This window comes from Sorex fumeus, unplaced genomic scaffold, assembly GCF_029834395.1.
Source record: "Sorex fumeus unplaced genomic scaffold, SorFum_2.1 ptg000019l, whole genome shotgun sequence".
In the NCBI taxonomy this organism is placed as follows: Eukaryota; Metazoa; Chordata; class Mammalia; order Eulipotyphla; family Soricidae; genus Sorex; species Sorex fumeus.
Genome location: NW_026606076.1, coordinates 16,457,508 through 16,529,596, shown reverse-complemented (window position 1 = coordinate 16,529,596; position 72,089 = coordinate 16,457,508). Strand labels below are relative to the sequence as shown.

Sequence of the window (72,089 nt, the reverse complement as noted above, 5' to 3'; positions counted from 1 at the left end):
ATGCTAAGCGAAATGAGTCAGAAAGAGAGGGATAGACATAGAAAGATAGCATTCATCTGGGGGATATAAAATAATAAAATATGAGATTAATACCCAAGAATAGCTGAGAGCAACACCAGGAGAATTACTCCATAACTTAGAGGCCAGCTGGGTATTCTAGGGGAAAGGACAATTCAGATAGAAAGGGGAACACCAAGTGGAGGGTGTTTGGAGGATCCTCCCAGGAGGGGAGATGCAAGTTGAAAGTAGACTGGACTGAACATGTTCGCCACTCAATGCCTCTTTGGCTGATCACAGCGCCCAGGAGGAGAGAGAGAACAGGGGGGAATGCCCTGCCACAGTGGCAGGGGGGGATGGGGGGATGGGAGGATGGGGGGGGATGTATATTATCCTGGTGGTGGAAAATGGGCACTGGTGGAGGGATGGGTATTTGATCGTGGTATGACCGAGATCCAAGCACAAAAATTTGTAAATCTACAACTGTACCTCATGGTGTTTCACTAATAAAAAAGGAAAAAAAAACCCTCTAGTCCCAGCATTAGGCTCTGATATTTTTCCTGTGATGCTGAGACCATAGATGTGGTTGCGGGGATGGAGCTGGACCCCAACTTTCAAGTTGCATGCTCGGTCCAATGAGCACTCCAATGGCATAATAGTTAGTTTCAACAAGAGAATCTTACAGAACATTTGTATGCAATACCCCCGTTCCCTAAAGAAATTGCTGTAATGCCAAATACTGAAACTGTGATTTGAGTTCTGAAATCAAAAAAAATGCACAATGAAAATTAGTCCAATGTTGAATGGAATGCAGTTGAATGACCAAGCAGGTGGAGGACATCTCCATAGTTCTCATAGTCCAAGCAAGCCTACAGAAAGGGAAAATCTGCGGGAAATGTTGTTAGGCGGAGCTCAACAATCCCCAAAAAAGCCTTTTGGGTTTTGTTTTTAATCAGACCCTCTGGGACAAGCCAGAAGCATAGCAAACAATAACAGAGTAGTGAGCCGTGACAGGTATGAGCAGGGGGGTATTTATGTACCTGATTATTCAGTAAACTTCCTCCTTATTTTCATCACCAGGACCCATTATTTACAAATTAACACACAAGCAATTCCAAGCGCTAGAATATTGGCATAGGTGCAGCCAGGGTGAAAATCAGCAGGTACCTTTCAATGACATGAGGGGAAGCCTGTCCCAAGCAGGCAGGCTTACTTCCCTCTTAACTGCACTTTTTTTTAACACCCTTGACCATCATGTCCAAAGGAAACTTGCTTGACTTACTTGTACTGTTCTGTCCTTAGAGACTGTTATTAAGTGATCAAGTCATCCAGTATGAACTTTTATATGTTTATTAAGGTGTGAGGGGTACATGAAGCCCTTCCCACATTCCTGACATATATGCCGTTTGTCTCCAGTATGAACTCTCACATACTGAGTAAGAGAACAGCACCAAATGAAGGCCTTCCCAAAAGACTGACAATGATAAAGTTTCCTTCCACTGTGAATATTCCTGTACTTAGCAAGGATTCAGAATGGCAGAAGGCCTTCCCACATTCCTCACATATAAAAGGTTTTTCTCTGGCGTAAATGCTCCTATGCACACTAAATCTGAGACTTCTCAAAATGCCTTTCCACATTTCTTACAAGTATACAGTTTCTCTCCAGTGTGTATTCTCCTATGTACATTAAGTATTGAGGACATACAGCGGCCTTCCCACATTCCTTACATATACAGTTTCTCTCCAGTGAATTCTCCTATGTACACTAAGGCTTGAGGCTTCAGCAAAGGACTTCCCGCATTCCTTACATAGATACGGTTTCTCTCCACTGCGAATTCTCCTATGTACAGTCAATTGTGAGGATGAAGTAAAGGCCTTTCCACACTCCAGACATATCTAAGACTCCTCTCCATTATGAATTCTCATGTGTAGAGTAAGGGAAGAGAACCGTGTGAATGCCTTCCCACATGTCTGACACTGATGAGAGTTCCCTCTGAGATGAATTTTCATATGTGCAGTAAGTCTTGAGGCTCCAGCAAAGGCCTTTCCACATTCATTACATATATACGGTTTCTCTCCAGTGTGAATTCTCCTATGTACACTAAAATTTGAGGCTACAGCAAAGGCTTTGCCACATTCCTTACATATATACGGTTTCTTTCCAGTGTGAATTTTCCTATGTTCACTAAGTCTTGAGGCTACAGCAAAGGCCTTTCCACATTCCTTACACATATATGGTTGCTCTCCAGTGTGAATTCTCTGGTGTACAGTAAGTTTTGAGGCTGTAGCAAAGGCCTTCCCACATTCCTTACATATAAACGGTTTCTCTCCAGTGTGAATTCTCCTATGTACACTAAGACTTGAGGATACAGCAAAGGTCTTCCCACATTCCTTACATATATACGGTTTCTCTCCAGTGTGAATTCTCCTATGTATACTGAGGCCTGAGGATTGAGTAAAGGCCTTTCCACATTCCATGCATATATATGGTTTCTCTCTAGTGTGAATACTTCTATGTATACTGAGGCCTGAGGATTGAGTAAAGGCCTTTCCACACTCCTTACATTTATACGGTTTCTCTCCAGTGTGAATTCTCCTATGTATACTGAGGCCTGAGGATTGAGTAAAAGCATTACCACACTCCTTACATATATAAGGCTTCTATCCATTATGAGTTTTCATATGTGTATTAAGACTAGAAGTGTGAACAAAGGCCTTCCCACATGTCTGACATTCATGAGGTTTCTCTCCTATATGAATTCTCCTATGCATAATAAGATGTGATGATTGATCGAAGGCCTTCCCATATGCTTCACATGCAAAAGGTTTTGCTCCTGAATTTATAATCATATGGTCATGATGGAGTAACCCTTGACTCACACTTTGTTCTTCGGGCTGACGTTTCTGGAGATTCTGTCGACTGTGGTTTTCTAAGGGAACACCACAGTGCTGAGAACATATGGAGGCTCCCGCACATTCCTTACACGTAGATGGGTTCTGCTCACGGTGACTGTCGTTGAGGGTATGTTGCTGTGAGGGACTCACTATAAACAGTGCTCCTCTCCCTAGCAGCTGCCGCACTGGGGGATTTTGTGCCTGTGAACTGAGAATAACACACGCCAAGGAACATTTTCCAGGAGAGGGCTTCTTCTGAATAAGGTAGCTCTCACCATTCTGATCACCCTCAGAAGACATCCCGCCTGTCTCGGGGTTCTCATGGGGCTGAGGGCAGGATTGCTCACTCGAGACATTGTCATACAGTGCAGGATCAGATACATTCCAATTGGGGTGGCAGCTTTCCTGTAGAACAACAGAGGATTCTAATTATTGACTTATTCACTGAGACTTCCTGTCAAAAAACTGAGCCCTTCAGATGTGGTTTCACACATATGCACGACACAAATGCAATTACCGACATATGAATTGTCTTACTATAGAATAACTTCATGTTACTGTAAGTTGGATGCACAAAATTGATGGATGCAGAGTCAGTAAATGCTGTGACTTCCCCCCCTTTAAATTAACGAAGGAATACAACTGGAAACAATTCCTTCTATAGAAATAGGACGCATCCATTTCAAGAGAAAATGAAATACAACCTCATGTGGGTTTTGTTAAAGCTTAGTGTGGAACCTGTGATGCAGGGGTGAAGACAATGCTGCATCGTCACGCAGCTGAGACAGACCACGTGGCCATTGCAAAGCTCTCACCACAAGTGATGCCTTTCAGGATCAATGACGTTCTTTGTTCTGTTTTGTAGTTTTTATTGATTGGGGGTTGGGTGGGTGGAGGGGCACACCATGGATTGTCTAGGATCAGTTCTGTGGGTCTATGGTGTCTATAAGGCGTGCTGGGTAAGGACCATCCATCCCTGTGCAAAGCAAGTATATTTCTCACTGAACCATCTCTAGGGCGCACAAATTAGCTTTCTAAACAACTACCACTGTCAAGCAAATCAAAACTCACAGTATTTTTATACATGGTTGATTTCAGCACCTAACAAAGCTAAGGGTCCTCTACTCCAAGCATCAGGCTTTGGAATTCCTCCCTGGCATTCTCAGGCTTCCACCTCAACAATGACATACTTGGTCCATTTCTGCTGGCATAATAATATTTATTCTCAAATAGCAAATCTTACCAACTCACTCGTACTTGCTGACCCCATTCCGAAATCAAAGTTCTGTAATGCCAAATCCTGAAGTTGTGGTTTCAGTTCTGAAACTGAACAAAACATGCAATTCAAGCACTTGTCAAAAAATGTAGCAAAATGATGCCATTTAGTTAAGAGTACATCTCTGTGGTTCTCAAAGTCCAAAGAGTCCCACACTAAAGAAAAGATTTGGATAGTGGAAAACTGTGAGGATTTTGGCAATTCTACACTAGGTTTTGCTTTTGTTCAGACCTGGTAATGTTCGGGAAACCAGGTTACTGAACACATAATTGAACAGGTCACTTTCGGGCACTGCAAGACACTCCCTGCTGTACTATCGTTCAGATACAAACTAGTTCTGTTATGGTCTTTCTTATTCGAAAGCCGTGGAAGCAAACTACAGGATCATTCTGTGACTGACAGCCCAGGGGAATGAAGAGCAGCGTGATTGCAGCACAGACCCAAGGATCCAGGAGATCAAGTACCTGGTCTCAGCAGAGTGTTTCATACATGCTCAGGGCACCCATACACTGCACCGGGCCTGAGCTAGGAAGGGTCCTCATACACTCACCCGCACACACGCCTCTCCTCCCCGACCTCAGGGCTCCTTCTTCCAGCCAGGAGATCACAGCAGGCTTCCTCCCAGAGTGCCCTGCCTCGACAGAGACAGAGGCATGGATAAATGACATGGAAAAGGTGACAGGTAAATCCCCATGTTTTCCTGATATAACTGGGCAAATATCTGAAAGGCATGAACAGAATGTCCATTTCCAAAATCCCACATATTTCTAGTTATTCAAGAGGTAAGACCCACGAAAATTCCACAAATACTCTAGACCGGGCCTTCTGGATGGCCGACAGGGGTTTGATGAGCACAGTATGTTGTTGGTTTTTGTCTTGTTTGGGGTCTCCCCTGGCAATGCTCCGGGGTGACTCCTGACTCTCTATTTAGAAATCACCGCTGGTGGAGCTCGGGGATGACATTGGATGCCGGGGATTTAACCCACGTGCACCGCTTTCAAGAAAATCACTTTCCTCCCTGTACTGTCTCTCTAGGCCCAGCAGCATATGGAGTTTCCTGAGCCCCTCATGAAATCGTCACGGATTTCAGTAAAACTAAGTGCATAATAAATCTGGAAATGGCCAAGGGTGGCAAGAGACCCTTATTTTTGTAAGCTGAAAAATGTATCCAGAAAGAGAGCACAGCAGGAGTTTCTCATGGCCAATCCAGGTGCGATACCCGATATCACCTAGGGTACCTCATGCCAGCCAGGAGTGATCCCTGAGTGCAGAGTCCAGGAGCAAACCCTAATTCATGCTTAAATCTCAAAATAACCATTAGAAGTAAATCCAAGCACTGAAATACGGCAGCGTCTAATGAGTTGAGAGACGAGATATCAAATCCCCAGTGGTGGGAGAGAGAGAGTACAGCACATAGGACAGAAGCGCTGCACACACATGTGGGTTTGATCCCAGGCAGCCCATATGGTCTTGGAGCAAGGCCAGGTGTGGATCCTGAATACACAGGCAGGAATAATCCCTAAGGAAAGAAGAAAAAGCAAAAAATGTCTGACTTGAGTGACTGGTGCAAAAGTACTGGGGGTGAGGCACCAACATTTTAAGTTGCCAAGAGGTTTCAGTCCATGGTAACCCAAGGCCCAAGAGCACTCTTAGGAGTCATCCTTTAGCACAGAGCCAGGAGAACTGTGGACTGTGCCCCCAAACAAAGGCAACAGATTAACCAATTAAACACACATGTAGTACACAAAGTAAATTGATGCACCAATGGATGGAACTATTTATATGGACCTGAGTGATAACTGGGCAGATAGGGATCTTCCCATGGACACAGTCGGAATGGGTTGATATGAATCACCCCATAGGATCTGGCGACCCCACAAAAGTAATTCCTGAGGACAAGGCTGAGAGTAAGGCCTGAGTATCCACAGGTGAACCCTAAAAAAATACGAGGGAGGGAACAATTACCTCATGTCTTTCCAGCATCCCAGCCCGTCACAGAGATACTGTTGGAAACACAGCTGCCTCCCAAGCCCAGGGAGCCCACGCGGGTCTGTTCAGACACCGTTGGCTCCACACTGCTCTCACCGACAGCCTGCAGATTCTGGTAGGTCTCCAGCATCACGTCCCTGTAGAGCTTCCGCTGAGAGGCCTCCAGGCATGACCATTCCTCCGGGGTGAAGTTCACATCCACATCCTGGAAGGTCACTACGCCCTGAGTCAGCACACGGAGAGGGTGGGAGTCAGAGTCTATCTTAGCCTCATTCCCACTACTGTGATGCCAAGACCCAGGGTCCTATATTGTCGCTGGCCTCTCTGCTCCGAATTAACCAGCCTCCATGAACACGCATTGTTGACGGGCCCCAGAAATCACATAAAGCACCTGGATCTGCTAAAGTTGGAGGACGTTATACAGAAGGTTCTTGGATATGTCTGACTTTCCTGGTAACCCCAGGGCCAATTCGAGCACCACTGGTGCAGTGAGCACTGTAGAGAGGATCACTTGAACACAGACTTGTACGATCCAAAAGACTATCGCTGAGTGTAGCAAAAATCTCTGCACACTCACCGCTGCACCCCCAGAGCTCATGACCAGTAGGGTTGAGAACTTGGCAGTCCATATAGACAACTACTCAGAGCAGTGCATCGCATATGTGCCCATAGGAACTCACTGCCCAGGACCACCCCAAATCCCGCTCAAAGAAGGTAGAGAAGTTTCTGGACTCCAACATCTCTACTGGCCTCAGAGATCCTTGGCTCTTTCTCCTTGGGACTGGCGCATGCTCAGAAATCCACACACAAGATTATGTGAACGTAAGACTATATGACTGAGGAGGTAGTCTCTCCAACGTAGTAAGGACAAAACAAGAGAAAAGCAAGTCTCGTGGCCCAAGTCACAGTAGTTGCCAGGGTGAAAAAGGGGCCAGCACAACCTAGGGTGCTCTGAGGCCAGTAAGTTTTGAATTCAGAGCCCAGAGTCAAGAGGTCAGTTCATGACAAAAACAATGCAAAAGAAACCGAAGCAGCAGGTTGGCGTAACAGGACAGCTGTTCCCGGGACAGCATGTAGGACTGGCGATCCCCAACAACCCATATGTTCCCACAAGCACTGCCAGGGGCAATGCCAGAGTGCAGCGCAAGGAGTGATAGCGAGAATCCTTGCTCTGTCACCCCAAATAAAACAGAAAACCCAAGATGAAACCTTTGGACCTCCAGCAACCCACTGGTCAACTAGACCTGTCAGGAATCAGTATTGAGCACTGAGCTTTGAGTATTCCTCATGCACCACTGGGTCAGCCCCAAAGCCAAATAAAACTAAACAAACATACACAAAAGCAGCTTCAAACAGCAGAACGGGACGGTCCAACCGGAAGTCTCATCTTGGAATCCGTCCAAAAGAAACTCAAAACAGGTGGCCCAGGAAGCCTGGGCACTCCTGGTACTACCTCATGTTATTCTATCTGTCTACTCCTACCTGAGGACGGTTTATCAGAAGCCACGTGACCATCTTCTCCTGTAACTGTTGTTCTAAGGATCAGCAGGAGGCTCCGTGCAAAGACCTGGAAAGTCAGAACAGTGAACACTAGAGAGGAGCATCTCCTCCCACTCCTGAGCTCAGATCAGCCACACCCTCCCGCACAGCCTCACAATTCCACCTCTGGGAGACAATGGCCTAAGCTCCTGTCTGCACTGGGGATGCAAATTTTGTTGGCATCTGTCTTGCACTTCAGGAGAGGAGCCTGGGCCCGGGCTACAGGGGAAGAAAAGACAGCCTTCTCTGATCCCCGGATTCCTCTATGGCTCCCACAGGAAAGTCCCTATAGGCCCTGCCAGGGACCGACTCTAATCCCAGGAGCTCCCAAATAGGCCGGCAGCAGGGTTCCCCCGTGGGAACCGTAGCCTGGAATGTGGCTCCACCATGTGACTTAGAGTGGACAAATCTTCGACACTCTCTTCCAGGGTGGACAAGGATATGCACCTGGGCACTCTGTCCGGGGGACCTCAGTGTTATCCACAAATGCAGGTGTCATCTGCTCAGGGAGATATTGAGGAGTCAGGGGTGCTTTGCAGCTTGATGTTAGGGAGCTGTAATTCATGAACCAAAAAGATAAACCAGTATTGTGGTTAGAAGGCAATAATGTAAGTTCGGTGCTTGACTAGATGAACCGATCAATCCTTGACATCCCATGTGGCCCCCAGTCGCGCCAGGGATAATACCTGAGCTTAGAGACCCGAGTAAGTCATGAGCATCTCTGTGTATGTGTCCTCCCCCCCCCCCAAATCTAAAGAACCAAAAATAGCCCCCGAAATACATTTTTATTGGCCAATCGCAGCCACCAGCAAGTACCCTTCCCGAACCCAAGCCTGACCCGGGCTCTCACGACAAACAATGAAAATGACCAGCAACAGGTCTCCTGCCATTAGGTGGAGGGGCTGAAGCTCTGACCCTCGAATCTGGAGATTCTACAGAAGCGAGTGTAGGGCTGATGGTTCAAACATGGGAGTGCTGGGAGGGTTGGGACGGTCAAACCCCTGGCTGAGTCCCACATTCACCCACTGTTGCCCCATCCTGAGCTGCAGAGGATCGTGGCCAAAGAGGCACCCCAGAATCACGAACTCACAACTGTCACTCCTGAACCCTGAGACAGCCCCCACTGCACCCCCAAAGCTCTGCCTCCCCCTAAAACCTCCATCACACCTCACGATCCACCTGGACGTTGGCGAACAAGGGAAAAACCAGCGCAAAATTGCCCCCAAGTTGGCTCGGACCCTCGGCTCAGAGTGTGGAAACGGGAAGGCGCGGGGTGTTCACAGGAGGTTGCTTGAGTTCTGCAACTAAATCCTTCTTCAGAGACCCCCTTCCAGGATGGGGCACACATTTACTTGTTCTTTGCCAAGTGAGCAACAGCCCCAGTGTCTGAGTCAGGGATGGAAAATGAACCATGACATTTATGACGTCACTTATGACATCACTTCCGTTTCCATTAGGTACCTTAAAGAGCCAGAGTCTAGGCACTGAGAACCTTTTTGCTACCCAGGTGAATCTGTGCTGCAAGGGGGATGGACTCGAATAAAGGGGTGGAGAGGCAAATGCTGGACTGGTCGGTCACACACTGGGGGCCTGGGGGTAAGGAGAAGTCCCGTGATCCTGCATTGTCAACGAACATCGAACCAATGATCTAAACACAAAATGTTACCCTGACTCTTGTCAAATGATCCCTGAGCTCAGAGACAAGAGTAAACCCTGAGCACTGTAGGCTGTGGTGAAAAATATAACAAGAAAAAAGTCAAATTCTACCGAAGGGGGGGGGGGAATGATGTACAAAGACAAACTGGAGAGTGAAACACTAAAAGAGTCAAATTTCTGGTCCTTAAAAATCCCCTATTATTGAGGCTGGAGAGACAGCACAGCGGGTAGTGTGTTTGCCTTGCACGCGACCAACCCAGGTTCGATTCCCAGCATCCCATATGGTCCCCTGAGCATTGCCAGTAGTAACTCCTGAGTGCAAAGCCAGGAGTAATCCCTGTGCATTTCCAGCTATGATCCAAAAAAGAAAAAAAAATCCCCTATTTTTGATCTATCGCTGCTACAAAAACTCACAGTTTCTCCTGAATCCCTATTGTTTTTTCACCATTGTTCATGCATGTATATGTGTATATATAAGTGTGACTTTGTGTGATTTTTGTTTCGGGGCCACAACCGGCAGATTTAGGGCTTACTCCTAGCTCTACATGCAAGAATCACTCTGGTACACACCATATGGGATGCAGGGGATAGAACCTGGGTCAACTGCTTGGATGGTAAGTCCTAACCCACTGTACTATGGCTCCGGCCCTAAGTAAATGTGCTGCTAGCACACCCAGTGGGATTCCTGAGCAAATGTCCTGACTTCTAGAAAACCAAAACTTTCTTGCTTAAAAAAAAAAAACCCTTTACCTTGGTTGGATTCTAGTTCTAAACAATTTAGGTTTAAAATTGGTTGATCATTTCTCCTCTGCTACAAAGAGCTGAGGCTTACTGAGTAACACCCATCCCAATCACTCCCATTTCCTTAGTACTCATCTTTAACTTTCCTGTGCTCTGCTTCCCCTATGCGTTAATCACCCGTTTCCCAGAACCACAACCTGTGAATTGTAAAGTCAGATTCTTCAGAGATCTCTGGATTTTGTATTTGTAAGTGAAATGTTGACTTTCTCTTTCCTTTATATCCTCTGCAGTTTACTGTAGACAAATATCCCTTTTTGCTCCTGGACAAGGATCAGTGCAGTCCCAGGTTGGGAGGATTGTGCTGGGAGGATTGGGATGGCCATGCCCACAGCCCTCAGCTTTGTATAGACAAAGGAAGGCAATATTATGCTTTTGTAACTTCAGAGTTAATTGACCGCAGATAGTATATAGTCTTTGGGATTGTCATGTTCATGAGACTTAAGCCTCAACTGCCCTTTGTTCTTAGCACCCCAAAAGCAAGAGACTGGATGGACCCAGGAGAGCTGTGAGCTACCCTGGCATTGAAAAGGGACAGGGAAGAACCATAACAGAGGAGTTACTGATCATTTACGCAGATATTTGGCAGAGGATATTCTCATTCACCCAAGGAGACACTCTGTCTCCCAGGGACATCTACGTTGCTTTTATCTTTTCCTCTAGTTGTATAAGTTATCAACACTTGTAGTTTGGATAAACACAGTAAGAGAGAAAGATTCCAACACTTAGTTCTCTGGGCTTTGACAGTAAATAAGGCTTTTTTTTTTTGGCTTTTTTGGGTCACACCCGGTGATTCAAGGGGTTACTCCTGGCTCTGTACTCAGGAGTTACTCCTGTTGTTGCTCAGGGGACCATATGGGATGTTGGGAATCGAACCCAGGTTGGCCGCGTGCAAGGCAAACACCTTAACCACTGTGCTATCTCTCCAACCCCCAGAGCAAATAAGGCTTATGACACTTACTTCTGTGGACTCTGAGAGCAAACAAGGCTTTTACTGTAAATCCCAGACTAAGTCTTCAGACCAGTTCAGTTTGTCCTTCCCCATGGGGGTACTGTCTCTAATATTGTAACAGTTTGCATCAAGACCATGCATGCGTGCTTTCTAGAATGTTCCATTTTGAAGCCAGGGTAGTTTTCCCACTTGCCCCGGGTCCATCCAAGTCCCACGGCAGAACCTCCCTTTTGGACTGTTAGGGAGTACAGCAACTGAAGCCCGAGTCAAGTAATGATTACCAAGCAATTATGCCCTGGAGAAGATGACTTGAGAGACAATCAACTCCCAAATATTAGGAGTATAAGCATTGATGATCTTTCTATGTTTAACCAAAGAACAGTGCTGTAGAGTAAAAACGTAAAAAAGCTATAGGGGAAACAGGAAAGCAGGTACAAATACACAGCACTTCAACTACAAAGCAATACAAATATAAAGTTGAGAATTACCAGAAAGTTATGGTTTATAAGTAATCAAGACTCACCTGGGGAACTGAAACAACAGGAGGGAAAATACAAAGGAAATGTTAAAAATAAACTTGAACTAAATTAGGGATGTTAGCAAGAACATGATAAGCTTCTCTGGGAGGAGGAAAAGGTCAATTCAGAGATGAAGCTTAAAACACTTTGGGTTAATATCCAGCAGATCACCAAAAGCCTGGCCCGTTTCCTTCTTCGATTCTCTGTCACCCTTCACTCGCCAGGGTGGGGAGACCAATCATAGTCACCAAAGGCACGCAGTGCATGTCCAGACATTATTTGAATACAACTCTCAGTACTCAGTGCAATACCGAGGTTTGCCTGATCAGGGAGAGAGGAAGAGTCGGGTGCAATTTTCAAGTTGATTTTAGGATACAGACATTCTGCGTTACAAAAAAAAAAATGTGGAGTCAGAGATAGTAAGCTGGGAGTTACGCTTCCCATGCTCACCCCGATCAATATTCGGCATCTCACATGACCCAAAAAAAAGAAACTTAAAAAATATTCCAGAGTGCTGCTCCTGAAGTAAGCCCTGAGATTCCACATATGTGCCCAAAATACAAGCAAAAATAGCCACAAAGTAAATTTTCATTTGCAAACCGTAACCACCCCTAGAACCACGCCCAAGGGACGGTCTGGAAATCAAGGCTACTAGTGAATAGGACCGAGGGCTACAGTGTCATTAGCCATTAGGAAGCTGCCCCCCTGCCCCTGAAAAATGAACAGTTCTTTTATAGTTTTGGAGGCACCACCGGCGATATGGACGAGAAACTTGACTCTGCGATCAGGCACCCATCCTGGTGGACCTCCGGGATTAAACTTGGGTGGGCCACATGCAAAGCAAATTCCCTAACCACTGTGCTATCTCTAAGAGAATCTGCAGGTTTTGCAGCAGGGAGGTCCCGGCCAAAGCATCCAAGACATGGCCCAGCGCAGTCCCGTGCTCGGAGGGTCAGGCCGGCCCAGCCACTTAACTCTGCAGCCCCCGCGCCCAACGGCCACCGTCCCATGGAGGAGCTGCAGGGGATCCCCAAAACCAAGCACTCACACCCGCGACCCCTGAGCCCCGGCACACCCCCCACTGCACTCACCAAAGCTCCATGTCCCCCACCAAACCCTGCCGTGCCGCAGGAACCACCGGGATATTGGTTGAAAATGGAGCTTAAAAGTGTCCTTAGAGCTGGCTTGGCCCCGCCCCTCAGTGCAGAGACCTGGACGCGCGGGGCGGGGCGCTCACAGGAGGCCACTAGTGTCCTGCCACGAAACCGGCCTTCACAGACCCCTTCCACGTGGAATAGCCTCTTCTCCCTTCACCTGTGTAACAAATGGACACCGGATCCAGCGGCTTGCATGCAAACACCCAAATGCCCTGTTGTTACATTACTTCTGCTTGTGCAAGCAGCCTTAAAGGGCCAGACACGAGCTTCACAGAGAACAACTAGGAAAATGCAAGTAAATCTGTAAGGCTCGTTGGCTGGAGCTAAAGCACAGTGGACAGGGTGTTTGCCTTCTACGCAGCTGACCCAGGTTCAATCATCTGTATTCTATGTGGTCCCATTTTGGTGTATAATAGATTGTTAGGATTTTACTGCTTCCAAAGTGTGAGTCTCAACACATTTACCCTCAATATTTGTGTAAATCCAATGGAAAACTGAATACAATGAGTGCAGATATGCTACAGGGAGTGAAGTGCTTCCTTGAATGTGCCTGACCTGGACACAAATTATGGGCTGCACAGCGGGATGTGACTCCCAGAACATAACACAGAAGATCCTGAAGAATGGAGGTTTGGCTGTCTATCCAACATCAAAAGGGTTCACCACAGCATCCTGGTTGATCTCTGCCATGATCCTCTGCAAACCAGGGCCTCTAAGCCAGGTCTGAGTCATAGCAAAGAATGAAAGAATGGTGAGTCTTGACAGTACCCAACAAAAGGCAATGTTAGTACCTATTTACTTCTTATTTAATTCCTTCCACCTTGCTTTATCACTAAGAACCATTATTTACCAGTTAACATACTGGGAAGTCCACATGCCAGGACATTGTCATAACCAGGGTGCAGGGGATAATCAGCAAGTACCTTTCAGTTGTGGTACTAGTATCACAGGAAGCTTTCACACATAACAGGATTATTTCCTTCCTTACTGTGCTTTTCTATCAATCCCCCACCCACTTGTTGAAACTAAAATTGTTTTACCTCAGGGCCCTGTTCTGATGCCACCCATTGTTATTATGGAAGTGATTGATCCAGCATTTGCTCGAGGCCCTCCCGTTGATCATCGATTTGCTCGAGCGGGCCCAGTAACGTCTCCATTGGAGACTTTGGTGTTACTGTGTCTGGCATATCGAATACTCTCAGTAGCTTCCGGGCTCTCCGAGAGGGGCAGAGGAATCGAACTCGGGTCGGCCATGTTGGCTGCGTGCAAGGCAAACTGCCCTACCTGCTGTGCTATCTCTCCAGCATAACTTTTATATTTCCTACAGCTTGAGGGAACATGAAGGCCTTCCTATATTCCCTACCTACAGGATTTTCTCCAGGATTCTCTTTAAAGACGCAGGTGTGAATAATGCTCTTTCCACATTCTTACACACACACACACACACACACACACACACACACACACACACATACACACATATATATATATACACATATATATTCTTACATATATATACATATGTATATTCATCTATAGCTTCTCTCCTGTGTGAATTCTCCTATGCATAAGGCCCGAGGATCCAGGACAGTCCTTCCCACACTCCTGACAGATGAAAGGTTTCACTACAAAATGACTTTTCCCATGTGCAGTAAGGGCTGAAGACAAACTGAACACCTTTCCACATTCCTTACACTTATGAGGTTTCTCTCCACTGTGAATTTTCAAGGTTCATAAAGCTATGCCAATTGCATCAAAATCTTCCTGCAGTCCTTTCATATATAAGGACTCAATCCAGGATAAATTTTTCTCACACGGCAAAGCTTGAGGATTGAGTAAAAATCTTCCTACACCCCTACATATGTTTTCTTCGAGTATGAATTTTCCTATGTTTAAAGTTAGGGGGAAGTGAAGGCTTTGCCAAAGTCTTTACAAAGATAAGGTTTGTTCCAGTACGAAAATTTCAGTGTCACAAAAGGATTGTGAAATAAGCAAAGCCCTTGCCACACTCCTTACATATATATATATATATATATATATATATATATATGTGTGTGTGTGTGTGTGTGTGTTTGTGTGTGTGTATATATATATATTCACTGCAATGTGCATTTTCTTATGGACACAAAAATTTGAATAGTAGGTAAAGATCCTCCCACAGTAGTGACACGAATAGTGTTTCATTCCTATATGAAATTTCCTATGCTCAGAAAGACCTGAGAAGAACTGAAAGGCCTTTCCACCTACCTGACATATAAGGGTTTTCTACAAAACAGAAATCATGAAATCTAAGACTTCAGGAAGAAGCAAAGGCCTTCCTACACTGCTCACATGTATTAGTTATCTCTCAAGTGTGAGTTTTTCTGTGTACTAAGGCTTGTGGAATAAGCAAAGACTTTCCACTCCATATATGCATATGGTTTCTTTCCAGTGTGACTTTTTCTGTGCATACTAACACATATGAGTCAGAGAATGGCCACAGTACATTCCTTACATGCATACGGACTCTGCAGTATGAAATTTCCTGTTTATAAGGTATTCGGATCCATTGAAGGGCTTCCCTCAGTCCTTATACTTAAACGGTTTCTCTCCTGTGTGGATGTTCACATAGTCCCACCGGGGTGATGCTGAACTCAAAAGTTTGTCCTCAGTGCTTAAATTTCTGGAGATTCTGTCCATTATGGGCTTCTATGGGAAAGTGACGGTGCTGAGGACAAGGGAAGAGTGATCTTCTGATCACCCTCAGAAGACATCCCACCTATCTTTGCATCCCTGTGGGGACGAGGGCCAAATTGCTCATTTGAGCCTTTATCACAGTGTGCAGGAAGAGACAGTCCACCAGGGCTAGCTGATCCCATGTAGAAGAACAGACAAGGATTCCAATCATAGATCTATGCCATGAGAATTTTCATGTCAAAAGAAATCAAGCTCTGCAGGTACGTAGCTGGTAAGGTATGGGATAATGAGTTTCTTGGGGAAGTAATAAATCGAGAAGGGGATGAAAGCAGTGACTCCGAAGCGAACCCTGGGGATTCAGAGAGGAACTGGCCTAGTAGAAACCCAGAGAGTTGGAGACATGGAACAGGAGCAAAGGCTGGTAAGAACATCAGAGAGCAAGGTCGGGCCAACGCTCTACCGCTTGACAACACACGAGCAGTGGACTCTCAGCTACAAAGAAAACTCCAGGAGGAAGTTTCAGAAACATGACTTCAAACTGAGAGTATCAGGCTAGTACAGTGCGTTGCATGCAGTCAATCTGGTACAATATCCAGAATTCCAAAGGGTCCACTGAGGACCATCTGACTAATAGATGGATGGAATTTTGCTCTATCCAATCATAAATGTTTCCTATTTTACCTCTAATGTTAGTAAAGTGAAATGGGTGGGACCCAGGAATGTGAGCAACCGTGTGAGTAATCACAGGTAAACGAAATGGTCTGCTGGGATGTGGAGAGCTTGGGACCTGACCTATAATCCCACTTATAAAACATTTCATCAAGGCTCCCCTTCCATCCTTTCAAACGACATTCTGTGCAAAGTTACCTGCATGTAAACTCTCCAATTGAGATCAGAGCAAGTGTAGATCTGGGTAGGGTGTTGCTTTCACATGGCCAACCTAGGTTCAATCCCCAGGATCCTGTAGAGTCTCCCAGAGCACCATCAGAAATAATACCTGAGTGCAGAGCCAGGAGAAACCACTGAGGATCACCAGGTATTGTAGGATAATAGTGGTCTGCCCTTGCTCCCTGGCAGGTGAGAACTTATGTTTGTTGATTGCCCATAACCTTTCAATTACCTTTGTCTCCTGATCAGACTTTCACTTGGAAAGATTGTCTATCTCTTCTCCTTAATGTCTTTTGCATGGTTAGCTATTTCAGAGCAACTGCTTTTTATATGGATACAGGAAGACAGTTACAAAGAAAAGCCTGAGCTTGAAATTTGATGGTCTCCAGATAATATTACCTCCTGGACATCTGCTCTTTTGACTGAAGCCTCAGTTGCCCTTACTTCCTTGATCTCTAAAAGAAGGGTCCGATAAGAGACTAGATGGACCCAGGGAATGTGGTGAGCTAGCTACCCTGGCATCGAAATGGTCCTGGCCAAAGTACCATAATGCTTATCTATAAGAGCCTGGTCATGGACAAATTCTGTCATGAATCCAAAAGTAATAACTAGACTTGGACGCTGCTGGGATTAGGAGTGATTGATCTGGCCTCAGCACTGTAGTGTAATCTGTGGTGAGACATCCCCAGGAGAGTCACCAACAAGCCTAAAAGTGTCTATTACTGTGTCTATACAGAATGGTAATCATTAGGAAGTAATACGAAATATGTCAATTCAGTTACTGGTCTAAGGAGAGCAGTAACACACCTTAAGGGCTGCTTTTCCTTCGTGGGCTGCAGGTGATGGGGAAGTCTGGAAAACCATTTTTCATTGTGCTTCCCGTGGGGAGGCATGGATTGGGGTCGTGGTGAGAGAAGAAAAAGAGCAGCTTAAGGGAGACAGGGGGAATGAAGGAGACCGAGAAAAGAATTGATCCTCTACCACCCTGATCCCCTATCTTCCCGTATGTACGTGTTACACCCAACAACTGTCCCTGTTGCCATGTAATCCCATCAATGGCCAAGAACCAGAGACTATAAAACCCTGCTCCTGGAAGAGAACAGCCCAGTCTCCTGACTCTGCGTCTGGTTGTCTTACTAGGTGTGTTCAGTTTCCCTTCCCATCCCGAGCAGAGACCCGGCAGCTGAAGACCTCTGGTTCGAGCCACAGCTATGCTTAATACCACTCTCCAAAAGTTCGGACGAGCCTCACTCATGAAGGAACCGGCAGAGGAACCCAGGTGTGCAGGACCTGGTGCTTATATCTCCAAGCTGCTCGTATTGGGACTGGGCCTCCTCCACGCATATCTCCCATCTTCCAGTATGTTGGCGTTACACCCACCAACTGTCCCCGGTGCCGTGTAATCCCATAAATGGCCAAGACCCAAAGACTATAAAACCGTGCTCTGGGAAGTTCGCGGACACACGAAATCTTACTATCTACTCTTACTCTGGAAAAACTGGCAGGCTATCCGAAATATCCTGCCCACACCACAGAGTCTGGCAAACTCCCCATGGTGTATTCAATATGCCAAAAACCAGTAACAATCATGGTTCTCTTTCTCCTGACCCTGACAGAGCCTCAAATGTGGCACTTCTTAAAATCTCAGGGATAGGAAGAAGGAGACATTACTGGGGCCTGCTTGAGTCAATTGATGAACAACAGGATGATAATGATACAGTGAGAAAAGAAGAGACATAGAGTTAGAGGACACGGTTCCGACTTAGAGAGAAGGCTGAGAGCTGAGGGTAAGAGTGGCTGGGGAGATTGGAGAGGAGTCACAGAGAGCACTGGAAAGCGAGTTAGAGAGAGGGTTGGATAGAGTTGGGAGAGAAAAGACTGAATAAACTGCAACCAATTAGCAACCAGCCTGGTCCTCATTCTATTTTCATCAGCCCAAAGCAACAGCTGTCCAGGGTGGAGAAGAGGCTCGAGAGCACCAAATGTGGACAGTGAGAGAGAGCCGCCAGGAGAGACCGGGAACATCTGTTAACATATAATTCCTGTTAAAAGCCCCACTTCTCATAGGGTGCCCCAAGCCCCCCTCAAGTGACTCCTGAATATAGAGTCAGGAGTAAGCCCAGAGCACTTCTGGCTGTGATCCGAAAACAAAAACACAAAAAAGTGAACTGTGGGGGGGGGCTGGAGCGATAGCACAGCGGGTAGGGTGTTTACCTTGGACACAACCAACACAGGTTTTATTCCCAGCATCCCAAATGGTCCCCCAAGCACTGCCAGGAGTAATTCCTGAATGAATGAGCCAAGAATAAATGTTGTGCATCACCGGGGTGACCCAAAAAGCAAAAAAAAAAAAAAAAGTGAATTGTGTAGTTAAATAGAAAAAAGAACACAACTTTCTCGACTTAGCATAAAAGCATTTTTATGATGGCTACAGAGATAGCACAGACCGCGAATTCCTTGTCTGGCACATAGCTGACCAGGGTTCAATCCCTATCACCTCACAGGGTCCCCAAACCTAGCATTATCAATGAGAACAGAGCCGGGGTAAACTCTAATCTCCATTGGGTGTAGCCAACCAAAAATAAATCAATAAATTTAGGTGCCAGAACTATAGTTTGGTAGGGTACTGGCCTTGTACACGGCTGACCTGTATACCCCGGCAACACACTGAGTACCGTTTGGTACCTTTTGGCAGCAACCACAGGGTATGACCATATATATATATATATATATATATACAGACACACACAAATATATGCGTGTATGTGTGTGTATATCTATATCTATATCGATATATGTAATTTGTTCACAAGTCAACCTCCACCAACCAGTTTTATAGAATGCAGGTTTGGATTGTGCTACAGGTGGCAGAACTTTGAGCTTACCTGAGTGGTGCTTGGGGAATACTGCGTTGTACAGGAGACTGTACCATGGCAGATTGCTTGCAAGGACCCGTCCTGCATTCCTGGCCTATCTCTGACTGCAGGAATTCAAATTCTATATAAATAATGTGAACCTTGTGAGAAAGATACAGGCAGGGGGCAGGGATGAGGCCCAGCTGGTAGATAGAGGTCAGGGCAGGGTTGCTGGCACCTGGGGCCTCCTGGTGCAAACCTGAGCCAGAAGTACAGGCTGCAATTTCAAAGGTTTGCAGCGGCCTGGAAGAGCTGACAGTGAGTGGGAGGGCACTTGTCATGAACGCAAAAGACTTAACTTCACAACCTGAATTGCCAAGGAGTGATCACGGAGCACTGCTGGGTTTGGCAAAATCCTGCATAGCCAATCCGCCTTCTACCCAAAAAAGGCAATGAGGAGTTAATTGCCAACAGAAGAGGTGTGAAATCTAGTAATATATTCTGAATAGTCAGTCCTCTGGGTTTTTTGTTTTGTTTTGGGACCACATGCAGAAATGCTCAGAGCTTACAGGCCAGGTTTTCAGACTATGATTTTACTACTATGGGTACATGATTTAATAAAAGAAAAAGAGGATGAAAAATTATACTTGGAGCCAGAGTGATGTACAGTTGGCAGGGCATATGTTCGGTCCCCGGCATCACATACAGTCCCCCAATCACTCCCAGGTGTGATTCCTGAGTGCCAAGCCAGAAATAGCACCTGTGCATTACCGCTGTGTCCCAAAAAGAAAAAAGAAAAAAAAAGAAAAGAAAAATTAAATTTAGCCCAAACGAGATTTTAAAGTCCATAATTTTGCCCAGAGCCTCCAACTCCTTCATTTTCCCTTCACAGCCATCTGTTGAAAGGTCTCAAGAATTTTCACATGCAAGAGCCCTCAATGAAGGTATAAACAGGAGAGAGCACACCAGACTGAAGGAGATGACAGCTACCTGGAAGCCCAGAGGGCCTTCCCTGGTATCCAATTTCCACTAGTCCCCTGAGCACAGAGCAGGGCACAGACCACAAGTACTACCAGGTATGGCCCCAAATCTCACCTCCTCTGCTCCCCAAGTAGTGAGATATACCCAAGGAGAGAAGCTTAGAGGGCTGAGCACCTGATTTACCTTTGGGGGATATGGCATGGCTCCGCCTGCTTCTCAGACACACAGACACAAGAGGGGGGGAGAGTCTCAAAGTACCTCCAAGTTTGTAGCAAATGGAGTTGGGGGAGGGAGGAATAGACAGATGCTCCAACCCCAAAAAGATGCTCAAAGAATGCTCATGTGTCAAGACAAATTCTGGAGTGGGAGGGCTGTTGTCCTACCTAGTGATGCTCAGGGGACAATATCACCTAGTGATGTTGTGGCAGGGATAACTCTGGTCACCGCAAGAAAGACAAACGCCCTCCTGGCTGTACTACTGCACGGGCCCCTAAGAGTGAGACATTTAGAACCTATTGCAGCTGGTCCCTGGAAAACCCCTTTCTGCAAGTACTCACTTCAACAGCAGGGCACACCCCTGGTCTTGCAGAGATGGACAGTGGAGATGCTTGGAATCTGGACAGGTGAGGCAGAAATTCTTTTTTTCTGATGAAATATAATCACATAGGGTTAGCAAAGATAGTAAGTTTATAGGGTGCATTTCTTTCAAGCAGCTAAGCCGGGGTCAATATGCAACAGGACATAGGCTCACCCACTCCAGCACTGCTAAAAATGATACATGAACTCAGAACCAAGAGTAACCCCTGAGCACTGAGTGCTGCTGTGGCCAAAAACAGTAGAATAAATTAAGTAATAAAGACATTTCTGGGACCGGAACAATGGTACAGCAGTAGGGAGTTTGCCTTCCATGCGGCCAACCCGGGTTCGATTCCCGAAATCCATATTGTCCCCCAGCACTGCCAGGAGTGACTCCTGAATCCAAAGCCTGAGTAAACCCTAAGCATCGCTGGCTGTGACCCTAAAAATCAAAAAAAAAGAAATTTCTGTGTAAAGAGATTGGAGACACAGTATAGCAGGTGAAGTGCTTGTCTTGCACTCGGCCAAGCCAAGTTTGAATCCTGGCATCCCCTACGGTGCCCTGAGCCCAGCCAGGAGTGATCCATGAATGCAAAGGCAGGAGAAGTAACTGAGTCTTGCAGTTGTACTTCCTACAGACTGAATCATTATTTCATTTAAACGCATAAATGTGTGGTGGCCAATGGTGATCCTAAATTGCATTATTAGAGGGTTTAGGGCACACTCTGGAAGTGCCCAAGCTACTTTCTGCTAAGATGGCACATTTGGTTGCAAGACCCACTGCAGCTCCACCCTGTTGTACCTCTCCAGACCACGACCTGAGTTGGCTTAAAGCTCCACACCTTGGGGCCTGAGTGACAGCATAGACAAATGAGCATTTCTTTTGATGTTGGACAACCTTGGTTTAATTCTGGGCATCCCTTATGGTTCCTAGCACCACTAGGAGTGCTTGCTGGATTTAGAGCCAGGAGTAAACATAATGCCTTGCTGGGTGTGACCCCAAATGCAAAATACATAAATAAAAAGGAAAGAGAAGCTCCCCACCTCCCTGAACTCCCAGAACCCATTGAATGCACAAGAACCAGTGAAAATCAAAGGCTCTGCCAAATGCTTTTGAGCCTCAAGCATATGAAGAATATGCCGTGCCCCTCCCCCCATTCAGCCCCGCCATCCCCCAAGAACGACAGGACAGAGGGGAGGGTGTTTTTTTCCTTCATGCTGCTGACCCAGATATGCGGTACCCTGTGCAACCCCATGAGTGACCCCTGAACACTGCCAGGTGGGACTCAACAACCCCCAAGAGGAAAAAAAATGCGCACCCAGGTCCCTTTGACGAGGGAATCCCATGCTTTAGCCCTATTCCACAATCCGCCTAAGGAATGACAGGGGACAAGGAACGGGATGTCCTGGGGACACTGCTTGGAATGATCCACCCACACTGTGACTGACCAGGTGCTGGTTGTCGCCCCGAAACTAAGATAACGCTGAGCTGCCCTCACATGCCCCATCAGATCTGGGGGAGACTGAGGCTCCCTCTAGCTCTGGCACTTGCTGCTTTGTGAGGGGCCCGAGCGATGGGTCAGCAGGGAGGGCACTGGCCTCGCATCCCAACACCCAGAAGGGTCCTCGAATCCCCAGGGAGGGAGTCCTGGGCGCCACCGGGAAAAGGTCTAAAACACATGAAAAAAATTAAAAATTTTATTTTCACTTTTGCTTGTTCAGTTATTGTCCTTGTTTCTGGAACTTTCAGAACGACCTTCGCGCTTCCAATTCGTTTTTCTCCTCGACCACGTGCTTCCTCTACCCACCCACCTTTTTGGGGTGTCTGGGGGGCTTTGCCAAGGGGTTACTCCAGGCTCTGGGTTCACTCCAGGCCGTGATCGGACGCTCTGGGGTGCCAGGATCGAACCCGGGCGGCCGCGTTCCCCCCTTATACATCTTTCTAAATAAATTCTCCTTAGTATCAACGAACCTGTTTCCCCCAAAATCAATTTATAAACCTCTTGGCGGGAGCGCTCGGTGCGTCCTGGGTGAGGGGCCGCCACCCCGGGCCACCGCTACGGAGCGACCCCTCCGCCCCCAAGGCGGAGCACGCGGAGGTTAAGGCGCTCAGAGCGACCACCCGGACGGGCAACGGTGAAACCGACCTCCCGGGACCCCCCTGCCTCCCCTGGGTGGCCCCTCACCCGCTCCTTACCATCCTCAACCACGAGACCCGCCGGGTGGGGGAATCTGCCATCACAAGACTGAGGCTGTTTTGGTTTGATTTGGTTTGTTCATGGTTTGGGGATTAACACCAGCAATGCTCACCTGCACTTTGCTGATGACATCGTTCTAATAACACCAAATATCAGCCAAGAAACACAAATGCTGACCTACTTCAACCGTGAGAGTAGAAAGGTCGGACTACAGCTGAATCTTACGAAGACAATGGTTATGAGAAACAGCCTCGTTCCTGATGCTCCATTCGCTTTCAATGGAACCACCATCTCCAAATGCAACAGTTATATATACCGAGTTCAAGAAATCAACATGATGACTTTCCTGGCACCTGAGTTGTGCAGGAGGAAGAAAGCGGCTTGGAATGCCTTCAAGAGCATTGAAGAAATAACTAAGAGGACAAATAACCTCCAGCTATGAGCACATCTCTTTGATTCCACTGTTCTTCCTGCATTAACATATGAATCAGAACAAAAACAGGATGAGAATGCTACTCCAGTCTCTCAAAGAGGAATCAAAAGAGCTATGCTTGGAATATCACGGATCACTCAAATGAGAGATAGAATCCGGAGTTCTGATCTCCGCCGGACAAGAATCAGGGACGCTCTCTCATCTGCCAAGGCATCAAAAATCAGATGGGCTGGACACGTAATGAGGTTTACAGACAACCACTGGCCTGGAGCATTACTGACTGGATTCCACGGGACGTCAAAAGATCTCGTGGACGCCCACTTACAAGATGGTCAGACTTCTTCGTCAAGACCCTGAATAATCGGTTTGAGGCTCTGTATGTTCCTAGAACGAACAGATGCCATTGGGCTACACTAGCACGCAGCAGGCATACATGGAGATGTTACTGGCACCAACTCCAATAAATTGATGAATAAAGGGGGATCAAGGGATATATTTTTTAGGTTTTAGAATTACTGCTTTTATGCAGCAACACGGTTAGAACTTGAAGATACCGGCTTGAGTGAAGTTAGCCAGAAAAAGAAACAAAAACAGGATAATATTCACTCATCTGTGGAATACCGAACACTGGATGAGGAAATGTACTGTAAAGGGGCTGCTTCAATCATCCATGATTCCAGTGTTTAGAGAGAAAATGAACAAAGAAGGAAAGAAATTTGGGGTGGAAGAGAACCAGAAGTTTCCAGGGATCAGGGATTCATTTATGCCAGTGACATGAGTGAGGGGTATAGCCATTTACCCAAAACACAGATGCAACATAACTGAAAACAAGAGATTTAAGCTGTAACCACTGAAACCTAGTCATGTGCTTGTCTAGATGACAGGCGGGGGTAGAGTAAGGACTGGGGTGGGTAGGGAATACGGGAACACGGGTGGGGGAAAGCTGATGCAGGGACTGGTGTTCGGTGATTGTATGCCTAAAACAACTATCAATAACTTTGAAAATCCTGGCACTTTAATGAAAACTTTAAAAAACAATACAATAAAATACATTTCCAGATTTCAGCACACACAGAGGTTAAAGACCCTCTAGTCCCAGTATTAGGCTCTGATACTTTTCCTGTGATGCTGACACCATATATGTGGTTGTGAGGATGAAGCCGGACCCCACCTTTCAAGTCACATGCTCGGTCCACTGAGCACTCCAATGGCATAATAGTTTCAACAAGAGAATCTTGCAGCACACTTGTATGCAATACCCCTGTTCTCTAAAGAAATTGCTGTAATGCCACATCCTGAACCTTTGATTTGAGTTCTGAAATCAAACAAAATGCACAATGAGAATTAGTCCAATGTTGAATGGAATGCAGTCGAATGATCAAACAGGTGGAGGACATTCTCCATAGTTCTCACAGTCCAAGCAAGCCTACAGAAAGGGAAAATCTTCGGGAAGTGTTGCTGGGAGGAGCTCGGCAATCCCCAAAAAAGCCTTTTGGGTTTTGTTTTTAATCAGATCCAGCGATGCTGGGGATACCATAGGTGATGCTGGACATCGAAGGTAGGCGGCCTCTGTAAGGCGAGCACCCTCCGTGATGCACTGCTGTTCTGGTACTAATTAGTTTCATTATGGGCTCACAGTCACAATTTAACATACACACAATAAAACAATTTTTGGTGGGTACAAGCATACAGCAGGTAGGCATTTGCCTTGCATGAGGCTAACAGGGGTTGATCCTTGAACACTGTCAAAATCAACTTACGAGAACCACCAGGAATAACTGCTGAGCATCCCCAGGCCCCAAAACAAAACTAAATTTCTTCCCATATTCAAAAAACCATGGCAATGATCCAAAGGCAAAGATATGCATGGTGTCAGATTGACTGAGCGGAGTCCAGAAAGGGCACCCGACCCTTTAGGTGTACAGTCAAGCTAGTTATACAGCCGGGAACACAAGGACTACTTGAGATAACTGACAGATAAGGAAGAATTACAACAACGTCAAGAAAGCAAAGCACAGGATCTATCCGAAATGAACAGCTCCAGGGAGAAGACAGCCCTACCCCATGCCACACCTCCACATCACATGTTCTAGGGATGAGAAGGGGATGCTCAATGTCCAATGAGCAACTCAAAGAGGTTGTGGATTGGAGGACTCCTGGGTTGGCCACATGTAAGGCAAGTATCCTCCTTGCCCTACTATTGCTCTGGCCATTTCTAAATAAATGGGAGAAAATGGGAAAAAATGGGAGAGCAATTACGAAGCTTTCAGGTTTAATTCTCGGTCATACAATGAAACACCCGTCCCTTCACTGTGCCCATTTCCCACCACTAAAAACCCAAGTATACCCTAATTCCACAGCCTCCCCCTACCTGTGGGGCAGATAATTTCCACATTCTTCTCTCTACTTTGATTACATTCAATATTTTGATACAAGACCCACCATTATTATTTGGTATTTTACCCCAGCACTCAGATCTGGTGAAAACACAACAGCAGACAATTCTTTTTCGATTGCTGGTTAAAAATAACATATGATTTTGGAAGGTAAAGGCCCTCCCATTGATCGTCGATTTGCTCGAGCGGGCCCAGTAACGTCTCCATTGGAGACTTTGTTGTTACTGTGTCTGGCATATCGAATACTCTCGGTAGCTTGCCGGGCTCTCCGAGAGGGGCGGAGGAATCGAACTCAGGTCGGCCATGTTGGCCGCCTGTAAGGCGAACGACCTACCCGCTGTGCTATCGCACAGAATTAAAATTAATTCTGAAATTTTAATAACTAAATCTGCAGGGATTTATGCCAAAACCTGCTGGGTTCCAAGATTTTTTCCTGAGTCTCTGAGAATATGGCCATTAAACAGCTTGACCACGAGCCAGAGAGGCGGTTCGTGGGAATGACATACGCTCATGTTGTGGTGGGGAGGAACTGGCCGGCTCCACCCCATCCTGAGAGGCCGCACGTATCTTCCTGAGTGTGAGCCCAAATCTGACTTTCCAAAGACCTTTGGAGGATGGAGGTCACCGAGCCGCCAAGTGGGAGCATTTGGGGGGACAGCACCAATTCCCCCTGGGGTGGACCGGGGACAGTATCCTACTGCAGTGTCCAGACGCATTTCTGCTAAAAGGCAACTGGGTTTCGTGATTTGTCTCTGAATCTCTGGGATCATAGCCATTAGACACCTTGATCATGAGCCACAGAGGTCAATCATAGGTGCCAGACAACTTGGGGTTTCATTGGGGTGGGGAGAAAAGGGCCGGCTCCACCTCCATGCAGTTAGGCCCTGCATGTCTACTGAAAGCAGTCCCAAACCTAATCGTCCAGAAGCCATAAGAGATGGCAGCCACTGAGCCGCCAGGCATGAAGCCTATTGCCACCTGAAATACCCAGCCTCAGTAACCTACTGTGGGAACCAGACACATTTCTGCTGCAAGCCGTTGGGTTCCGAGATTTGTTACTGAGACTCTGGGATCATGGCCAAGTGATCAAGAGCCAGAGAGTCCATACATGGGCAGCAACTCGGGGTCTGTCACATTGAGGTGGGGAAAAAAGGGCAGAGTCCACCCCAATCCCATGAGGCCCTGCATGTCTTGTCACTGCAGGCCCAAACCTGTCTGTCCAATGGCCTCTGGAATATGGTGACCACCGAGCCACCAAGTCGGATCAGGCGGAGATACACACCCTTTCCCCTTTGTGGTGGTCTGTCACTGGTAGCTCATTGCGGGAACCGGGAGCATCTCTGCAAAAAGCTTCTGGGTTCCAAGATTTGTCTCTGAGTCTCTGGGATCATAGCCTTTAAGCAGTTTGATCAGGAACCAGAGACCTTGCCTCTAATTATATAGCTGAGCCAGAAATGGTTTGTTGGTGTGTCACGCACATACCTAACTTTTGTCCATTTACTTTCTTGGAAGACTTTGCCCAAAGTTTTTGGTGTCTTGCCAAAGGCACAGCATCAATTTTTGAGTATCTGGAAGTGTGACGGTGCCATCAGGAAGCTGATGCACTCTCCTTACAGGCATAGATTGACCTGCTGGTGGTAGCATACACGCAGATAGTAGAAATTATGTATATGGAAAAAAACACCAATGGTGGAGTTGGACTCACTGTAAAGCAAGTAGGATGCTTGCCTTGCTAGTAAAGGTAAAGGTAAAGGTAAAGGTAAAGGCCCTCCTGTTATTCGTCCATTTGCTCTACCCTGCCTTGCTGATCCAGGTCAAACCTGCCCATCCCATAGGAACCCAGAAACACCACAGAATAATTCCTGAGCTGTAGAACCAGAAGTAACTTTGAGCATCAAAGAATCCCTTCCAACTTCCCTGAATAAAAAAGCTATTAAATTTAATCCAAAGAGGCGCTGAAGTGATAGCAGAGCGGGTAGGGTGTTTGACTTGCACGTGACCAACCCAGGTTCAAATTCCAGTAACAATATGGACCCCTGAGCTTTACCAGGAGTAAATTCCTAATTCCTAAATTCACTAACTCCTGAGTGCATAAGCCAGTAGTAACCCAATGTGCAATGCTGAATATGACCAAAAAAACCAAAAAAAAAAATTAATCCAAAGAGTAAATTTTCAGAGGCAAATACCTCTCACTTTTCCAAACCCAAGAACAGAAGCCAATGAAAATGACCGACCGCAAAAGTGTCTCTTTCCTTTGTGGGCTGCCCGTGAACATATCTGGAGTTTCGATAAGTGTTATGTCTAGTCCAAAGGCTCCAAACAGGGTCCTGCAGAGTCTCGAATAGGGAAGCATGAGATGGTCAAGACCCCCACTCTCTTCAGGCTACTCACACCAAGGCCTGAAATCCATGTGCCCACCCTCCAGTACCATCTTGGACCTGGATGCAATCGTGGCCGCATGGGACCTCAGGATAACGCACCCTCACCCATGACACCTGAGCCACAGAACAGCCTCCAATGCACCCCTTAAAAGCTCCACATCCCCTAAAGCCTGGATGTCCGGAACAAGTAAAAAAAGCGGGAAAGTGCCCTACAAGCTGGCGTGACCTGCCGCTCAAGTTCCCAAACCTGGATTTTCAGGGGGCTCAAGCATGCCAAAACCTAACACAGGAAAGACTGGAGAATGGAGATTTTACTGTTTTCCCATTTTCAAAGTATTTAATGCTACATCTTGGTTGATTTCTGCCATAACTCCCGCTAACCAGCCCCTCTGGGCCAAGCCAGAAGCATAGCAAACAATAACAGAGTAGTGAGCCATGACAGCTCTGAGCAGGGAGATGTTTCTGTACCTGTTTATTCAGTCACCTTCCTCCTTATTTTCATCACCTGGACCCATTATTTACAAGTTAACACACAAGCAATTCCAAGCACTAGAATACTAGCATAGGTGCAGCCCAGGTGAAAATCAGCAGGTACCTTTCAATGACATGAGGAGAAGCCTGTTCTGAGCAGGCAGGCTTACTTCCCTCTTAACTGCACTTTTTTAACACCTTTGACAATCGTGTCCAAAGGAAACTTGCTTGACTGACTTGTCCTGTTCTGTCCTTAGAGACTGTTATTAAGGGATAAAATCATTCAGTATGAACTTTTATGTTTATTAAGGTGTGAGGGGTACACGAAGCCCTTCCCACACCGCTAACATATATGCAGTTTGTCTCCAGTATGAACTCTCACATAATGAGTAAGAGAATAGCGCCAAATGAAGGCCTTCGCAAAAGTCTGACACTGATAAGGTTTCCCTCAACTGTGAATTTTCTTCTGCTTAGAAAGGATTCAGAATGGCAGAAGCCCTTTCCACATTCCTCGCATATATAAGGTTTTTCTCTGGCACGAATGCTCCTATGTACACTAAATCTGAGGCTTCTCATAAGGCCTTTCTACATTTATTACAAGCATATGGTTCCTCTCCAGTGTGTATTCTCCTATGTACATTAAGTATTGAGGCCATACAGAGGCCTTCCCACATTCCTTACATATACAGTTTCTGTCCAGTGTGAATTTTTCCTATGTATACTAATATTTGAGGCTGTAGCAAAGACCTTTCCACATTCCTTACATATATATGGTTTCTCTCCAGTGTTAATTTTCCTATGCTCACTAAATGTTGACGCCCAAGCAAAGGCCTTTCCATACTCCTTACATATATATGATCCTTCTCCAGTATGAATATTCCTATGTTTACTAAGTCTTGAGGCTGTAGCAAAGGCCTTCCCACATTCCTTATATATATACAGTTTCTCTCCAGTGTGAATTCTCCTATGTACACTAAGCCTTGAGACTACAGCAAAGGCCTTCCCACATTCCTTACATATATATGGTTTCACTCCAGTGTGAATTTTCCTACGTACACTAAGCCTTGAGGCTACAGCAAAGGCCTTCCCACATTCCTTACATATATACGGTTTCTCTCCAGTGTGAATTCTCCTATGTACACTAAGGCCTGAGGCTTCAATAAAGGGCTTCCCACATTCCTTACATATATACGGTTTCTATCCAGTGTGAATTCTCCTATGTACAGTAAATTTTGAGGCTGTAAGAAAGGCCTTCCCACATTCCTTACTTATATGCGGTTTCTCTCCAGTGTGAATTCTCCTATGTGTACTGAGGCCTGAGGACTGAGTAAAGGCATTACCACACTCCTGACATACAGAAGGCTTCTCTCCATTATGAGTTTTCATATGTCTCTTAAGATTAGACATGTGAATAAAGGCCTTCCCACATGTCTGACATTAATGAGGTTTCTCTCCTGTATGAATTCTCCTATGCATAATAAGATGTGATGATTGATCGAAGGCCTTCCCACATGCTTCACACGCAAAAGGTTTCGCTCCTGAATTTATAATCATATGGTCATGATGGAGTAACCCTTGACTCACACTTTGTTCTTGAGACTGACTTTTCTGGGGATTCTGTCCACTGTGGTTTTCTAAGGGAACACCACAGTGCTGAGAACATGGGGAGGCTCCCCCACATTCCTTACACGTAGATGGGTTCTGCTCACGATGACTGTGGTTGAGGGTATGTAGCTGTGAGGGACTCACTATAAACAGTGCTCCTCTCCCTAGCAGCTGCCGCACTGGGGGATTTTGTGCCTGTGAACTGAGAATAACACACTCTAAGGAACTTTTTCCAGGAGAGGGCTTCTTCTGAGTGAAGTAGCTCTCAGCATTCTGATCACCCTCAGAAAACATCCTGCCTGTCCCGGAGTCCTCATGGGGCTGAGGGCAGGATTGCCCACTCAAGACGTTGTCATACAGTGTAGGATCAGAGACATTGTACTCGGGGTGGCAGCTTTCCTGTAGAACAACAGAGGATTCTAATTATTGACTTATTCACTGAGTCTTTCTGTCAAAAAACTGAGCCCTTCAGATGTGGTTTCACACATATGCACGACACAAATGCAATTACCGACATATGAATTGTCTTACTATAGAATAACTTCATGTTACTGTAAGTTGGATGCACAAAATTGATGGATGCAGAGTCAGTAAATGCTGTGACTTCCCCCCCACCTTTAAATTAATGAAGGAATACAACTGGAAACAATTCCTTCTATAGAAAACGGACGCATCCATTTCAAGAGAAAATGAAATACAACCTCATGTGGGTTTTGTTAAAGCTTAGTGTGGAACCTGTGATGCAGGGGTGAAGACAACGCAGCATCGTCACACAGCTGAGACAGACCACGTGGCCATTGCAAAGCTCTCACCACAAGTGATGCCTTTCAGGATCAATGACATTCTTTGTTCTTTCTGTTATGTAGTTTCTATTGATTGGGGGTTAGGTGGGTGGAGGGGCACTCCATGCAGTATCTAGGATCAGTTCTGTGGGTCTATGGTGTCTATAAGGCGTGATGGGTAAGGACCATCCATCACTGAGCAAAACAAGTATATTTCTCACTGCACCATCTCTAGGGCGCACAAATTAGCTTTCTAAACAACTACCATTGTCAAGCAAATCATAACTCACAGTATTTTTCTGCATGGTTGATTTTAGTACCTAATAAAGCTAAGGGTCCTCTACTCCAAGCATCAGGCTTTGGAATTCCTCCCTGCCATTCTCAGGCTTCCACCTTAACAATCACATACTTGGTCCATTTCTGCTGGCATAATAATATTTATTCTCAATTAGCGAATCTTACCAACTCACTCGTACTTGATGACCCCATTCCGAAATCAAAGTGCTGTAATGCCAAATCCTGAAGTCGTAGTTTCAGTTCTGAAACTGAACAAAACATGCAAGTCAAGCACTTGTCCAAAAATGTAGCAAAATGATGCCATGTAGTTACGAGTACATCTCTGTGGTTCTCAAAGTACAAAGAGTCCCACACTAAAGAAAAGATTTGGATAGTGGAAAACTGTGAGGATCTTGGCAATTCTACACTAGGTTTTGTTTTTGTTTTTGAGCAGACCTGGTAATGTTCGGGGAACCAGGTTATTGAACAAATTATTGAACAGGTCACCTTCGGGCACTGCAAGGCACTCCCTGCTATACTATCGTTAAGATCCAAACTAGCTCTGTTATGGTCTTACTTATTCGAAAGCCATGGAAGCAAATTACAGGATCATTCTGTGACTGACAGTCCAGGGGAATGAAGAGCAGCGTGAGTGCAACACAGACCCAAGGATCCAGGAGACCAAGGCCCCGGTCTCAGCAGCATGTTTCATACATGCTCAGGGCACCCATACACTGCACAGGGCCTGAGCCATAAAGGGTCCTCAGCCACTCACCCGCACACACGCCTCTCCTCCCCGGCCTCAGGGTTCCTCCTTCCAGCCAGGAGATCACCGCGGTCTTCCTCCCAGAGTGCCCTGCCCCGACAGAGACAGAGGCATGGATAAATGACATGGAAAAGGTGACAGGTAAATCCCCATGTTTTCCTGATATAACAGGGCAAATATCTGAAAGGTATGAACAGAATGTCCATTTCCAAAATGCCACATACTTCTAGTTATTTGAGAGATAAGATCCAAGAAAATACCACAAATACTCTAGACCTGGCCTTGTGTATGGCTGACAGGGAGCTGATCAGCACAGTATGTTGTTGGTTTTTGTCTTGTTTGGGGTCTCCCCTGGCAATGCTCAGGGGTGACTCCTGACTCTCTATTCAGAAATCACCACTGGTGATGTATAACGTCCTCCCACTTTAGCAGATCCGCTCGCGGATGACATGGGATGCTGGGGATTTAACCCACGTGCGCCGCTTGCAAGAAAATCACTTTCCTCCGTGTACTGTCTCTCTAGGCCCAGCAGCATATGGAGTTTCCTGAGCCCCTCATGTAATCGTCACGGATTTCAGTAAAAATAAGTGAATAATAAATCTGGAAATGGCCAAGTGTGGCAAGAGACCCTTATTTTTTAAGCTGAAAAATGTATCCAGAAAGAGAGCACATCAGGAGTTTCTCACGGCCAATCCAGTTGTGATACCCGATATCACCTAGGGTCCCTCATGCCAGCCAGGAGTGATCCCTGAGTGCAGAGTCCAGGAGAAAACCGTAAGTCCTGCTGAAATCTCACAAGAACCTTTAGAAGTAAATCCAAGCACTGAAATAGGGCAGGGTCTAATGAGTTGAGTGACGAGATATCAAATCCCCTGTGGTGGGACAGAGATAGTACAGCACATAGGACAGAACCGCTACACACACATGTGGGTTTCATCTCTGGCAGCCCATATGGTCTTGGAGCAAGGCCAGGTGTGGATCCTGTATACACAGGCAGGAATAATCCCAAATCTCTAAGGAAAAAAGAAAATGCAAAAACCGTCTGACTTGAGTAACTGGTGCAAAAGTACTGGGGGTGTGGCACCAACATTTTAAGTTTCCAAGAGGTTTCAGTCCACGGTACCCCATGGCCCCTGAGCACTCTTAGGAGTCATCCTTTAGCACAGAGCCAGGAGAACTGTGGACTGTGCCCCCAAACAAAGGCAACAGCAAAACCAATCAAACACAAAAAAGTTCGTGTAGTCCACAAAGTAAATTGATGCACCAATGGATGGAACTATTTATATGGACCTGAGTGATAACTGGGCAGATAGGGATCTTCCCATGGACACAGTCGAAACGGGTTGATATGAATCACCCCATAGTATCTGGCGACCCCACAAGAGTAATTCCTGAAGACAAGGCTGAGAGTCAGCCCTGAGTATCCACAGGTGAACCCTAAAGAAAACGAGGGAGGGAAGAGCTACTGCACGGCTGTACAACATCCAAGCCCGTCACAGAGCAACTGTTGGAAACACAGCTGCCGCCAAGCCCAGGGAGTCCACACGGGTCTGTTCAGAGACCATTGGCTCCACACTGCTCTCACCGACAGCCTGCTGATGCTGGTAGATCTCCAGCATCACGTCCATGTAGAGCTTCCGCTGAGAGGCCTCCAGGCATGACCATTCCTCTGGGGTGAAGTTCACAGCCACGTCATGGAAGGCCACTGTGTCCTGAGTCAGCACACGGAGAGGGTGGGAGTGAGAGTCTATCTTAGCCTCATTACCACTACTGTGAGGCCAGGACCCAGGGTCCTATATTGTCGTTGGGCCTCTCTGCTCCGAATTAACCAGCCTTCATGCACACACATGACTGACAGGCCCCAGAAATCACATAAGGCAGCTGGATCTGCTAAAGTGGGAGGACGTTATACAGAAGGTTCTTGGATGTATCTGAATTTCCTGGTAACCCCAGGGCCAATTCGAGCACCACTGGTCCAGTGAGCACTGTAGAGAGGATCACTTGAACAGAGACTTGTACAATCCAAAAGACTATCGCTGAGTGTAGCAAAAACCACTGCACACTCACGCTGCACCCTCAGAGCTCATGACCAGTAGGATTGAGAACTTGACAGTCCATATAGACAACTACTCAGAGCGGTGCATGGCATGTGCGCCTTTAGGAACCACTGCTCAGGACCACCCCAAATCCCGCTCAAAGAAGGTAGAAGTTTCTGGACCCCAACATCTCTACTGCCCTCAGAGATCCTTGTATCTTTCTCCTTGGGATTGGCGCATGCCCAGAAATCCACACACAAGATTATGTGAACGTAAGACTATATGACTGAGCAGGTAGTCTCTCCAACGCAGGAAGGACAAAACAGGAGAAAATCAAGTCTCGGGGCCCATGTCACAGTAGTTGCCAGGGCGAAAACAGGGCCAGCACACCCCAGGGTGCTCTGAGGCCAGTAAATTTTCAATCCAGAGCCCAGAGTCAAGATGACAGCTGATGACAAATTAATGCAAAAGAAACCGAAGCAGCAGGTTGGCGTAACAGGACAGCTGTTCCTCGGACGGCATGTAGGACTGACGATCCCCGACATCCCATATGGTCCCACAAGCACTGCCAGGGGCAATGCCAGAGTGCAACATAAGGAATGATTGCGAGAATCATTGCTCTGCCACCCCAAATAAAACAGAAAACCCAAGATGAAACCTTTGGACCTCCAGCATCCCATTGGTCGCCTAGACCTGTCAGGAAATAGCATTGAGCACTGAGCTTTGAGTACTCCTCATACACCACTGGGTCAGCCCCAAAGCCAAATAAAACAAAACAAACGTACACAAAAGCAGCTTCAAACAGCAGAATGGGACAGTCCGATCGGAAGTCTCATCTTGGAATCTGTCCAAAAGAAACTAAAACAGGTGGCCCAGGAAGCCTGGGCACTCTTGGTACTACCTAATGTCATTCTATCCGTCTACTCCTACATGGGGACGGTTTACCAGAAGCCGCGTCACCATCTTCTCCTGTCACTGTTGTTCTGAGGATCAGCAGGAGGCTCCGTGAAAAGACCTCGAAAGTCAGAAAAGTGAGCACCAGTGAGGAGCACCTCCTCCCACTCCTGAGCTCAGAACAGCCACACCCTCCCGCACAGCCTCACAATTCCACCTCTTGGAGACAAAGGCAGAAGCTCCCGTCTCCACTGGGGATGCAAATTTTGTTGGCATCTGTACTGCACTTCAGGAGAGGAACCTGGGCCCAGGCTACAGGGGAGGAAAAGACAGCCTTCTCCAATCCCCGGATTCCTCTCTGGCTCCCACAGGAAAGTCCCTGTAGGCCCTGCCAGGGGCCGACTCTCAGCCCAGGAGCTCCCAAATAGGCTGGCAGCAGTGCTGCCCCGTGGGAACCATAGGCTGGAATGTGGTTCCACCATGTGACTTAGAGTGGACAAACCTTCGACACTCTCTTGCAGGGTGGACAAGTATATGCACCTGGGCACTCTGTCCTGGGGACTTCAGTATTATCCACAAATGCAGGTGTCGTCTGCTCAGGGAGAGATGAGGAGTCAGGGGTGCTTTGCAGCTTGATGTGAGGGAGCTGAAATTCATGAACCAGAAAAAGATACACCAGTATTGTGGTTAGAAGGCAATAATGTGAGTTGGGTGCTTGACTAGATGAACCCATCAATCCTCTGTATCCCATATGGCCCCCAGCAGAGCCAGGGATAATACCTGAGCTTAGAGACTCGAGTAAGTCATGAGCATCTCTGTGTATGTGCCCTCTCCCCACCCCAAAATCTAAAGAACCAAAAATAGCCCCCCAAATATATTTTCATGGGCATATCGTAGCCACCTGCAAGTCCCCTTCCCCCACCCCCGCCTGACCCGGGCTCTCACGGCAGACAATGAAAATGACCAGCAACAGGTCTCGTGCCATTAGGTGGAGGGGCTGAAGCTCTGCCCCTCAAATCTGGAGATTCTACAGAAGCGAGCGAAGGGCTGATGGTTCAAACATGGGACTGCTGGGAGGGTTGGTACGGCCAAGCCCCTGGCTGAGTCCCACATTCACCCACTGTTGTCCCATCCTGAGCTGGAGACGATCGTGGCCAAAGAGGCCCCCCAGCATCACGAACTCACAACTATCACTCCTGAACACTGGGAGAGCCCCCACTGCACCCCCAAAGCTCTGCCTCCCCCTAAAACCTCCATCACTCCTCACGATCCACCTTGATGTTGGCGAACAAGTGAAAATCCAGAGCAAAATTGCCCCCAAGTTGGCTCGGCCCCTCGGCTCAGAGTGTGGAAATGGGAAGGCGCAGGGTGCTCACAGGAGGTTGCTTGAGTCCTGCAACTAAATCCTTCTTCAGAGACCCCCTTTCAGGATGGGGCACACATTTACTTGTCCTTTGCCAAGTGAGCAACAGCCCCAGTGTCTGAGTCAGGGATGGAAAATGAACCATGACATTTATGACGTCACTTATGACATCACTTCCGTTTCCATTAGGTACCTAAAAGAGCCAGAGTCTAGGCACTGAGAACCTTTTTGCCACCCAGGTGAATCTGTGCTGCAAGGGGGATGGACTCGAATAAAGGAGTGGAGAGGCAAATGCTGGACTGGTCGGTCATACACCGGGGGTCTGGGGGTAAGGAGAAGTCCCCTGATCCTACATCGAACCAACATCGAACCAATGATATCTAAACACAGAATGTTACCCTGACTCTTGTCAAATGATCCCTGAGCTCAGGGACAAGAGTAAACACTGAGCACTGTAGGCTGTGGTGAAAAATATAACAAGAAAAAAGGCAAATTCAACCGAAGAGGTGGGGAAATGATGTACAAAGACAAATTCGAGAATGAAACATTAAAAGAGTCAAATTTCTGGTCCTTAAAAATCCACTATTCTTAGGGCTGGAGCAGTAGCACAGCGGGTAGGGCATACGCCTTGCAAGCAGCCAACCCAGGTTCGATTCCCAGCATCCCATATCGTCCCCTGAGCATTGCCAGGAGTAACTCCTGAGTGCAAAGCCAGGAGTAATCCCTGTGCATCGCCAGGTGTGATCCAAAAAAGAAAAAAAAAAGTCCCCTATTTTTGATCTATCCCTGCTACAGAAACTCACAGTTTCTCCTGAATCCCTATTTTTTCTTCACCATTGTTTGTGCATATATATATATTTAAATATATATGTGACTTTGTGTGATTTTTGTTTCGGGGTCACAACTGGCAGATTCAGGGCTTACTCCTGGCTCTACAAGCAGGAATCACTTTTGTACAGACCATATGGGATGCAGCGGATAGAACCTGGGTCGATTGTTTGGAGGGTTAAGTCCTTACTCACTGTACTATGCCTCCGGCCCTAAGTAAATGTGCTCCTAGCACACCCAGTGGGATTCCTGAGCAAATGTCCTGACTCCTAGAAAACCAAAACTTTCTTGCTTAAAAAAACAAAACCCTTTACCCTGGTTGGATTCTAGTTCTAAACATTTAGGTTTAACATTGGTTCATCATTTCTCCTCTGCTACAAGGAGCTTAGGCTTACTGAGTAACACCCATCCCAATACACCTGAATCACTCCCATTTCCTTAGTATTCATCTTTAACTTCCCTGTGCTCTGCTTCCCCTATGCATTAATCACCCATTTCCCATAACCACAACCTGTGAATTGTAAAGTCAGATTCATCAGAGATCTCTGGATTTTGTATTCAGAAGTGAAATGTTGACTTTCTCTTTCCTTTATATCCTCTGCAGTTTACTTTAAACAAATATCCCTTTTTGCTCCTGGACAAGGATCAGTGCAGTCCCAGGTTGGGAAGATTGTGCTGGGAGGATTGGGATGGCCATGCCCCCAGCCCTCAGCTTTGTATAGACAAAGTAAGGCAATATTATGCTTTTGTAATTTCAGAGCTAATTGACTGCAGATACTATATACTCCTGGGCATTGTCATGTATATGAGACTTAAGCCTCATCTGCCCTTTGTTCTTAGAACCACAAAAGCAAGAGACTGGATGGACCCAGGAGAGCTGTGAGATACTCTGGAATCAAAAAGGGACAGGTAAGCACCATAACATAGGAGTATCTGACCATTTACACAGATAAACATTTGGCAGACGAAATTCTCATGGGGAGATTCACCCAAGGATACACTTTTTATTTAATTCCTTCCACCTTGCTTTATCACTAAGAACCATTATTTACCAGTTAACATACTGGGAAGTCCACATGCCAGGACATTGTAATAACCATGGTGCAGGGGATAATCAGTAAGTACCTTTCAGTTATGGTACTAGTATCACAGGAAGGTTTCACACATAACAGGATTAATTCGTTACTTATTGTACTTTTTATCAATCCCCCACTCACTTGTTGAAACTAAAATTGTTTTACCTCAGGGTCCTGTTCTGACGCGGCCATTGTTATTATGGAAGTTATTGATCCAGCATAACTTTTATATTTACTAAAGCTTGAGGGAACATGAAGGCCTTCCTATATTCCTTACCTACAGGATTTTCTCCAGGATTCTCTTTAAATTCGCAGGTGCGAAAAATGTGCTTTCCACGTTCTTACATAAATATATATATATTCTTACATATATAAATATGTATAGTTATATATAGCTTCTCTCCATTGTGAATTCTCCTATGCATAAGGCCCGAGCATCCAGGAAAGTCCTTGCCACACTCCTGACAGATATAAGGTTTCACTGCAAAATGACTTTTCACATGCGCAGTAAAGGCTGAAGATAAACTGAAGACCTTTCTTCATTCCTTACACTTATGAGGTTTCTCTCCACTGTGAATTTTCAAGGTTCATAAAGCTATGCCAATTGCATCAAAATCTTCCTGCAGTCCTTTCATATATAAGGCCTCAATGCAGGATAAATATCTTACACACAGCAAAGCTTGAGGACTGAGTAAAAATCTTTCCACACCACTACATATGTTTTCCTCGAGTATGAATTTTCCTATGTTTAATAAGGAGTTGGGAGGAAGTGAAGGCTTTTCCAAAGTCTTTACAAACATAAGGTTTGTCTCCAGTATGAAAATTTCAGTGCCTCAAAAGGACTGCAAAATACGCAAATGCCTTGCAACACTCCTTACATCTATACATATATATATATATATATATATATATATAGAGAGAGAGAGAGAGAGAGAGCGAGAGAGAGAGAGAGAGACAAAGAGAGTAAAGTGTAAAGAGATTGGAAACACAGTATAGCAGGTGAGGTGCTTGTCTTGCACTCGGCCAAGCCAAGTTTGAATCCTGGCATCCAATATGGTGCCCTGAGCCCAGCCAGGAGTGTTCCCTGAGTGCAAAGGCAGGAGAAGTAACTGAGTCTTGCAGTTGTACTTCCTACAGACTAAATAATTATTTCATTTAAATGAAAAAAATGTGTGGTGGCCAATAGTGATCCTCAATTGCATTATTAGATGGTTTAGGGCACACTCTGGAAGTGCTCAAGCTACTTCCTGCTAAGATTGCATATTTGGTTGCAAGACCCACCGTAGCACCACCCTGATGCACCCCTCTAGACCGCAACCTGAGTTGGCTTAAAGCTCCACACCTCGGGGCCTGAGTGACAGCACAGACAAATGAGCATTTCTTTTGAAGGTGGCCAACCTGGGTTTAATTCTGGGCATCCCTTATGGTTCCGAGCACCACTAGGAGTGCTTGCTGAATTTAGAGGCAGGAGTAACCACAATGCCTCGCTGGGTGTGACCCAAAATGCAAAATAAATAAATAAAAAGGAAAGAGAAGCTCCCCACCTCCCTGAACTCCCAGAACCCACTGAGTGCACAAGAACCAGTGAAAATCAAAGGCTCTGCCAAATGCTTTTGAGCCTCAAGCATATGAAGAATATGCTGTGCCCCTCCCCCAATCCAGCCCCGCCACCCCCCAAGAACGACAGGACAGAGGGTAGGGTGTTTTTTCCGTCATGCTGCTGACCCAGATATGGGGTACCCTGAACAACCCCATGAGTGACCCCTGAACACTGCCAGGTGGGGCTCAACACCCCCCACGAGGAAAAAGAATGCGCCCCCAGGTCCTTTTGATGAGGAAATCCCACGCTTTAACCCTACTCCACAATCCGCCTAAGGAATGACAGGGGACAAGGAACGGGATGTCCTGGGGACACTGCTTGGATGACCCACCCACCCCCGTGACTGACCAGGTGCCGGGAGTCGCCCTGAAACTAAGATAACGCTGAGCTGCCCTCACACGCCCCATCAGATCTGGGGGAGACTGAGGCTCCCTCTAGCTCTGGCACTTTCTGCTTTGTGAGGGGTCCGAGCGATGGGTCAGCAGGGAGGTCGCTGGCCTCGCATCCCGACACCCCAAAGGGTCCTCGGATCCCGAGGGAGGGAGTCCTGGGCGCCACCGGGTAAGGGTCTTAAACACATAAAATAAAATTTTAAAAAAATTTTTTTTTCTCTTGTTCATTCGGTTATTGTCCTTGTTTCTGGAACGTTCAGAACGACCTTCGCGCTTCCAATTCGTTTTTCTCCATGACCACGTGTTTTCTCTACCCACCCACCTTTTATTTTGGGGGGCCTGGGGGGCTTTGCTCAGGGGTTACTCCGGGCTCTGAGCTCACCCCAGGCCGTGATCAGACGATGTGGGGTGCCGGGATCGAACCCGGCAGGCCGTGTTCCCCCCTTACGCATCTTTCTAAGTAAGTTCTCCTCAGTATAAACGACCTTCTTTCCCCCAAAATCAGTTTATGAATAAGGGAAACTTCTCGGCAGGAGCGCTCGGTGCTTCCCGTGAGAGGGCCCGCCACCCTAGGCCACCGTCACGGAGCGACCCCGCCGACCACAAGGCGAAGACCGCAGACGTTCAGGCGCTCAGAGCGACCACCCAGGCGGGCGGCCGGAAAACCGACCTTGGGAAACCCCCTGCCCCCCTGGGTGCCCCCTCACCTGCTCCTCGCCTTCCGCAACCAGGAGACCCGTCCGCACTTCCGCACGGAACGCTAAGCCCTGGGATAAAGGTCGCGGATTTTGTGACATCACCTGCACGGTCGCCCAGAGCCTTAAAGGGCCAGGCTTCAAATATTCCTGACAAGGTAATTCCCTGCTCAGAGAGGTTCATTTTTGCTCATTTCTGGGATAGGATCAGGTGATCCAGACAGCAGGGGATTGCCATGTCTGAGATAGATAGAAAGGGATGAGATGAACAGATAACACGTTGAGCAGAGAGTCTTTGTATTGACGAAGGAAATAAAATTCACAAAAATACTTTGCAAACAGCCACCAAGGCCATCTCTCTGAGTCCCGGCATTCATTTATTTTTTCATTTACAACCCTCAGTCACATGCTAGAAATAGGTCCCCAGGATTCTTTCTGGCAGGTGCCAATAAAAAAGACGGGCTTCAACAAGGTCTCTCACCATTGGGGGCTGAGGAGCTGCCCCTCAAAGTGATCTGGCAGTTTTACATACACGTGTCTACACAGAAAGCTGCAGGACAGGGCCCAGCACAACTCCTGGTTGAGAAGTTTGGGATGGTCAAGACTTCTGCCATCAGTAGGTGCGGCATCCTCAAGACCCACAGCCCCCCTTGTTCATCTCCACCCTGGGCCATGTTGCCCCATTGCAGAGCTGGAGGTGAAGATGCCCCAAGGATAATGCACTCACACCCGAGAACACTGTGCCGTGCTAAATCCCCCCAGTGCAACCACCAAAGCTCCATATCCTCCTAAAACCTCTGGAGCAATGCAGACCGCAGGAACCCACTGGATATGGATGGGGGGAGTAAAAAAACAACCACAAAAGTGCCCCAAGAGCTGGCACAATATCGTTGGTCACATTATAGGCACTGGAGGAGAGAGGTCCTCGTGTTCTGCCACTAATTGGCCTTCAGTGTCCCCCTTCGACTGAAGTATCACTTGTCCTTTAAACGTATGCCCGGAGGAGACCTGATCCACTTGACATCACTAGGAATAAAGGTGCACAAGGAAGACTCGCGTCTGTGACATCATCCATTTCACCAAGGAGACTTAACGTGCCAGGTTCCAAGTCCAGACAGACCATTATGGCAGCCCAGGTGAATCAGTGCAAAGGGGATGAGCTCGAATCAAAAAGAGGAGAGGCAAGTGCTGGAGGGGCTGGTCACAGAGTTCAGGGCAGAGAGTTAAGGTGGAGTCTCTTAACTGGTCAAACATACAACCAATGCTCCCCAATACATCCATCATAAAAACAAAAGCAGGTTGATTCAAAGTAAGACAGGCAGGTAGGTTGTGAATGGGTCCTGGGACAATGAGTTTCTCTTGGAAGTCATTAATCAAGATGGGTGCAGTGTCTCTGAAGACAGCCCTAAAGATGCAGAGGAACTGGCCTAGCAGCAACCCAGAGAGCTGGAGACACACTGGACAGGAGCAAAGGCTTGGAAGAACATCAGAGAGCATTGTACAGTGAACACTCTACCCCTTGAAAACATGCTATATAAGAACCTACAAGGAAACCCCAGGACGCAGCTCTAGAAACATGTTTTCAACCAAGAGTATGGGGAAAGAGGTTAGTACTGTGGCTTAATGCTTGTGTTAAACATGGTTTTCCTGAGTTCCATTCCTGCCATCCAAAACAACACAGAATCCCAGACTCCTAAGAACTGCCAAGTATGGCATGAATTACATAAAACATATTCAATAAATAAATCTATGTATGGACCTACCCTAAGAATGAAGGCACATAGGAGCTAATGGTCACCAAAGTGTACTAAATCATTTTGTAGACTTGGTCTTTTGGGCAGACCAAAAACGGTTCTATTCATTCTGATGGCTAGTAGGGTTGAGATTTTACCACTTGCAAACGCAACGTTTTGTCATCTTTTCTACTAATATAACTGAAATGAGAAGAGTAAAATCCAGGAATGTGACGACCCTTTATAGTTAGTCATCACAGCTGATGTTATTGCCTGCTTAGACGGGAGTTAGGGCATTCTGCCAGGTTCCCACCATTTGTAAAATATTTTGATCAAGGGGCCTGTTCCATTCTTTCATAGAACCATCAGAAATCTTTCTGTGCACAGTCAAGTACATTTCAACTATCTCTAATGCACCCTACTAAAGAACAATGACAGGGCCATTATCCTAAACTTTTCAGAAATATTTATCCTCAATGCTTAGGGAAATCTAATAAAAATCTGAATACTAGGAGTGCAGAGCTGATACAGTGGGAAGGTGCTTGATTTCACAAGACTGATCTGGATTCAAAGTCCAGATCCCCATATGGATACCTATGTCCTCCCTCGCAGGTATGGATGAGCTCACAGCCAAGAGTATGGCCTGAGAAAAGTAGGTGTGACACCTGAAAACATAACAGAGGAAGGCCTGAAGTGTGGAGGTTTACATCTTTTTTCATTCCAAAGGATTCACTGCAACATCCTGGTTGATCTCTATCATAAAATCCACCAACTGGGGTCTCTGCCTCAAGTCCAAGCAAAAATGAGACACTGGGCTGGAGTGATAGCACAGCGGGTAGGGCATTCGCATTGCATGCAGCCAACCCAGGTTCAATTTCCAGCATTCCATAGGGTCCGACAAGAACAGCCAGGAGTAATCCCTGAGTTCAGAGCCAGGAGTAACCCCTGTGCATCTCTGGGTTTGACCAAAAAACAAAAGAAAACAAAAAAGTGACACTGATAATTGTGATAAAGGGGTGTTTTTGTACCCATTTACTTGTTCCTATTTAATTAGTTTTCACCTGTATTCCATCATCAAGACCAATTATTTACAGGGAAGAGAGCAATAGCACAGTGGGTAGGGCGTTTTCTTTGCATGCGGCTGACCCAGGTTCGAATTCCAGCATCCCATAAGGTCCCCTGAGCACAGCCAGGAGTGATTCCTGAGTACAAAGCCAGGAGTAACTCCTGAGAATCTCCTGCTGTGACCCAAAAAGAAAAAAAAGAAAAAAAAGGACCCATTATTTACAGGTTAACATACACATCAAGTTCAAGTGCTGGGACACTGGCATACGAAATAGTAATCATTACGATTATTATTATGGTTTGCTATATACGGTAACTCAGGAAGTTAATTCAGGTTCACCAGGAACTCAGGCCTTAGTAGGCATATGAAAATACACAGTGGCAAGAACTTTTAAGAGCGTACAGAATGGGAAGATCTTTGTGTTTCCCTGAATTGCAATCATCAGCAATTCCCTTTTCCTCATAGTACTGAAGTCACCAGTTTAATTTGAACTTGAGAAGTGTAACATAAAGAATGAACTAGGAGTGTATATTTAAGACATCAAAAGGTTGAAGTCGAGTGTTTGCCATAGGATCCCCCAAACACCACACTCCCAGAGTAATTCCTGAGTGCATATTCAGGAGAAACCCCTGAGCATAACCCAGGTGGGAAAAAAAATGAAAAAAAAAAGGTCAAAGGGCAAGCCGAGAGGAACCCAGAGATAATGGAGGCCTTGTGTATCCCTCCCAAGGCCTGGGGGAGATTGAATGATGCATTCAAGGTAAATTGAAATTCAGATTTGAGGGACTGCTGGGCGTTTGTCTTGAAGGGGATGACGGCATATGATCCCTTTCCCTCCCAGGCCCACCTGGAGTGATCCTGCCTGTTGAGCCAGAAGTAACTCCTGGGCATTTCTGGTTGTGCCTTACCCCCACCCCTACAAAATAGTACTTGTTTTGTGTATTGAACAGAAAGCGCTATGTCAGGAGGATCAGGTTTATGAATGACAGATGCGAGCGATTTCAGTGATCCCTGTGATCAAGGCTTTCTCTGCCTGTAGATGGTTTTTCTGGGCTCATCTCCAGTATCACATGGTCCCCTGGTACCACAGGGAGTAATCAGCTACCTGGGCAGCACTGGGAGCCTTAGGATTTACATCTCTGGGGAGGGAAACACTGTCAGCAGTGCTCAGGGCTTATTTATTCCTGCCTTTGCACTCAGGAGTCACTCCTCTGGGGCCAGGGTTGAGGTCTTCTAAAGTCCTAACGTCCAGCACCTCCTAATAGTTTGGAGGGAATTGATGTAGGCATGAAGGCAGAAAGAGAAGGTCCCCCTCCCAAGGCAAAGGCAGTAAATTCCCTGGGAATAGCTCTGAAGTTATGAAGGCCAACCTTGCACAAAACAGGAACTAAGGCCTGATCAAACCCTCACCTATGGCCAGCAACAGACCCAGAGATGCTTCTGCAGAAACAAAAGCCAGGAAAGGAATTTCAAAGAAGATCATCACCACTCCCTACCTGCCTAGGCAACGGGACTTTGACCTAGGTAAAACCTAGATTGGATTCCTTTCTGTTCCAGGGAGACTGCTCATTGGCTTTCCCAGACATTTGTGGGAGCAGGGCAAGTGGGGGATCCCCGAGTGTGGGAACCAAAGTCGGACTCCAGAAGGATATGGGGTCCCCCACCAGTGCTTACTACCACCTGCCCCAAAACATATAGTCAGATCAGGAGGTGTGGACCAGTTGGGTCGGGGTCAGGGTTGGGGGATGACCCCAGACCTCAATGGTGCTGCTTCATTTCGAGGGATCCGTGTGCCAAGAGGACCCAGCTCGGGTGCATTCGACTCGATTACACCCACCAAGGGCTGGAGGGGATGAGAGAGTCCAGTATCTTCCGGCCTTGCCCGCATCCGATTGGGCAGAGAATAAACTGGGGATCTGTGTCCGGGTGTCCCTGCTGCCTGGGGCTCGCCCCACTCACTCTATGTGTGGAGGCACACCTAGTGGGCAGTGCTCCAGAGCCAGCTACCCGAGAGCGAACAGGGTGATACAGGAGAGGCTTGCCTTCCCCCAGAATGATGTATCCAACCAACTCAGTTGAAAAGGTCTCCAGACCCCACGTCCACATATCACAGCACCTCGCATTGCTGAGGGTGCCATCTTCCGTCCTGAGTTTTGAGGTTCCTATACACATGAGAATTCCCATGTCTTCTGTTCTCCGTGGAGGAGGGTGGCAGAGGCCAGATTCAACTCTAGCATCTCCAGATGTCTCTGGTGAAGGTAACAGCCATCTGAGGAACTAGGGTGTGTTAAGAAGAATTTTAATTAACACAGAAATATTGAGCCTAAGACTGGGCAATCTCTTTCCCTGGAAAATCTAAATACATCAATTCTTCCAAGGATTTTTTTTTTTTGCTTTTTGGGTAATACCCAGCAATGGTCATTTGATACTCCAGGCTCTGCACTCAGAAATTACTCCTGGTGGTACTTGGGGGACCATATGGGATGCCCGAGATTGGACACAAGTTGGCTTTATGCAAGGCAAACATCCTACCAGCTATAGTTTAGGTCTGACTCCGAGGGTTTTTGGGGGGGGGGGTAACTATTTTGGTGTGTGCCTACAGGGTTCTGGGAAACATTGAGTACCTGGGATTGAACCTGGTAGGTTACAAGCAGGGTGAGAGTATTTTGTCATTGTTCTGTTCACTTCGAACAAGAAAAGTTATGAGCACTCTTTGCTCTGTCTGTGGCCCATCTCTTTGGAAAGTTCTCCAGTTATAGTCAACCCCACGTGCCATCACCCCACTTTCTGAGGATGCCCCAACACTCTTCTACAAAGAAAAGGGGTCAGGGATACAGCAAGATATAGCTCAGAACCCACCAAGTTAGGGTGGGGGAATCTGCCATCACGGGACTGAGGCTGTTTTGATTTTATTTGGATTGTTCATGGTTTGGAGGCCCAACACGAGCAATGCTCAGGGTTACTCCTGGCTCTCCACTCAGGAATCACTCCTACATGATGTTGGGGTTGTATGGAGAGCCAAAGAAAGAATCTTCTTGAGGATCGAGTTGATTGCTCCCGCTTTGTCTCTGGACCACGAGGGGTGCAGAGGATTGAACTGACGTGGAAAGTGCAAGGCAAAGTCATTTATTTTCATTTTTGTTCTCTTCACTGAGCTAGAAACCTTCTGAAGCCACTTTGCTATGTCTGTGACCATACCATTGAGAAATATTTTATGTTATGGGCAACCCACACCCCAGCACCCCACATTCTGAGGGAGCCCAAACATCTACTACAAGGAAGAGGCAGCATGGGTACAGCAAGATACAGCTCATAAACCCCCCACAAAGGGGTGAGGGAATCCCCCAATAAGGGACTTGGGCTGTTTTGGTTGTATTTGGTTTGTTCATAGTTTGGGCGACACAAATCCAGCAACGGCAGAGGTTCTCCTGATGTTGCATTCAGGAATCCGGCATGATGGTGGGGCTGTATGGAGAGCGGAGAAAGAACCGGGGCCTGTGACTGTAAGCCAGGAGCACTAACCGCTCTACTCCCACTGCAGCGACTCAAGTGGCTTCCTTGGTCCTTAATGACACTATACCTAACACTGAAGCAAAGAAATGGGCTGGAAATCTAAAGCGTGGGAAAGGTGGGCCGTGGCAGTTCTGCCGATACGCCACGAGATGGCGCTGTGGGCGTTTCTGTCCCTCTCCAGGATCATTTCTTTGTTTTTATTTATTTATTTGTTTCTCTGTTTTTATTTATTTATTTCTTTTTAAATTAGCGAATTACCATGAGGTACACTTGTAGACTTACAAATTTTTGTGCTTGGGTTTCAGTTATACAATTATCGAGTACTTCCCTCCACCACCACTGATCCCAGTTAATCCCTCCCCTTCTCATCCCCCCCATCACACCCTGCCTATGTGGCAGGGCATTCCCTTTTGTTCTCTCCCTCATTTTGGGGGCTGTGGTTTGCAAATGAGGCATTTAGTGGCAATCATGTTCGGTCTATAGTAAACTTGCAGCATGCATCTCCCATCCTGGGAGGATCCTCCCAGCACCCTTTATTTGGTGCTCCCTTCTCTATCTGAACTGCCTTTTTCCCTAGCGTGTGCGGCTGGCCTCCATGCGATGGAGTAAACCTCCTGGCACTTGTCTCGGCTATTCTTCTGTGTTAGTCTGAAAGAAAGGGACAAACATAGAAATATTGCTTTCATTTGGGGAACATAAACTAACAAAACGTGCTCGTTTCTCTAAGAATTTTCCACCCTTGGGTTTACTTCAGTGTTGAGTATGGGGTAATAAAGGATCAAGCATCCTCTTCCACAGGTGCAGCAGTAGGAAGGAAAGGCTGCGGTTGCTTGTCTTTCACTTGAGTAATCTGGGTTCGATTCCAGCCTTCAGATCTTTGTGGGGTGGATAGCTGAATCACCTTGGGGATCAAGTGGGTTGCCCTAGCTTTGTCTCTAAACCTGGAGGGGTGCAGAGGATTGGACTGAACCTTTAATGAGCAAGGCAAGTTTATTTTCTCACATTAATTGTTCTTTTCTCTCTGTACAAGAAAGGTTCTGAATGTACCTTGTGATGCCTGTGACCGAGCCCTTTGAATGTTTCCTGTTATGGGCAACCTACATCCCATCACCCCACATTAGGAGGGTACTCTGTCTATAACACGGTTTGGGGGAATGGAAGAATATATATTTCTGACACCCTCTAGTCGGGGTGATGGAATTCGCCATCAAGGAACTGAAGCTCTGTGTTTTACTTTTCTTTCTTGTTTGTTCCTTTATGGTTGTGGCCACACCCGGATATGCTTAGGGCCTTCTCCTGCCTCTGCACTCAGGAATCACTATGGACATGACTGAAGAACCGTAGGGGAAATCTATGACTATACCCGGGTCCTATGGATGCAAAGCAAAAGCGCTATCCACTCTGCTCCCGTTGCAGCGGCCCAAGCTGAGTGATGGATCCTTAATGACCCCATACTTAACATTTAAGCAAAGAGAAGGGCTGAAAATCTTAAACGTGGGAAAATTTAGACCGCGGAATTTATGCTGAAATGCCATGAGATGGAGCTGTGAGCGATCCCGTCCCTCTCCAGGCCCATTTCTCTAAGAATTTTCCACCCTTACATTTGCTTCTGTGTTAAGTATGGGGTAATAAAATATCAAGCACGGAGCTTCAAAGGGGCAGTGGTCAGAGAGCCTTGAGGTTGCGAGTCTCTCACATGGGTGACCGGCATTCAATTTCCGCCTTCAGGTCTTGTGGGATACATGGCTGAATCACCTCGGGGGTTGAGTGGGCTGCTCCATCTTTGCCTCTAGACCAAGAGGGGTGCAGAGGATTGAACCTGACGTGGACAGAGCAAGGCAAAGGTGCAAGTCTGGAGCAATAGCACAGCGGGTAGGGCATTTGCCTTGCATGCAGCCGACATGGCCGCCTGGGTTCGATTCCTCCACACTCTCGGCAAGCTAACAAGAGTATCTTGCCCACAAGGCAAAGCTGGCAAGCTTCCAGTGATATATTCGATATGCCAAACACAGTAACAAGTCTCACAATGTTACTGGGCCCCCATTGGGCAAATCAATGAAGAATGGGAGGGCAGTGACTATGACACTCTGAGCTAAAAACGATCTGAAGCCACTTTGTTATGTCTGTGCCGAAACCATTTAGATATATTTCCTGCTATGTGTAACCACACCTCATCACCCTACATTCTGAGGGTACCCAACCCTCTTCTACGAGGAAGAGGCAGCATGGATACAGCAAGATACAGCTCAGAAACGTCCATTTTGGGGGGGAGGGAATCCTTCAATAAGGGACTGAGGCTGTTTTGGTTTTATTTGATTTGTTCATGGTTTGGGGGCCACAAATCCAGCAACACGCAGAGGTTCTCCTGGCTTTGCACTCAGGAAGCACTCAGGCATGATCATGGGGCTTTATGGAGAGCCAGAGTGTGAGAGCTTTCTTTCACTTGGGTAACCTGGGTTCTATTCCAGTCTTCATATCTTGTGGAGTACATAACTGGTACATAACTGGACTCACTATAAACAGCGCTCCTTTCCCACAGTCCACGGGCTTCTCACCTGGGGCAGTTTGTGTCCATGGACTGAGCAGAACAGTCTCTGAGTAGCTTGTCCCAGGGGAGTGCTCCTTTTCAGCATGGGCGCTCACTTCCTACGGGTAACCCACAGAAGACATACCACCTGTCTTGGCATCCTCATGGGGCTGAAGGCATAACTGCTCACTCGAGATGTTCTCACAGTGTGCATGACCAGAATAATTCCACCTGGGCTCTTGCTACCCGAAGAAAAGCAGAGAAGGATTAAAATTACTGTGCTGTGCCTGATAGTCTTCTCGTCCAAAAATTTTAGACCTGCAGGTTGGTTTCTAACATTTTCTCGACTCGGTTGCAATTCTGACACGTGGATGGATTTTCCAGGCAATGACCTGATGTTTCAGCAAGATGGACAAGTAAAATAGACCGACAGCAGGTCACATAGCTGTGTAATTTTTTCCAACTCAAAGAACAAACACAGTAATTGGAAATAACTCCCTCTGCAGAAAATTGATGCACCAGTGTAGAGTGAAAATGAAAAGGGCCCGAAACTGGGTTTGGTACTAGCTTAGTGTGGAGCTTAGTGGGATAGCTTAGTGGCATACACGTGCAAAGGCAATGATGCATCCCCACATAGCCGAGACAGACCTTTGAAAATATCTCACATGAAGCAAATTCCTCGCGAGGATCAATGAGTTTTCTGTTAACTTGTTCTATTTACTTAGGTGGGGAGAGGGTTACACCAGCATTGCTCAGGGATTCCTGCTGCTGGAACTCTCGGGGCCGAGACAGATAACCACGAAAAAAAAACGCCTTTCTTTGAACTCTGTGGAACTTATTCGCCAACATGGCTTGGCACATGCCTCAGGCAACCCCAAGTGAAAGTCTGAGGTGGCAAAGCAATGCAGAGAAGCCATCAAGGATGACCTCAAAGACAGGAGAACAGCGATGCTGGTAGATGCGGCAGAATCCGGGAAAAGCATGTCCGCCTGTCCTTCACCAACTACAAGACCAAGATGACTGCCCTCCGACATCTTCATGGATCTATCACATCTTCCAGAAGGGCAATGGAGAAGATTATTTATGACTTTTACTCAGATCTCTTCAATAGCCACGTCCAATTGCCCACATTCCAAATTCTGCACGATGGACATATTGTTCCCAATGTTCTCCCTTCCAAAATAAACACGCCATCTCGTCGGTAAAGAAACAAAGAGCACCTGGCCCAGACAAGATCAGACCTGAACACCTGAGGAACTTACCATCAGTACTCATCAATACACTGGCTCGGTTCTTCACACGCTACCTGCTGAATGCAAGGTTCCATCCTTCTTGTACTATACAAGAAGGGAGAAATCCACGACATTGGCAACTATCGCCGAAACTGCCTATTGTCTGTCATCTGCAAACTGTTAACTCGAGTCATCTTGAATAGGATTAGCAGAACACTAGATGAAGAACAACCATGTGAACAAGCCGCGTTCCGAAAAGGATTCAGTGCCATCTACAATATCCACACGATTACTAAGCTCATTGAGGTTCTCAGGAGTTCAAGATGCCACTCTGTCTAGCGTTCATTGATTTAAAGAAGGCCTTTTTTTCTGTTGAGATGGAAGCGGTCATAGAAGCCCTAGCCAATCAGGCTGTACAAACTCAAAACATCAGAATCCTCCGTGAGCTGTATTGTGGATTCACTACCAGGATCTCACCATTCTACAAAGCAGTAATCATCCATGTCAAGAGAGTGGTTGGGCAGGGTGATACCATTTCACCAAAACTCTTCAGTGCCACCATCGAGAAAATCATGCGATGATGGGAATGGGAAGGAATGGGAGTGAAGATAGATGGTCGGCAACTACACCACCTCCGCTTTGCTGATGACATTGTTCTAATAACACCAAATATCAGCCAAGCGACACAAATGCTGACCTACTTCGACCGTGAGTGTGGGAAGGTCAGACTACAGCTGAATCTTACAAAGACAATGGTTATAAGAAACAGCCTCGTTCCTGACGCTCCATTCGCTTCTCAATGCACCACCATCTCCGAATGCAGCAGTTATATATACCTAGTTCGAGAAAGAAACATGATGAATGACCTAGCACCTGAGTTATGCAGGAAGAAGAGAGCAGCTTGGAATTCCTTCAAGAGAGTTGAAGAAATAACTAAGAGGACAAAGAACCTCCAGCTACGAGCACATCTCTTCGATTCCACTGTTCTTCCTGCCTTAACATATGCCTTAGAGACCTGGACCCTACGAAAACAGGGTGAGAATGCTCCTCGGGTCTCTCAAAGAGGAACCGAAAGAGGTATGCTTGGAATATCACGCATCAGTCAAATGAGAGACAGAATCCGGAGTTCTGATCTCCATCAATGGCCAAAAATAAGGGACACTGCCTCATCTGATAAGGCATCAAATATCAGATGGGCTGGACACGTAATGAGGCTTACAGACAACCACTGGCCTAGAGCCATTACTCTACTGGATTCCACGGGACATCAAAAGATCACGTGGACGCCCATCTACAAGATGCTCAGACTTCTTCTTCAAGACCATGAATAATCGGTTTGAGGCTCTGCATGTTCCTAGAATGAACAGATGTCATTGGGCTACACTAGCACGCAACAGGCATACATGGAGACGTTACTGGCACACACTCGAATAAATCGATGAATAAAGGGAGATCAAGTGATCAAGGAATATACTGTTTAGGTTTCAGAATTTCTGGTTTTATGCAGCAACACGGTTGGAACTGGAACATACCGTCTTGAGTGAAGTTAGCCAGAAAAAGAAACAAAAAGAGGATGATGTTCACTCATCTGTGGAATACCGAACACTGGATGTGGAAATGTACTGTAAAGGGGCTGCTTCAATCATCCATGATTCCACTGTTTAGAGAGAAGTCGGACAAAGAAGGAAAGAAATTTGAGTTGGAACAGAACCAGAAGTTTACAGGGATCAGGGATTCATTTATGCCAGTGACATGAGTGAGGGGTGTAACCATTTACCCAAAACACAGCTGCAACAGAACTGAAAACAAGAGATCTAAGCTGTAACCACTGAAACCTAGTCATGTGCTTGTCCAGATGACAGGCGGGGGTAGAGTGGGGACTGGGGTGGGGAGAGAATATGGGAACACGGGTGGAGGGAAGCTGATGCAGGGATAGGTGTTCAATTATTGTACGCCTAAACACAACTATCAATAACTTTGAAAATACTGGCACTTTAATGAAAACTTTAAAAAACAATACAATAAAATAACTTTCTATATTTCAGCACCCACTGAGATAAAGGACCCTTTAGTCCCAGCATTAGGCTCCGATATTTTTCCTGTGATGCTGAGACCATAGATGTGGTTGTGAGGATGGAGACGGACCCCACTTTTAAAGTTGCATGCTCGGTCCATTGAGCACTGCAATGGCATAATAGTTTCAACAAGAGAATCTTACAGCACACTTGTATGCAATACCCCTGTTCTCTAAAGAAATTGCTGTAATGCCACATCCTGAACCTGTGATTTGAGTTCTGAAATCAAACAAAATGCACAATGAGAATTAGTCCAATGTTGAATGGAATTCATTTGAATGAGCAAGCAGGTGGAGGACATCTCCATAGTTCTCACAGTCAAAGCAAGCCTACAGAAAGGGCAAATCTGCGGGAAGTGTTGCTGGGAGGAGCTCGGCAATCCCCAAAAAAGCCTTTTGGGTTTTGTTTTTAATCAGACCCAGTGATGCTTGGGATACCATAGGGTATGCTGGACATCGAAGGTAGGCGGCATCTGTAAGGCGAGAACCCACCGTGATGCACTGCTGTTCTCGTCCTAATTAACTTCACTATGGGCTCACAGTAACAATTTAACACACACACAACAGAACAAATTTTGGTGCGTACAAGCGTACAGCAGGTAGGCATTTGCCTTGCATGAGGCTGACAGGGGTTGATCCTTGAACACTGTCAAAAGCAACTTACGAGAACCACCAGGAATAACTGCTGAGCATCCCCAGGCCCCCAAACAAAAGAAAACTAAATTTCTTCCCATATTCAAAAAACCATGGCAATGATCCAAAGGCAAAGATATGCATGGTGTCAGATTGACTGAGAGAAGTCCAGAAAGGGCACCCGACCCTTTAGGTGTACAGTCAAGCTAGTTATACAGCCACGAACACAAGGACTATTTGACATACCTGACAGATAAGGAAGAATGACAACAAAGTCAAGAAAGCAAAGCACAGGATCTATCCGAAATGAACAGCTCTGGGGAGAAGACACCCCTACGCGATGCCACACCTCCACATCACATATTCTAGGGATGAGAAGGGGATACTTAATGTCCAATGAGCAACTCAAAGATGTTGTGGATTGTAGTACTCCTGGTTTGGCCACATGCAAGTCAAGCATCCTACTTGCCCTACAATTGCTCTGGCCATTTATAAATAAATGGGAGAAAACGGGAAAAAATGGGAGAGCAATTACAAAGCTTTCAGGTTTAAGTCTCGGTCATATAATGAAACACCCGTCCCTTCACTGTGCCCATTTCCCACCACTAAAAACCGAAATATACCGCCATTCCACAGCCTCCCCCTACCTGTGGGGGAGATAATTTCCACATTCTTCCTCTACTTTGATTACATTCAATATTTTGACACGAGACCCAACATTATTATTTGGGATTTTACCCCAGCACTCAGATCTGGCGAAAACGCAATAGTAGACAATTCTTTATCGATAGCTGGTTAAAAATAACATATGATTTTGGAATTCTGAAATTTTAACAACTAAATCTGAAGGGATTTCTGCCAAAACCTGCTGGGTTCCGAGATTTGTTCCTGAGTCTCTGGGACTATGGCTATGAAGCAGCTTTACCACAAGCCATAGAGGCTGTTCGTGGAAATGACATAGGCTCATGTTGGGGTGGGGAGGAACTGGCCGGCTCCACCCCATCCTGAGAGGCCCCACGTATCTTCCTGAGTGTGGGCCCAAACCTGACTTTCCAAAGGCCTTTGGAGGATGGAGACCACCGAGTCACCAAGTGGGAGCAGTTGGGGGGACAGCACCAATACCCCCTGGGGTGGACCGGGGACAGTAACCTACTGCAGGGTCCAGACGCATTTCTGCTAAAACGCGCTGGGTTTCGAGATTTGTCTCTGAATCTCTGGGATCACAGCTATTAGGCACCTTGATCTCGATGCCCAGAGGTCAATCATAGTTGCCAGACAACTCGGGGTTTCGTTGGGGTGGGGAGAAAAGGGCCGGCTCCACCACCATCCTGTTAGGCCCTGCATGTCTTCTCACAGCAGTCCCAAACCTAACCGTCCAGAAGCAATAAGAGATGGCAGCCACTGAGCCACCAGGCACGGAACGTATTGCCACCTGAAATACTCAGCTTTGGCAAGCTACTGTGGGGACCAGACACATTTCCGCTGCAAGCCTCTGGGTTCCGATATTTGTTACTGAGACTCTGAGATCATGGCCGAGTGATCAAGAGCCAGAGTATGTACATGGGCAGCGACTCGGGGTCTCATTGAGGTGGGGAGGAAAGGTCAGAGTCCACCCCAATCCCATGAGGCCCCGCATGTCTTGTCACTGCAGGCCCAAACCTGTCTGTCCAATGGCCTTTGGAAGATGGTGGCCACTGAGCCACCAAGTGGGATCAGGCGGAGATACAAACCCTTTGCCCCTTGTGGTGGTCTGTCACTTTTAGCTCATTGCGGGAACCGGGAAAATCTCTGCAAAAAGCTTCTGGGTTCTGAGATTTATCTCTGAGTCTCTGGGATCATAGCCTTTAAGCAGGTTGATCAGGAACCAGAGAGACCTTCCCTCCAATTATATAGCTGAGCCGGAAATGGTTTGTTGTTGTGTCACGCACATACCCAACTTTTGGCCGTTTACTTTCTTAGAAGACTTTGCCCAAAGTTTTTGTTGTCTGGCCAAAGGCACAGCATCAATTTCGGAGTATTTGGAAGTCTGACGGTGCCATTAGGCTGCTGATGCACTCGCCTTACAGGCACAGTCTGACCTGCTGGGGGTACCATACACGCAGAAAGTAGAAATTCTATATATGGAAAAAACACCAATAGTGGGGTTGGACTCACTGTCAAGTGAGTAGGATGCTTGCCTTGCTGGTAAAGGTAAAGGTAAAGGCCCTCCCGTTGTTCGTCAATTTGCTCGAGTGTGCCTTGCTGATCAAGGTCAAACCTCCCCATCCCATAGGAACCCAGAAACACCACAGAATAATTCCTGAGCTGCAGAACCAGAAGTAACCCTGAGCATCAAAGAATCCCTTCCAACTCCCCTGAATAAAAAAGCTATTAAAATTAATCCAAAGAGGGGCTGAAGTGATAGCAGAGCGGGTAGGACATTTGACTTGCACGTGACCTATCCGGGTTCGATTCCCGACAACAATATGGTACCCTGAGCTTTACCAGGAGGAATTCCTGAGTGCATAAGCCTGGAGTAACCCCATGTTCAACGCTGAGTGTGACCCAAAAAGCAAAAAAAAAATTAATCCAAAGAAAAAATTTTCAGAGGCAAATACCTCTCACTTGTCCAAATCCCAGCATAGAAGCCAATGAAAATGACGGACCACAAAAGTGTCCCTTTCCTTTTTGGGCTACCTGTGAACATATATGGAGTTTCGATAGGTGTTATGGCTAGTCCAAAGGCTCCAAACAGGGTCCTGCAGAGTCTTGAGTAGGGAGGAATGAGATGACCAAGACCCCCACTCTCTTCAGGCTCCTCACACCAAGGCCTGAAATCCATGTGCCCACCCTCCAGTGCCATCTTGGAACTGGACGCAATCATGGCTGCATGGGCCCTCAGGATAACGTACCCTCACCCATGACACCTGAGCCACAGAACAGCATCCAATGCACCCCTCAAAAGCTCCACATCCACTAAAGTCTGGATATCCAGAACAAGAAAGAAACAAGCGTGAATGCACCATAGAAGCTGGCGTGACCTGGTGCTCAAGTTCCCAAATCGGGATGTGCAGGGTGCTCAAGCATTCCAAATCCTAACACAGGAAAGACTGAAGCACAGAGGTTTTCCTGTTTTTCCATTTTCAAAGTATTCAGTGCTGCATCTTGGATGATTTCTGCCATAACTCCCGCTAACCAGCCCCTCTCGGTTAAGCCAGAAGCACAGCAAACAATAACAGAATAATGAGCCATGACAGCTCTGAGCAGGGGGGTGTTTCTGTACCAGTTTATTCAGTCACCTTCCTCCTTATTTTATCACCAGGACACATTATTTACAAGTTAAAACACAAGAAATTCCAAGAAGAATAATACTGGCATAGGAGCAGCCCGGGTGAAAATCAGGAGGCTTCAGCAAAGGGCTTCCCATATTCCTTACATATACACGGTTTCTCTCCAATGTGAATTCTCCTATGTACAGTCAATTGTGAGGATGAAGTAAAGGCCTTTCCGCATTGCTTACATACATATGGTTTCTCTCCAGTGTGAATTCTCCTATGTACAGTAAGTTTTGAGGATGTAGCAAAGGCCTTCCCACATTCCTTAGATACATTACAGTTTCTCTCCAGTGTGAATTCTCCTATGTATACTGAGGCCTGAGGATCGAGTAAAGGCCTTTCCACATTCCTTACATATATATGGTTTCTGTCTAGTGTGAATACTTCTATGGATACTGAGGCCTGAGGAGTGAGTGAAGGCCTTTCCACATTCCTTACATATATACGGTTTCTCTCCAGTGTGAATTCTCCTATGTACACTAAGTCCTGAGGCTACAGCAAAGGCCTTCCCATATTCCTTACATATATACGGTTTCTCTCCAGTGTGAATTCTCCTATGTACACTAAAGTTTGAGGATTCAGCAAAGGACTTCCCACATTCCTTACATATATACGGTTTCTCTCCAGTGTGAATTCTCCTATGTACAGTAAGTCTTGAAGGTCTAGCAAAGGTCTTTCCACATTCCTTACATATATACGGTTCCTCTCCAGTGTGAATTCTCCTATGTATATTGAGGCCTGAGGATTGAATAAAGGCCTTTCCACATTCCTTACATATATACGGTTTCTTTCCAGTGTGAATTCTCCTATGTGCACTAAGACTTGAGGCTGCAGCAAACGTCTTCCCACATTCCTTACATATATACGGTTTCTCTCCAGTGTGAATTCTCCTATGTACAGTAAGTCTTGAAGCTCTAGCAAAGGCCTTTCCACATTCCTTACATATATACGATTTCTCTCCAATGTGAATTCTCCTATGTACAGTAAGTCTTGAAGCTCTAGCAAAGGCCTTTCCACATTCCTTACATATATAAGGTTTCTTTCCAGTGTGAATTCTCCTATGTGCACTAAGACTTGAGGCTGCAGTAAATGTCTTCCCACATTCCTTACATATATACGGTTTCTCTCCAGTGTGAATTCTCCTATGTACAGTAAGTATTGAAGCTCTAGCAAAGGTCTTTCCACATTCCTTACATATATACGGTTTCTCTCCAGTGTGAATTCTCCTATGCATAATAAGATGTGATTGATCGAAGGCCTTCCCACATTCTTCACATGCAAAAGGTTTCGCTCCTGAATTTATATTCATATGGTCATGATGGAGTAAAACTTGACTCACACTTTGTTCTCGGGGCTGACTTTTCTGGGGATTCTGTCCAGTGTGGTTTTCTAAGGGAACACCACAGTGCTGAGAACATGGGGAGGCTCCCCCACATTCCTTACATGTAGATGGGTTCTGCTCACGGTGACTGTGGTTGAGGCTATGTTGCTGTGACGGACTCACTATAAACAGTGCTCCTCTCCCTAGTACGTTCTCACTGTGTCTGTGAACTGAGAATAACACACTCCAAGGAAGTTTTTCCAGGAGAGGGCTTCTTCAGAGTGAGGTAGCTCTGGCCATTCTCATCACCCTCAGAAGACATCCCGCCTGTTTCGTCGTCCTCATGGGGCTGAGGGCAGGATTGCTCACACGAGACATTATCATACAGTGCAGGATCAGAGACATTCCACGCGGGGTGGAAGGTTTCCTGTAGAACAACAGAGGATTCTAATTATTGACTTATTCACTGAGTCTTCCTGTCAAAAAAACTGAGCCCTTCAGATGTGGTTTCACACATATGCACCGCAAAAATGCAATTACTGGCAAATGAAATGTCTTACTATTAAATAACTTCATGTTACTGTAAGTTGGACACACAAAATTGATTGATAGAGAGTCAGTAAGTTATGACTTTCCCCCCTTTAAATTAATGAAGGAATACAACTAGTAATAATTCCTTCTATAGAAAACGGACACATCCATTTCAAGAGAAAATGAAATACATCCACAGTGAGTTTGGTTAAAGCTCACAGTGGATCTGTGATGCAGGGGTGAAGACTACGCTGCATCGTCACACAGCTGAGACAGACCACGTGGCCTTTGCAAAGCTCTCGCCACAAATGATGCCTTTCAGGATCATTGAAGTTTTTTTTTTCTTTCTGTTTTGTAGTTTCTATTTATTGGGGGTTGCTTGGGTGGAATGGCACACCATGCAGTATCTAGGGTCAGTTCTGTAGGACTATGGTTTCTATAAGGTGTGCTGGGTAAGGACCATCCATCCCTGTGCAAAGAAAGTATATTTCTCACTGCACCATCTCTAGGGTGCACAAATTTGCTTTCTAAACAACTACCACTGTCAAGCAAATCAAAACGCACAGTATTTTTATACATGGTTGATTTCAGCACCTAGTGAAGCTAAGGGTCCTCTACTCCAAGCATCAGGCTATGGAATTCCTCCCTGCCATTCCCAGTCCTCCACCTTAACAATCACTTATTTGGTCCACTCCTGCTGGCATAATAATATTTACTCTGAATTAGTGAATCTTACCAACTCACTCGTACTTTCTGACCCCATTCCCAAATCTAAGTGCTGTAATGCCAAATCCTGAAGCCGGGGTTTCAGTTCTGAAAGTGAACAAAACATGCAGTTCAAGCACTTGTCCAAAAATGTAGCAAAATGCTGCCATGTAGTTAAGAGTACATTTCTGTGGTTCTCAGAGTCCAAAGAGTCCCACACTAAAGAAAAGATTCGATAGTGGAAAACTGTGAGGATCTTGGCAATTCTACACTAGATATTGTTTTTGTTTTTGAGCAGACCTGGTAATGTTCGAAGAACCAGGTTACTGAACACATTATTGAACAGATCACCTTCAGGCACTGCAAGGCACTCCCTGCTGTACTATCATTCAGATCCAAACTAGATCTGTTATGGTCTTACTTATTCGAAAGCCATGGAAGCAAATTACAGGATCATTCTGTGACAGACATTCCAGGGGAATAAAGAGGAGTGTGAGTGTGGCACAGACCCAAGGATTCAGGAGACGAAGGCGCCAGTCTCAACAGCGTGTTTCATACATGCTCAGGGCACCCATACACTGCACAGGGCCTGAGCCAGGAAGGGTCCTCAGACACTCACTCGCACACATGTCTCTCCTCCTCGACCTCAGGGCTCCTCCTTCCATCCAGGAGATCACCGCAGGCTTCATCCCTGAGTGACCTGCCCCGACAGACACAGAGGCATGGATAAGTCACAGGGAAAAGGTGACAGGAAATCCCCATATTTTCCTGATATAACTTGGAAAATATCTGAAAGGCATGAACAGAATGTCCGTTTTCAAAATGCCAAATATTTCTAGTTATTCAAGAGTTAAGACCCAAGAAAATATCACAAATATTCTAGACCTGGCCTTGTGTATGACCAACAGGGGGTTGTTCAGCATAATATGTTGTTGGTTTTTGTCCTGTTTGGGATCTGACCTGGCAATGCTCAGGGGTGACTCCTGACTCTATTCAGAAATCACTGCTGCTGGTGCTCGGGAATGACATGGGTTCCCGGGGATTTAACCCACGTGCGCCGCTTGCAAGAAAATCACTTTCCTCCCTGTAATGTCTTTTTAGGCCCAGCAGCACATAGACTTTCCTGAGCCACTCATGAACTCATCAGGGATTTCAGTAAAACTAAGTACATAATAAGTCTGGAAATGGCCAAGGGTGGGAAGAGACCCTTATTTTTTAAGCTAAAAAATGTATCCAGAAAGAGAGCACAGCAGGAGTTTCTCACAGACAATCCAGTGGCGACACCAGATATCTCCGAGGGTCCCTCATGCCAGCCAGGAGTGATCCCTGAGAGCAGAGTCCAGGAGCAAACCCTAAGTCCTGCTGAAGTCTCACAAGAACCATTAGAAGTAAATCCAAGCACTGAAATAGGGCAGCGTCTAATGACTTGAGAGACAAGATATCAAATCCCCTGTGGTGGAAGAGAGATAGTACAGCACAAAGGACAGAAGCGCTGCACACACAAGTGCCTTTTATCCCAGCCAGCCCATATGTTCTTGGAGCAAGGCCAGGTGTGGATCCTGAATACACAGGCAGGAATAATCCCTAAACCCTAAGGAAAAAAATAAATGTCAAAACGTTGAGTGGCTGGTCCAAAAGTACTGGGGGTGAGGCACCAACATTTTAAGTTGCCAAGAGGTTTCAGTCCACGGTACCCCATGGCCCCTGAGCCCTCTTAGGAGTCATCCTTTAGCACAGAGCCAGGAGAACTGTGGACTGTGCCCCCAAACAAAGGCAACAGCAAAACCAATTAAACATACAAAATTTAATGTAATATACAAAGTAAATTGATTCACCAATGGATGGATCTATTTAATGGGACCTGAGAGATAACTGGGCAGATAGGGATCTTCCCATGGACACAGTCGAAACGGGATGATCTGAATCACCCCATAGGATCTGGCGACCCCACAAGTGTAATTCCTGAGGACAATGCTGAGAGAAAGGCCTGAGTATCCACAGGTGAACCCTAAAAAAAAAAAAAAAAAAAAAACGAGGGAGGGAAGAGCTACTGCACGGCTCTTCAATATCCCAGCGCGTCACAGAGCTAGTGTTGGACACACAGCTGCCGCCCAACCCCAGGGACCCCACACGGGTCTCTTCAAACACGGTTGGCTCCACACTGCTCTCACCGACAGCCTGCAGATGCTGGTAGGTCTCCAGCATCACGTGCCTGTAGAGCTTCCGCTGAGAGGCCTCCAGGCATGACCATTCATCCAGGGTGAAGTTCACAGCCACGTCATGGAAGGTCACTGCATCCTGAGTCTGCACACGGAGAGGGTGGGAGTCAGAGTCTATCTTAGCCTCATTCCCACTACTGTGATGCCAGGACCCAGGGTCCTATATTGTCGCTTGGCCTCTCTGCTCCGAATGAACCAGCCTCCATGCACACGCATGACTGACGGCCCCAGAAATCACATAAAACAGCTGAATCTGCTAAAGTGGGAGGATGTTATACAGAAGGTTCTTGGATGTATCTGACTTTCCTGGTAACCCCAGGGCTAATTCGAGCACCACTGGTCCAGTGAGCACTGTAGAGAGGATCACCTGAACACAGACTTGTACAGTCCAAAAGACTATCGCTGGGTGTAGCAAAAACCACGCACGCTCACTGCTGCACCCCCAGAACTCATGACCAGTAGGATTGAGAACATGGCAGTTCATATAGACAACTACTCAGAGAAGAGCATGGCATATGTGCCTGAAGGAACTCACTGCTCAGGACCACCCCAAATCCCGCTCAAACAAGGTAGAAGTTTCTGGACCCCAACATCTCTACTGGCCCAGAGATCCTTAGCTCTTTCTCCTTGGGATTGGCGCATGCCCAGAAATCCAAACACAAGATTATGTGTACATAAGACTATATGACTGAGCAGGTAGTCTCTCCAACGCAGGAAGGACAAAACAGGAGAAAAGCAAGTCTGGGGTCCCAAGTCTCTGTAGTTGACAGGGAGCAAACGGGGCCAGCACACCCCAGGGTGCTGAGGCCAGTAAGTTTTGAATCCAGAGCCCAGAGTCAAGAGGACAGCTCATGACAAAAACAATGCAAAAGAAACCGAAGCAGCAGCTTGGCATAACAGGATAGCTGTTCCCTGGACAGCATGTAGAACTGGCGATCCCCAATATCCCATATCTCCCACAAACACTGCCAGGGGCAATGCCAGAGTGCAGCGCAAGGAATAATTGCAAGAATCCTTGCTCTGCCACCCCAAATAAAACAGAAAACCCAAGATGAAACCTTTGGACCTCCAGCATCCCATTGGTCACCTAGACCTGTCAGGAATGAACATTGAGCACTGAGCTCTGAGTACTCCTCATGCACCACTGGGTCAGCCCCAAAGCCAATTAAAACAAAACAAACATACACAAAAGCAGCTTCAAACAGCAGAGTGGGACGGTCCGATCGGAAGTCTCATCTTGGAATCTGTCCAAAAGAAACTCAAAACAGGTGGCCCAGGAAGCCTGGGCACTCTTGGTACTACCTCATGTCATTTTATCCGTCTACTCCTACCTGGGGACGGTTTATCAGAAGCCGAATCACCATCTTCTCCTGTCACTGTTGTTCTGAGGATCAGCAGGAGGCTCCGTGCAAAGACCTGGAAAGTCTGAACAGTGAGCACCAGAGAGGATCACCTCCTTCCACTCCTGAGCTCAGAAAGCCACACCCTCCCGCACAGCCTCACAATTCCACCTCTGGGAGACAATGGCAGACGCTCCTGTCTCCACTGGGGATGCAAATTTTGTTGGCATCTGTGCTGCACTTCAGGAGAGGAACCTGGGCCCAGGCCCAGGCTACAGGGGAGGAAAAGACAGCCTTCTCCAATCCCCGGATTCCTTCGTGGCTCCCACAGGAAAGTCCCTATAGGCCCTGCCAGGGGCCGACTCTCAGCCCAGGTGCTCCCAAATAGGCTGGCAGCAGTGTTGCCCCCTGGGAACCGTAGCCTGGAATGTGGCTCCACCCTGTGACTTAGAGTAAACAAACCTTCGACACTCTCTTGCAGGGTGGACAAGGATATGCCCCTGGGCACTCTGTACTGGGGACCTCAGTATTATCCACAAATGCAGGTGTCCTCTGCTCAGGGAGAGATGAAGAGTCAGGGGTGCTTTGCAGCTTGATGTGAGGGAGCTGAAATTCATGAACCAGAAAAAGATATACCAGTATTGTTGTTAGAAGGCAATAATGTGAGTTGGGTGCTTGACTAGATGAACCCATCAATCCTCTGCATCCTATATGGCCCCCAGTAGAGCCAGGAATAATACCTGAGCTTAGAGACTCGAGTAAGTCATGAGCATCTCTGTGTATGTGCCCTCTCCTCGCCCAAAATCTAAAGAACCAAAAATTGCACCCCAAATACATTTTCATTGGCAAATCGCAGCCAACAGCAAGTTCAAACATGGGACTGCTGGGAGGGTTGGGGCAGCCAAGGCCCTGGCTGAGTCCCACATTCACCCACTGTTGCCCCATCCTGAGCTGGAGACGATCGTGGCCAAAGAGGCCCCCCTGGATGACGCACTCACAACTGTGACCTCTGCACCCTGATACAGCCCCCACTGCACCTCCAAAGCTCTGAATTCCTTTACAGCCTCCACCACACCTCAGAATCCACCTGAATGTCAGGGAACAACTGAAAAACCAGCACAAAAATGCCCCCTATCTGGCTCAGCTCCTCCGCTAACAGTGTGGAGAGGGGAAGGTGTGGGGTGCTCACAGGAGGCTACTCGAATCCTGCCACAAAATATGCCTTCAGAGTTCCCCTTACAGGATGGGATACAAATTTACTTGTCCTTTGCTAAGTGAGCAAAAGCCCCAGTGTCTGTGTCAGGGATGGAAAAAGAACCACGACACACTTATGACATCACTTCCGTTTCCATAAGGTGCCTTAAAGAGCCAGAGTCTAGACACTGAGAACCTTTTTGCCACGTAGGTGAATCTGTGCTGCAAGGGGGATGGACTCGAATAAAGGAGTGGAGAGGCAAATGCTGGACTGGTCCGTCACGCACTGGGGGTCTGGGGGTAAGGAGAAGGTCCTGCATTGTCAACTAACATCGAACCTGATCCTGATCCTGCATTGTCACCAATTGAACCAATTATACCTAAACACAGAATGTTACCCTGACTCTTGTCAAATGATCCCTGAACTCAGAGACAAGAGTAAACACTGAGCACTGTAGGCTGTGGTGAAAAATATAACAAGAAAATAGGCAAAGTCTACCTAAGGGGGGGGGAAATGATGTACAAAGACAAATTCGAGAGTGAAACAATAAAAGAGTCAAATTTCTGGTCCTTAAAAATCCCCTATTCTTGGGGCTGGAGAGATAGCACAGCGGGTAGGGCGTTTTGCCTTCCACGCGAAGAACCCGGGTTCAATTCCCAGCATCCCATATGGTCCCCTGAGCATTGCCAGGAGTAACTCCTGCGTGCAAAGCCAGGAGTGATCCCTGTGCATCGCCAGCTGTGATCCAAAAAAGAAAACAAATCCCCTATTTTTGATCTTGGGTTCATTTCCCAGCATCCCATACGTTCCCCTGAGCACCGTCAGGAGTGATTCCTGAGTGCAGAGCCAGAAGTAACCCCTGAGCATCGCTGGGTATCGCTCAAAAACAAACCAAAAGAGAGGGCTAGAGTGATAGCACAGCAGGGAGGGCGTTTGCCTTGCACGCGGCCGACCCGAGTCCAATCCCCAGCATCCCATAGGGTCCCCCAAGCCCTGCCAGGAGTGATTCCTGAGTGCAGCGCCAGGAGTAACCCCTGTGCATCGCGGGTGTGACCTAAAAAGCAAAGAGAGAGAGAGAGAGAGAGAGAGAGAGAGATCGCACTGACCTCAGCAGTCAGGGGCCGCCAAACTGCGCAGGGAGGGCATTTGCCTTGCACACCGTCAACCCAAGTTCACCCCGAGCATCCCATACGGACCCCTGAGCACTGCCAGGAGTAATTCCTGAGTGCAGAGCCAGGAGGAACCCCTGAGCATCACCGGATGTGACCAAGAAAAGGCCAAACAAAACCTGGGGAAGGGAGCCCCACCTGGCTGTGTTCAGGATTTATTCCTGACTCTGCACTCAGGGATCACTCCTGGTAGGGCCTGGGGTGCGTGTAGGGCAAACGCCCTCCCCACTGTGCTATCGCTCCAGCACCACGATCTCTGCTTCCACATTCTTTCCTGGGCCGCCTTCCGAATGGCAGGACTGTTTCGTTTTTACTTTTTTATTTTATTTATTTATTTTTGCTTTTTGGGTCACACCCAGAGATGCTCAGGGGTTCCTCCTGGCTCTGCACTCAAGAGTTATTCCTGGCGGCGCTCAGGGGACCCTATGGGATGCTGGGAATCGAACCCGGGTTGGTCGCGTGCAAGGCAAACGCCCCACCCGCTGTGCTATCACTCCAGCCCCACTGTTTCATTTTTAAAGGTGTGGCAGCAAATCGAGGTAGATGGGGGCCTCTCGGCTCCTTTTGCTGAAGTGGATAATGGGTTTTTTTTTTCTTGACAAAGGAGGTGCCCAGGTGCCTTTCAGGTACCAATTACTAACGTGTACTTGGACTTAATGATCCCTACTCCGGGATGAATCAGAAGCAAATGGTGTCGCCCAGAGAGACAGTGGCTTTAATGATGCTGGCTGAGCCCCCGCGCCCTCCTCAACTTGAAATAGTTTCACTGTATTTTTCTTGTAGTTGTGTTTCTTTTTTTTTAGGTCACACCCAGCGATGCTCAGGGCTGACTCCTGGCTCTGCACTCAGGAATTACTCCTGGTGGTGCTCAGAGACCCTATGGGACGCCAGGGATTGAATCCGGGTCGGCCGCGTGCAGGGAAAACCCCTTACCCGCTGGACTATCGCTCTGGCCCATAGCTTCACTGTGTGTTTCCATGAAGAATAACCCTCTCGTTGATTAACTGTGATGTTTTAATTTCTGGTCTCATTGGACTGTGGCCTGGTCTTGAGCCCCAAGTGAAGCCTGTGTTGTGCCATCTTTCCTTGGAGTTAACTGACTTTGGGCAACCCAAAGTGAATTAATTCCTTTGCTGGTCTTCTATCTTTTTTTGTGTGGGTTTGTTTGTTTTGGCTACATCCAGAAGTGCTCAGGGCTGACTCCTAACTCTGCGCTCAGTAGTCACTCCTGGGTGTTCTCAGAGACCTCCTGGGATGTTGGGGATCAAACCTCAGTTGGTCGCATGCAGGACAAGCGCCTTAACCACTGTACTATCTCTCTGGCCCCTATTGGCTTTTAGCTGTTTGTTTTCATAATCTCCCAGGCTGATAGGAAATTGCAACCCTTCAGTCACATTTCAGAGATAAGTGATGACTCTATCCTAATGCTTTCAGTTAAGTCCCAGAGCTTCTCCTGACTTGGGGATGCTTACTTTCCCATTCGCTAGTTACCCTGCAATCTGTTCTCTAAAATCGAACAAACTTCCCCTGTTCCTCCCTCCCCATCTTTTAGAGTCAGCTTTTTATTTTGTTTTTGGGTCACACCCGACGATTCCCAGGACTTACTCCTGGCTCTGCACTCAGGAATCACTCCTGGCGGTGCTCGGGGAACCCTATGGGATCCCGGAGATCAAACCCGGATCGGCTGTATGCAAGGCAAACGCCCTCCCTGATGAACTATCACTCTGGCCCCATGCTGGACTTCTTAAAAATATTATTTTTTAAGTTTGTTCGCATTGATTTATTACTATAAAATCCAGCTCCCGGAAGTGCGTGGCAGCATATGCGGTCATGCGACACCTCATTATCTCATTCTTACTTTGGACAAAATGGTAAGGTAAGGTAAGGTAAAGGCCCTCCCGTTGATCGTCGATTTGCTCGAGCGGGCCCAGTAACGTCTCCATTGGAGACTTTGTTGTTACTGTGTCTGGCATATGGAATACTCTCGGTAGCTTGCCGGGCTCTCTGAGAGGGGCGGAGGAATCGAACTCGGGTCGGCCATGTTGGCCGCTTGTAAGGCGAACGCCCTACTGAATGTAACCTGCCCACATGGCAGAGTTTGGCAAACTCCCTGTGGCGTACACAATATGCCAAATACCAGTAACAATGATGGGTCTCAGTCTCCTAACCCTAGAAGAGCTTTTAATATGGCACTTTTTAAAAAAAATCTCAGGGCTAGGACAAAGAAGATGTTACTGGGGCCTGCTCGAGGCAATCGATGAACAACAGGATGGTCGTGATCGTGATTGTGATTTTTGATCTATCCCTGCTACAGAAACTCACAGTTTCTCCTGAATCCATATTGTTCTTTCAGCATTGTTTGTGCATATATATGTGTATATATAAGTGTGACTTTGTGTGATTTTTGTTTCGGGGCCACAACCTGCAGATTCAGGGCTTACTCCTAGCTCTACATGCAGGAATCACTCTGCTACAGACCATATGGGATGCCGGGGATAGAACCTGGAGAGATTGCTTGGATGGTTAAGTCCTTACTCACTGTACTATGGCTCCGGCCCTAAGGAAATGTGCTCCTAGCACACCCAGTGGGATTCCTGAGCATATGTCCTGACTCCTGGAAAACCAAAACTTTCTTGCTTAAAGTTAAGGTAAGGTAAAGGCCCTCCCGTTGATCGTCGATTTGCTCGAGCGGGCCCAGTAACGTCTCCATTGGAGACTTTGTTGTTACTGCGTTTGGCATATCGAATACTCTCGGTAGCTTGCCGGGCTCTCCGAGAGGGGCGGAGGAATCGAACTCGGGTCGGCCATGTTGGCTGCGTGCAAGGCGAACGCCCTACCCGCTGTGCTATTGCTCCAGCTTAAAAAAAAAAAAAAACCCTTTACCCTGGTTGGATTCTAGTTCTAAATAATTTAGGTTTAACATTGGTTCATCATTTCTCCTCTGCTAAAAGGAGCTTAGGCTTACTGAGTAACACCCATCCCAATCAGTCCCATTTCCTTAGTATTCATCTTTAACTTCCCTGTACTCTGCTTCCACTATACGTTAATCATTTCCCAGAACCACAACCTGTGAATTGTAAAGTCAGATTCTTCAGAGATCTCTGGATTTTGTATTTGGAAGTCAAATTTTGACTTTCTCTTTCCTTTATATCCTCTACAGTTTACTTTAGACAAATATCCTTTTTTGCTCCTGGACAAGGACCAGTGCAGTCCCAGGTTGGGAGGATTGTGCTGGTAGTATTGGGATGGCCATGCCCCAGCCCTCAGCTTTGTATAGACAAAGGAAAGCAATATTATGCTTTTCTAACTTCAGAGTTAATTGACTTCAGATACTATATACTCCTGGGCATTGTCATGTTTATGAGACTTAAGCCCCAGCTGCCCTTTGTTCTTAGCACCCTAAAAGCAAGAGACTGGATGGACCCAGGATAGCTGTGAGATACTCTCGCATCAAAAAGGGACAGGTAAGCACCATAACATAGGAGTGACTGATCATTTACGCAGATAAACATTTGGCAGAGGAAATTCTCATGGGGAGATTCACCCAGGGATACACTCTGTCTCCCAGGGAAATCTAAGTTGCTTTTATCTTTTCCTCTAGTTGTGAAAGTTATCAAAACTTGTAGTTTGGATAAATACAGTAAGAGACAAAGATTCCAACACTTAGTTCTCTGGGCTTTGACAGCAAATAAGGCTTTTTTCCCTTTTTTGGGTCACACCTGGTGATACAAGGGGTTACTCCTGGCTCTGCACTCAGGAGTTACTCCTGGCGTTGCTCAGGGTACCATATGGGATGCTGGGAATCAAACCCGCCTGCAAGACAAACACCCTACCCACTGTGCTACCTCCCCAGCCCCCAGAGCAAATAAGGCTTTTAACACTTACTTCTCTTGGCTCTGAGACCAAGCAAGGCTTTTACTGTAAATCCCAGAATAAGTTTTCAGGCCAGTTCACCTTGTCCTTCCCCATGGGGATCATGTCTCTAGCGTTGTAACAGTTTGCATCAAGACCATGCACATGTGCTTTCTAGAATGTGCCATTTCGAAGCTGTGGTAGTTTTGCCATTTGCCCCGGGTCCATACAAGTTCCACGGCAGAATCTCCCTGTTGGGGTGTTAGGAACTACAGCAACTGAAGCCCGAGCCAAGTAATGATCACCAATCAATTATGCCCTGGAGTAGATGACTTCAGATTCATGCAACTAACAAATATTAGGAGCATAGCATTGATGGTCTTACTCTGTTTAACCAAAAAACATTCTGTATAGTAAAAATATAAATAAACTATAGAGAAAATAGAAAAGCAGGTACAAATACAAAGCCCTTCAACTGCAAACCAGTACAAATACAAAGTTGAGAATTACCAGAAAGTCATGGTTTATAAGTAATTAAGACTGACCTGGGGAACTGAGACAACGAGAGGTAAAACATAAAGGAAAGGTTAAAGATAAACTTTAAATGAGGGATGTTAGCAAGGACATGATAAGATTCTCTGGGAAGATAAAAAGGGGCAATTCATAGATGAAGCCTAAAACACTTTGGGTCACCAACAGCCTGGCCTCTGTTTCCTTCTTTGATCTTCTGTCACCCTTCACCGGCCAGGGTGGGGAGACCAATCATGGCCACCAAAGGCACGCAGCGCATGCCCAGACATTATTTGAATGCAACTCTCAGTACTCAGTATAATAGCCGGGTTTTGCCTGATCAGGGAGTGATGAAGAGTCAGGGTGCAATTTTCAAGTTGATTTTAGGATAAAGAGATTCTACGTTAGACAAAACAACAATGTGGAGTCAGAGATAATAACCTCAGAGGGACGCTTCCCATGCTGATCCAAATCGATATTCGGCATCTCACATGACCCAGAAAGAACTTAAAAAAAATTCCAGAGTGCTGCTCCTGAAATAAGCCCTGAGATTCCACATATGTGCCCAAAGTACAACCAAAAATAGCCCCAAAGTAAATTTTCATTTGCAAACCGCAACCACCCCAAGAACCACGCCCAAGGGATGGCCCTGGACATCAGGGCTACTAATGAATAGTAACCGAGGGCTACAGTGTCATTAGCCATTGGGGAGTTTCCCCCCTGCCCCTCAAAAATGAACAGTCCTTTTATAGTTTTGGAGGCACCACCGGCGATATGGACGAGAAACTTCTGACTCTGCACTCAGGCACCCGTGCTGGTCGAGCTTGGAGGTCGATCTTGGGTGGGCCAGGTGCAAAGCAAACGCCCTAACCGCTGAGCTATCTCTCCGGTGCTCTAAGAGAATCTGCAGGTTCTACAGCTGTGAGGTCCGGGCCAAAGCGTCCAGGACAAGGCCCAGAGCAGTCCCATGCTGGGGGGGGTCAGAACGGCCCAGCCCCGACGCTCTGCAGCCCCTGTGCTCACCCCGCACCCAACCGCCACTGCCCCATGGTAGAGCTGAAGGCGACTGTGGCAGTAGGGGATCCCCTGAACCACGCACTCACACAGCGACCCCTGCACCATGGTACAGCCCCCACTGCACTCACCAAAGCTCTGCGTCCCCAAAAAACCCTGGCGCGCCTCAGGAAAAGAAGCTTAAAAGTGTCCTTAGAGCTGGCTTGGCCCCGCCCCTCACAGTGATGAGACTGGGAGTCGCGGGGCAGGGCGCTCACTGGAGGCCACTAGTGTCCTGCCACGAAAATGGCCTTCACAGACCCCTTCCACGCAGGACAGCCTCTTCTCCCTTCACCTGCATAACAAATGAAGGCCTGATCCAGACTCTTGCACGCAAACACCTAAATGCCCTGCTGTGACATCACTTCCACTTCTGCAAGCAGCCTTAAGGGGCCAGACACCAGCTGCGCAGAGAACAACTAGGAAAATGCAGGTAAATGTGTAAGGCTCCTTGGCTGCAGCGAAAGCACAGTGGATAGGGTGTTTGCCTTGTACGCAGCTGACCAAGGTTCAATCATCTGGATCTATATGGTGCCATTTTGGTGTATAATAGACTGTTAGGATTTTACTGCTTCCAAAGTGTGAGTCTCAAAACATTTACCCTCAATGTTTGTGTAAATCAAATGGAAAACTGAATACAATGAGTGCAGATATGCTACAGAGAGTGATGTGCTTCCTTGCATGTGGCTGACCTGGACACAAATTATGGACAGCACAGCGGGATGTGACTCCCAGAACATAACACAGAAGAGTCTGAAGAATGGAGGTTTGGCTGTTTATCCAACCTCAAAAGGGCTCACTGCAGCATCCTGGTTGATCTCTGCCACGATCCTCTGCAAACCAGGGCTTGTGAGCCAAGTCAGAGTCACAGCAAAGAATGAAACCATGGTGAGTCTTGACAATACCCAGCAAAATGCAATGTTTGTACCTATTTACTTCTTATTTAATTCCTTCCACCTTGCTTTATCACTAAGAACCATTATTCACCAGTTAACATACTGGGAAGTCCACATGCCAGGACACTGTCATAACCATGGTGCAGGGAATAATCAGCAAGTACCTTTCAGTTATGGTACTAGTATCACAGGAAGCTTTCACATGTAAGGGGATCATTTCCTTCCTTACTGTCCTTTTGTATCAATCCCCCACCCACTTGT

General features: G+C 46.8%; 2 pseudogenes; both read right to left on the bottom strand.

Moving 5' to 3' along the window:
• Positions 1-2,376: 2,376 nt before the first annotated feature.
• Positions 2,377-6,755, bottom strand: LOC130021996 (putative zinc finger protein 56; annotated as a pseudogene).
• Positions 6,756-29,385: 22,630 nt separating this feature from the next.
• Positions 29,386-58,307, bottom strand: LOC130021995 (zinc finger protein 850-like; annotated as a pseudogene).
• Positions 58,308-72,089: the final 13,782 nt, after the last annotated feature.